The sequence below is a fragment of the Tauraco erythrolophus genome, chromosome 6 (assembly GCF_009769465.1).
Source record: "Tauraco erythrolophus isolate bTauEry1 chromosome 6, bTauEry1.pri, whole genome shotgun sequence".
Classification (NCBI taxonomy): domain Eukaryota; kingdom Metazoa; phylum Chordata; class Aves; order Musophagiformes; family Musophagidae; genus Tauraco; species Tauraco erythrolophus.
The window spans coordinates 22616422-22688510 of NC_141470.1; the positions used below are offsets into that span (position 1 = coordinate 22616422).

A 72089-nucleotide genomic window follows, 5' to 3' on the forward strand; every position below is an offset into this window, starting at 1 on the left:
CTTTGTACCTCCTGTTCGGTCAATATAGTCCATACCCTTAAAGAATATGACATGCACCAAAAATATGATCATGCAGTTACAATTCAGGCACCTTATCTTTCATCTTTTCCTAAAGTAGAAGGGACACTTTGCTGGATTCACCTACCTTGAAAAAACTGGTGCAAGTGAAGCCTTGAATCCCAGCTGACACCATCAGAGAGAGAAGAGATCACATGCCCTTTCCTACCCAACGCATCTTGTACATCATGAAGTGACAAGAAAAAGTAGAAGTGTTATCTATATAACATACATCCTCCATTTTGGGAGGTTAGGGAAGCTACAGGACAGGAGCCGTGTGCCAATCACAGTGAGACATTAACCATCAGCCACAATAACATCGGTCACTCTTTTCAGTTTAAGAACAGAGGGCAGAGGCATAAAAGATTTGCTCAATTAATCGTGGGATTGAAAATTTTCCAGAGAGCTGAGGATACTTGTAAGATATAACAGAGTTCAGCCCCCTCGTCTTTCCTATGGAGGTCAAGCTCACAGAAACTCGGCCTGCTGAGCAGTTTCTGCTTGTTGCAGAATGAGGAACTGCATGCTGCGAGAACCAGCGTCTGGGGGCTGCTTCTGAGAAATTCGTGTAGTAAAGCACTTCAGTAAAGGTGGCTTACCTTGCTGATGGAATCTTGAAAACAGGGAAATGAAAGGGAGAGACATAAAACGCCTCTCATGACAAAGACTGTAAAATAACTAGGAATAAAAATTTTTTAAAATCTTGTGAAGATTTACCATTGTCCTTGCTGTACTCGGCAGGTTGGGGGACACAATGACCATCAAACAGCAGAGTAGCAATAAGTACATTCATTGAAAAAGTGGTGATATCAAAACCAAAGGACACGCTCTGTCACTCATCGACCCACGCTTCATTTTTTGTAGCCATCTACCATTATTATTTGGCATGCAATTCGGTAAGCAGCAAAACCACAGCTGTAGTTATTAACAGGTCATCAGAAGTCTGGCCTGTGCTGCAGTGGAGTTTGGGTTGCATTTCACAGAAGATACTTTTATTTACGTTTGGCTAATGCAGGCACAACTGGAGGCTGATTTTTCTTTTTTTGGCTTTTAGTATAAACACTCGTGGCAGCTCTCTGTTTTGGATGCAGACTGAAAAACAGATTGTTTTGTAGTTGCAGAAGACTGCTGGGTAAATCAGAGGATGTTGTTATTGTGACTGAACTTTTCTCTCAAGAAAGCAGGAGGAGTTGCTTTATTTTTTAATTCTGTGCAGTTTTATGTACACCATTCGCTCCAAATATTTGATGTTTGCCACACTTGTTATGAGTTTCTCCAGAGAGATGCTGTCTTTTGGCAGCGAAAGATAAAGTTGACTGATACAAATGAGTCACAGTACCCCAACAGTAATTAACAGTGATGCAATACCCATGTGAAAAAGAGGACTTGAAGAATTAACTGTTGAGTTTTCTTGACGATGCAGCTGCACTTTAAGAGAGAAAGCTCAACCCATCATAGAACTCCATTGTGTACATTAGAGAAAAAAGCTTGGCAAGATACATTAAAGATTTTTGCTAAAGAGATACAAATATTTTGCAAGGTCAAAGGGCGTTGAGGCAGGCTGTACTTACTTCCAAAGAAAAGTAGGCAGTATGACAAAGAAACAGTAATATTTTTTTATCTCCATTTTCACACTTCATCATCTAAGAAGAACTGTCTTTTTCAACCTGCTGAACTGATTTAAGCCACTCCAACTCTAAGTTAACTTTTACTTAGAAGTCAGTCTACGACATCCTAATCTAAGAAGTTATCTGTGCTTATGGTTTCAGCGCAGTTCTACAGAAGGCCAGTACTGCTATTTATAAACTGGATTTTACTATTCTATGAAGTTCTTATACAAATCTCACAAGCAGAAAAAAAAGGAGTAGTTTGGTAAGAAGACGAACGATTGAAGCAACTGCTTTATAGCACAATATGAAACTTGACACTGTTTTCTGCTGCCAGTATGATTCCCAAGTGAGATGGATAAATTGTGGTCAAGACCTGGACAGGTTAACTAGTGGTCATCAGTGCTGGTGGTACCTTTATATACAAAAAACAAAAAAGGATACTATTGGACAGGGCATTTGAAATTTAATACCAGACATGAAACAAGACATCTGTTGGACTCTCATTTGTTTCTCTTTGAATGGGCTTTAATTGAAAGCTCAGTGAAAAATGCAGGTTACATTCTTAGTGTTATCAATAGTTTGTAACAGCAACAACATCAGAACAGTGATGCATCTAATATTTATACACTTTCTAATTTTAGATGTCTAAGAGCAATACATTATCAGATATATATACACACAATTTCAAGCAATTAAAAGTAAATAATAAACCCCTCCTCCCAAAACCCTGAAACAATATATTTCCTTACACTAATAATGTCTTTTTCACATATACTTGACAAAGAGTCTTTTTAAGTTACTTATCTTAAGAGTAATCTGTTAATGGAGATCCTGGACCAGCCCCATTAAAAGTTCTGTTTTAAGTTTATACAGCTTGCTAGCCACATAACCAGTGCGGCTTTACATTGTAAACAAATCCCAAATGTCTACAATGATTGGAATTAGTTTTGAGTAAAGGAGATCTATGCATCGCATGATAGAATAAATTTAAACCAATACATTAAGAAGAGAGAGAGAAAGGGAGTTATTTGACAAACAAAATGGGTTGGGGGGGGATCAGTTATGTGATTATTTAAAAAACAAGTTAACTTAATGGTAAGATTCTTGTTTTCTGTACAGAGAAGCTCTGGTTCATCTAGCTTTAGCTGCTCTAGAAATACGTCCTTTAAAAAAAGGTTTGATTTGTGAAATTCAAAAACAGAGCTCCCACTTTAAAAGCTTGCCCTTTGGCAATACAAGTACAAAGTTTACCAAAAGTATCTCAGGTGATTGTTCTGTCTCATTTTGTGAGGATCGCTGTACTAGTATTCGGAAACCTCAGCATATGCACAGGTGCAGTAAGCATAAAGCTTACCTTCAACAGGGAGGAACCGCCCTACCAGCTGCAGGAGTTAAAAAGGTACAACAATACATACCTAGAAAAGTTTTAGTGAAAATAAAATCAGAAAACTGGAGACAGATGTGGAAGGCAAGCACAGTTTATAGTAATCTTGAAACTGCAGCAATCTTGCTTACTTTTCAACAAAATTACAAATAAAAATCTCTTGAACCTATTGAATAGGAACTTGTGTAAGTCCAAATGGAAGACAAGGCTGAGCAGAATCCTACAGTTTAGTTAACTTGTGTCAAATGGGATGCGAAGACAGCTGCAGCTTTCTGACAGAGGTGATCGAAGATGGCTGATAAAGTTTCAGTAGCTCATAATGTCCCATCTGGTTAATTCACTTGTTTGAACTGTCTAAAGGGCCAACTGCAGTTTAGTCATGTTCCTCTGGTGCATGTTGTGATGACGAACTAATTCATCAGACCTGGCAAATTTTTTTTGACAGCTGGGCCACCGGCAACTGAAAGGCTTTTCACCTGTTGACAAAACACCCTGTTATTAACTGGGTATACAGCTCGCCTTAGACATTGCTATTTTTCTTTCTGCAGGGTGGTGAGGAGTTAGGCAGAGCCCGTGTCAGAAGGAAAGGCATCCCGGGCTGACCTGAGAGGGTGTGGGTGGGCCCTCAACTCCTGCTCACATCAGCACTCAGGGCTTTCTTACATCTCCCGCAGAGGATGTTTAACAACAGCCTTTTCCGATGACGTAAAATATTTTGCAGCAGTTCTTCACTCCTGAAGACAGGCCCTTACTGAACATCATGTTGCCATGTCTATGCTACTCTCGGCTCCCCAATAAACTAGTTTAAAAGTCACTCTGGCATTCGCACAAGCTTCAGTCACACCTCGGACTGTGGTGCAGACATACTGTTAGTCACTGTGAAAATTTTCAGTGACTATTTAGAGCTTGACCTCAAGTCAAGGAGAGTTTTTCCAGCTAGTTCAAGGAGTTTTGGCTGAATGTCTTTGAAACCAGTGAGTGTAAGTGAATATGGTAGAAGCAACAGAGTTCAGCATGAAGTCTGCTGAGCCAGACTGAAAGTTTTCCACTACTGTCTAAATAAAGCAGATTCACATCTATGGGAGATGTTAAAGGCTCAAAATATTCAGTATTTTTCTAACTTTCCCATGAGCTTGATATTCACTAAAAATGATCGCAAGCAAAGCACATCCAACTTTAACAAGAAATGCCATCATCTTTTTACAATTTAATCTGGTGTCTTGATTTCCTACAAGGTTTAAGTGGGCTGTTTCTGATGCCACAGGAATGCTGATGGAATGCTTTCATTAGCTCAGAGCAATGCCCGGTGACTCATGTTTCTGCTAGATTTGCATTTTTGGTTTTTTCTCCTTCAAAATAGATGCAATATTTTAAAGCAGGTTCAGTTCTGAGACTGGGCTCTTCAGCGCTGTCTACACACCTCGTACTCTCCAACTCAAGACACACTGGGATGGTACAAGTTCACCCAGCCACCTTCTCTTCTTTGCCTCACACTTTGTGCATTTCACAAACATCCAAATTCAGGCAAAAGGGGATCTGAGATTGGTATAAATGTATATTTCTCTTTGCAAAATCCCATGCAACATATATGGGGGACTGTTGTTTAAAATCTACTTTATCCACTTAATAGACATGCTGGCAAAAGCATCAACCATCTCACATGAGTGCATAAAACAGTATGGGATAGAATTGATCTGGTCAGAGCTACTGATAAAAATCACAGATTGTATAAAGTGGTCTTCTTTCATTTCAGCAGCGTTAGCAAAACGGTCCTGTGAACTGGTGCGACTTATCTATTATTGGCCAGTTTTTCATAGAACTACCGCAGTAAAAGCAGCACAGTTTTGCTGTTTCACAGTCAATTCTGGTTGTCCTCTCGCAACAGGAGGCAGCAATTCCTATTAATTTCATGCTGGGCACAAATTATTTTGTACAGCTTCACTGTACGGATATCAGAAATCACATTTCCATTGCTAAAAATGTACATAGGTGTATGGAGTTTTCTTTTGATTCATTTTTTTGCTTTCTACAGCAAAGATTGCTGTCACAGTAAAATTGCTTGTGGAGACAAAAAAACCTGAATTTGTAGCTGACTTAAAATTCGGATGGAATTAGATGGAAGTCACCTCTGCTTTGCTTCATCAAGATTTAATATGGAGCAAGTTAACTTGACCTAGGCATTTTGTTGCAAAATTTAGAGGGTACAAGAAAGAAGGACGAATAAAGCTACAGGGCAAGATGGAGATGAAAAATCCCCACCTACTCCCCACCTACCACTTGTGCTCATTCCCCTCAGGATATGTATATTTTACAGTCAAGGAAGCATGACGCATCCAAAACCGCCGACGGGAGCATCATCACAGCAGCACACAGCTGGGCTGCAGAGCTCGCAGAGAACCTGGGCCAGTGGCAGGCAGCAAGCCCACGCAGAGGTCTGTGCTATGAGGTTATCAATGCTCAAGTGAGGCTGCTTTCAGCAATGACTGCAGTGTGGGCTTGGATCGCATGGAACAAGGAAGAACTAGAACAGGGAGATGAGTTTCACTAGAAAAAAGAGAGCAAGCTCTTCACTGATGTAGCTAATCTGGGATAAAAATTACTAGACTCATGAAAGTCATGAATTAGCAGATCAGCTAGCAATGAAATGTGGTGGGGACTTGTCAGCATGGGACAACCGCTTGCCGCTTTGTCTCTACCAGAGCGTTACCTGTTGCTGACTAAGAAAATACCATCCTTCATGCAAATGCACACAGACCCAGGCCCTGCAGCCCAGCATGAGGCTATGGGGAGAACCCAGGAACACAGCCATGCTCTTTACCATTTGCAGATTGCAAGTGTAGATATGGCCATTACTTGAAGCATTTATTTGGCCGGTGCCACAGAAAATGCCATTATTCTCAGGTGAATCATTTCTCTTTTATTAAAATTTCTCTTTTATTTTTGGAAGTCTTAAATATGTGGTTTTATGGTCCAGAAGAGAAAAAAGAATCCTTAGCAGGGAGAAAAAGATTTTCAGGCTCCTTGTCCATCTGTACAGAGACTGAATTTAAGAGGTTAACGCCATCTAATAATGTGTCAAAGTGCTCAGTAAACAATTACTTGGTAAAAATACTGCATACATAGTGAAAGGAACAGAAAATGTCAGTTCATAGGAATAACTCTAAAACTTAAAACCAAAATACAGAGGTTGCAGCAGTTGCTTCTTAATGGTGTTTATACACATGTGAAGACAGAGTAGACTAAAACGGTCTCCTATTTTTTTCCCTGTATTTACATGAAATACTATTTTCATGTTTCTACAAAAAGGTCCTTGAATATTTGAGTAAGCTTTTACTTTAGTGGCTGTCAGTGTGAGTCTGCAAAAGGCACTCCTTTTATCTTCTGGAGAGATTACAGTACAAGCAGCAACAGCAAGAGCTTTGCCGTGCTATCCTGCATTAGGCTCAACTGACACTTAGGAGGAGCACGAGTAGGCAGGAATACTTTAGATTACAGACCTTCGGCTGAAGCTAGAATTAAAATTTCTATCTTGTGGGGTTTTTTCAGTAAAGGCAGTAGATCAACTTGACATTTGTGGGCTGAGACCATGATGTTCATTTTACAATAGCTGACAAAATATATTTTGCCAAGCCAAAACTTCTTTAAACATGAAGAAAGAAAGCGTAGTTCCCAAAATCACCTAAATCCCTCTGTGAAAAGTGACTATGACACTTGGGGAATGTAGTCACGCTGAAAAATCAGCACACTGAAATTCTTTATGTTGTTTTGAACATTTAACTTCTGGTTAAGAGACTTAAGTCTAATCATGTAATTAACAACAACATTGACTTAAACTTAAAAAATAAAGAAATATAAATGTGAAGAAAAGTTTACGCACTTGTTTTACCTGTATGAGTCCTGGTATGAGTCTTCAGATGATCAGATCTGGAGAACTTTCTCTGGCAGGTTTTACACTGAAAGGGCTTCACACCTGAAAAGACAAAAGAAGTCTATTCTTATATCCCAACAGCTTTTGGAAGGGTGAATAAAATCAGCTATTTCTGAATTTTCAAAAGCCTGGAGTTTTCTGTACTAGTTACTGTAACTGCTCCACCCAGCTTCATGCCTACACATGACAGAAAGTCATTAATCAGGCTACCATCCCTTCGTAACCTCCTCTTCTGATGTCTTCTGAAGCATCCAAACTGCACCATCATAAACACCCACTTACATCGTTGGACTAAGGAGGACCTGCAAACTTTGCTAAGGCTGATCCTGTGGCTTGGCACTATTAGCATCACATATGAGCAAATATAACATAAGAAGAATAGAGGTGCAGAGGTTTATTTTTATATACTCCCAATAGGCTTAACCTACTTTACATTTCTATTACTCACTTTACACACTACACATAAGTCTTAGGGACTGCTTAACACAGATATGTTCTAGCATGCAGTTGCTAAAAACGTATCATCCCACCAGCTTTCAGAGACACTTCCTACATCTCTCAATAACACCATCTAAGTGGGGTAGAACATCTTTAGCAAGAAAAATAGTAGGCAGAAATCCACCACAGAACAATGAGTAAACTAGTTGTCAGGCCACTCCCTGAGAGATAGGAGACTTAAACACAATTTCTTGCTGTGACTCTATCAGAGAAGCAGTCTGAAGCCCTTTCCCATGATCCATGCAGAGGGACCTCATGGTTCCACTCACAGTCAGAAGGCTGAGGTCATCACCATCTCCTCTTCTATGACTTTGAGAAGAGCAGCTGGCTCCCCTGTCAACCTAATCTAGACCTCCAAGAACTCCTGAAATGCTGAAATGGGCTCTCTTGACATTTCCAGAAAATGGTGTATGCACAGAAAACAACTTGCTGAATTTGGACTGAACTTACAAGTAGTTTTGACTGTCTCAGAACATTTCACCCAGTAAATGTTTCACTGAGACCCATCCATGACTGCTGCTGCCCTCTCTGCTGCATCTGAACTGCTCTACACTTTCCAGGCTCTTTTTGCAATCCAACCAACCAGATCTTTGACGTTTCTCTCCTTGCTGCTCCTAGAATCCTTCTTTAGTAGGCAGAATTCAAAAAAGGCTCAAACCTAAGCTTAAGTGGTTTGCTGAATTAGGGTCTTAAGCATTAAAACTGGTGTGGCTTTTACTTCTCCACTTCTGCTTTCCACGTACAAATGCACAGTAATTCCACCAGCCTTTCAGGTTATGCACAGGTAGCATTCACCTATTAGCACTGCCACACGAGCATCAGAATACCAATGGTAGCATTTATCAGGTTACTCATTGTCAATTTTTTCTTGCAGAACTCTTTGGTTTTAAAAAATAATATATTCCCTAATTTGGGGATGCAGTATAGAGCAAACAGTTTCATCAAGAAAGCTGTTTCAAAAAGATGGTGGCAGGATGAAAGGGTCACCTATACAACCACAGTAGGGCTGAAATGCCGACAAAAAAACTCAGCTACAGTCCTCTCCTAAAGCTAACTTCACAAATTTGGCACTACTGGTACTGTGCATAAGCAGATACAAAACCAGAAAAATAGAAGTTTAGAAGTATACTTTTTGGATCACAATTCACATATAAATATGAACTCTAATGAGTAGAGATGTTTGTTGTCAACAAACCTGTGTGTCGTCTTTGGTGCCGTTTGAGTTGGTCTGAACGAGAGAATCTTCGTTCACAGTCCTTAAAATCACACTGATAAGGTTTTTCACCTGTAAAGGACAACGGTTCATCAGAAAATGTGGCTAAAAGAGAGAACACATCGACTAGAACGGGAAGATCAAATAAGTTACACTAAAAGACTTAGACTTCTCTCCTCTCTAAAGGAGTCTAGTGGTACACCAGGACTCATTTGCTATAAAACCATACAACTGTGCTGCAATCAGTGGGGAAAGGCTGACATAATTCTACTGTATTGACACTGATACTGAATCTGCTCATTCTAAAAAAAAATTGCCCATTAGGTTAAAGCTACAAAAAAAAAAATCAGGTTGCATGACTTTTTTTTTATTGTTTTCTGCCAGAAAAGAACAGAAATCTCTTGGTTTACATTTCTCAAAAAAACATATTATGCCCTTTCCACCTGTTTCAATAATACATAGGTTGTACAAAGGAACAACTTGCGGTTTGCTCTAAATCAGGTTTGGAAAAAAACCTAAACCAATGACATCCATGTAGGTGGTGATTTTAACCACGTCAAATGAATTAAAAGTAACTGAGCAAAATTCAACCAAAGTACATATTCTTCCCCAAAACACAAATTATGTTTCTTCCATAAAGCACCATTAGACACTATTTCTTATGTAGCTGCACATCTCTTGCAGGCAAGCCTAAGAATTATTGCAAAGCTTCATATAAATATAAAATCTTTCTCCACCTCCGATACATTCAGCAGAGATCCTCAGGATGGGTTTTCTCTGGGATGAAAAGTGAGATTCTGACTTTTTAAAAAAATTAAAACCCTACGAGCTAGCGTCAACATCAAATGGTTTTCAATGCAAAGTACTTCACCAACCACTTAACATGCAAAAAGAAATGCCGCAATCGAGGAGCTTGAGGAACGAGGGAAAAATTTGCTGGTTTGTAGCATACCATAGAGTTGGTGAAATTTGGACAGAACAAAAAAAAATAATCCTTATGCTCTTACAGGAGGAGCTGTATGATCTTTCAGATCTAATTCACATCTAGTCCAGGGTCCCTTTGCACAACACTGGAATCCTGCAGAAGCTTCTGATATAGATTCATAGATTTCTAGGTTGGAAAAGACCTTAGAGATCATCGAGTCCAACCATCCCTAATCCCCATTAAACCATATCCTCAAGTAGATCATCCACCCTATTCTTAAACACATCCAGGGATGGGGACTCAACCACCTCCCTGGGCAGCTTATTCCAGTGGCTGACAACCCTTTCAGAGAAGAAATACTTCCTAACATCCAACCTGAATCTCCCCTGACTAAGCTTATGCCCATTTCCTCTTGTTCTATCACCCATCACTAACGTAAAGAGCCCTTCCCCTACCTCCCCACCATCTTTTCTCAAGTATTTATAGGCCGTAATCAGGTCTCCCCTCAGCCTCCTCTTCTCCAGGCTAAACAGCCCCAACTCCCTCAGCCGCTCCTCATAAGTTTTATTTTCCAGCCCCTTGACCAGTTTAGTCGCCCTTCTTTGGACCCACTCCTGGAGCTCAATATCTCTCTTAAAGCGAGGGGCCCAAAACTGGACACAATATTCCAGGTGCGGCCTCACCAATGCCGAGTACAGGGGCAGGATCACTTCCCTGCTCCTGCTGGTCACACTATTCTTGATACACGCAATTGATATAATTACATTTATACCTACACAAAGCCTGGTTACAGTGCCACAGCCCTGCACAGGGGCCTCAGCACAAGAAGTAATGAAACATCTCTCACAGCAAAGCTGGGAGGATCCTGAGTTTTATCTGGAAGGTACACACGAGACCAGCTGGGACCTGCTTTGTCTACTGTGGAAAACTGAGATGTAAAACAAAGGTCCAGCACGAAGGATCTAAAGAAAAAAATCAGCTGAAGTGGGCAGTGGGTTTAATTTCTGTGAGTCTTTTTTTAAACACATAGCACACTCATAAATCTTGATTGTAAGTGTCTGCATTTCAGTTATATTATGATGAGGAAAAGGTATTGGGGTTGCAATGGTATTCTGAGATACCAGCGCAAACTAGTTTAGTTTAAAGCAGAAGCTTTCTGATCTAGGTAACACCTTATAAGTAGCATATTAAGAAGAGCATTCCAAATTCATACTGGTATAGCTAAGATCAAAATTTTACAAAAGCAACTAAATCTGCAAGAACAAGCTAACTTCCCGTGACAGTCACCCAAAGGAGTTTACTGATTCTCAAACCTAGGTGTGGACAATTTCCATGTCTGCTGTGCTTAATTTATTAGCATAAGGGATTAAAGTTGCCACAGGTGTTTGAAATAGTTCCGTACACTTTGACCGCAAGGACTCCCTGGGGGGTGCCTGCTTTTCAGAAACCACTTACTTCCAAGGAATTCAGCCCTTTGGCAGATTTAAGAGGGGGAATGTCAGCAGAGCAGAATGCAGTGACAGGATGATTGTCTGCTAATTGCAATATAAACGCAGAAGATGGTTAAGGAGGTATTTGAATAAAACAGTATAGCGGATCTGATGGCATGCACTTCAAGGTATTTCTTTAAATAATTTGAAATATAATCTTGATTAAATTAAGGACAAATTTAACCAATGTATATATTAAAGGAATCAATCCAAGATGCTTACACAGAGATATGATGACACTGTGTAGAAAACAAAAAGTAAGCAAACAAAAGGAGGCACAATATTTTGAGAGAAATTCTGATTTCCCTTTCCTACATCTTCCACATCAGGTAGTGCCAAGCAAAATGCCTGTCGAAGCCAACTGTCACATACCTGTTAACTCCCACAAGTTTCATCAGAACAGAACAGAAATGTCCCGGATTAAAAAAAGTCTGTTAGTACCTCATTAAATGACTATACAGAGAGGGGTTACGGCAGTGTCTAGTTTCCCCAGGCCTATTAGAGCCTCTCCAGTAAAAAGCTAAAGTCTCTCAATGTATCAAAAATATCCCATAATGCTGTCAACTTCCTATGTAACCATATAAAATTTCAAAACAAAACAGGAGATGAAAATGAAGCTTCACCAGTCCTTCCACCTGCAACTCGGGGCTTCCATGATTATTCACATTTCATTACTGAAAGAGGGCACGCAAAAGAAAGGCTAAACTTGGTGCATAATGAAATAGTCAAGATGAGAGAGTATAGTGGGAATAGAAGTTCTTTAATATTTAGGAAAATATTTAGAAAAAATAAAGCTTAACAATCACAGAACAAGTGTGAATCAGCCCTTGCACATATCGCAGTAAATACTTCTAATAAAATAAACCTATTTGCTCAAAATAGTTCACTTAAACTAGAGGAAGCACGCACAATTTCTCTTTAGCAAATTCATTTGCCCAGACGCATGGGAAAACAGAAAATCCTATTGCAGTAGCAGTTGCAAAAAATATTCTTAATCATTGTATTTAATGAAGTAGCGTTCCAAGAGCAAAAGCGTCTCACTAACAAGCAAACATGAGGAGAAGAGACTGATTTTGAAACCAGAGTCTGCAAGTCTGAATGAGAATCTGAAGGCTTGTCTGTTCTCTCTTCACCAATTTAAAAGCCTTTTCTTGAATACTCACTTAATCAAATGAGCACAACCCCATAATCACAACTTTACTTCACTAATACAACATTTTTCTATTCAATGTAATTTGCTTTAGCAAACTTAGATAAAACATATGTTCCTTTATTTAGTGGGGAGCCTTTATAGGTAACATTTTCAGTCAACTTCACACTGTAGTCCAGGTGCGAGATGCCATTACTGTTTTGAAACTAATCTTGTATTTTAAATACATAAGTATTATTTTATGCCATAGAAATGAAAGCCTAAAAGCAGTCCATGTTGGGTCAGGCCAAAGGTCCACCCAGCCCAGCAGTCTCCCACCACAGCTCCCCAAAGATGCCTGCAGGAGAGCAGAAGATAGCAAGGATGCAGCAGTAATTTCCTTGGACACTCTCCTAATATCCAGCAGTTCGTGAGTTAGCAACTTCCTAAGCCAAAAGTGGCTTTCTAATCAACACTTGTTAATGGAGTTTCATTTTACCAATTTGTCCAGTTGTTTCTTGAACCCACGTAAGCTTTCAGCTTCCCCAGTATTCTGCAGAGTGGTATTCCACGGCTAAAGCATGAAGGTCAGTATTTCGAAACAACTAGTGAAAGAGTGCTCTCCTAGAAGTTACCACACTAGACTCTTAAGGGGAGAGCCTGTACAGTTCCCAGCTCTGGCACCACTACACCCATTTATCAATTTATCATCTCTGTATATAGAGAACATAGCTCTGTCTTTCAAAGGTGTTGTAATGATGAACTGCACTAATGACTGTAAAGCGTTCAGCAGCATGGTGGCACATGCCATAATAACAGGATATTTGCTTTTGTCAAAGCAAAGAAAGCATTGTTAGATGATTAGCATAAAAATCATTATGAGACAGCACTACTTACACCCCCCAGAGCCTCAGAAATTCATCTCCAAGAGCCAAGTCCCCTGTCACACAAAGGACAACATTCCTAATCTAGATTCTCGTACTTCACTGCAGAAGCTCATACCCTCAGTTGAACATATTTAGGCTGAAGAATATCCCTGGCAAACAGGCAGAGGACATTTTCTCTGCACAGATGCTCAGTTTTCCATTAGAATAAATCCAGTTTTTCCAATGTGTGGCACTGAACCCAAAGGGTCTCTGGCAATAATGCTGATGTTTCCACCATAAATGAAATTTATGGAGGTCTAGACATCAATTTGTTTCTGCAAAGAAATCTCTGAAGTCTGCCACAGGATGACAACTCACATTATTTGCTGTACTGTTGAAAAGTTATATGTATTTTTGCATTTCCTTTCAGAGGCCTATCTACTGCAGCAAAATACACCAAGATAAGAAGAAAGCTTTTTTGGCTGTACATGTTTCAATAAAGGCATTGTTAAGAGTGGATAAGCAGTCTTGGAGGATACAAAATGTCAACGTATTTTCAACTAAGGCTATGTTGAAACATTGGTAAAAAGTGATTACAGAATCCATCTTTGTGTTTCAGGGCCCTGCTTGATTTTGCAACACTGCAACTGGTGAAGAATGGAAGATTTGATGAGCCAGTCCTCTGTATCTATTATAGAAAGAAAAAAGATAATCAAGAGCCAACATTATTCTGCAAAGATACTATCTGCTGGTTTAATATTAGATATATGTAACAGTTTGTTTTCAAATCATGTGTTCATAACTTTAAAAAATTGACCTACCACTGCACTAAGAAAGGTGGAAGAGTTTCAAACCCATGAAAGAATCCAGAACTAGTTTACAGGAGGACTAGTAAAATTTTACATTGGCTGTAGAGAGGTGTACCAAACAAAAACAAATTATCCTCCACTTGAGCTGACATCTGACAGCTCCCCCGACTTTAGTCTAGCTCATCAGGATTCATCAAAACACTGAAGCAAAAGAAGAAGAGAAACATGCCTTTGTTTAGTAAGAATATGAGGTGTTATGCTTGCCAACTACTTTCTGTCTAATACGCTAATTCCACAAAGCCCAATTTCTGTATCTGTGATCTGTAGGTGCCATAACTGCTATCAACAAGACACACACATTCTTTACAGTGATGATTGATCCATCCATGGAGAAAACTGCTTTCCAAATTTTGCTTTTGACAATCAGCTTTTCCACAAGCAGGAGACACAAATCAGGGTTAGATAGACAGAGAAAGACATGAAGTTACAAAGGAGACTGGAAATGGATTTGCATCACAACAATCAGTTCAACTGCTCAGGACTCCTGAAGAGCATGAGACTCATGAAAAAGACCATTATGGCCACCAAGCTCAGACTCTCCACCATGCCAAGCAGCCAAGAAAACACTTTAACTCAGAAGTGTTCATAGGCTATCCACTCCAGATGCTCCCATATAATATAGTTCACCAAACACTCCCAAAAACTAGGACTAACAGATGACAGGAGACAAGAAATGAAGGGCATCATATTCTAAGCCTCTAGAGCAGCTGGGAATTCAGTTAAGTAAAATTTCCACACAATAATCATAGCAAATGGCTAGTACCCGTATAGCAGGCTGAAGACAAAAACCTGCCAGTCTGACAAAGGGGAGAACTCCCTTCTGATCCTAAAGCGGAATGCATCAGCCAGGCAAGTTAGCGAAGCAGCTCTCATACCAGCAGTGCACTATCCTTCCCTTCCTCTCTTTAGCTGCAACTGGCCTCCAAAGCTTACATGGTCTTATCAATGGCAACATTTATATCAGCAAATACAAGCTTTGGGAGTCAAGTTGGCCACTTATGGAAAGCAACTTGGAAAGGTTTGATAAAGTTCTAAGTTTTGATGTATCGTATCAAAATACAGGGGCAGAAACAGCTGGGCCCACCTGTACAGAAGAGGTGTTTGAAGAGAAAAAAAACATTCTTGCTTTATCCTGTTCCACTATAGTGGAAACCAAAGGAGGGGCACGTATGACCTCAAAAACAATAGTAGAAGTCTCTCTGGGGATGCTAGACAGCCATAGTCCTATCCTCTATGTCTTTTGGGGCTTTTGTGGCTCTACATGCCTAGATTATATGTGGTATAATTCTGAAAATCTTCTCCAGCTAAGGAAGAAAAAGGGACAGAAGCTGAAGTACTTGTGATGCATCCAGAAATAATATTGCAAAAGCCAAGCAACTGAATGAAATAAAATACAGGACCAGAACAAACAAATTACGACTGTCAAAAATACAGAGTAAATCAATTTAGGAATGAAATAAATAGTGATTACAAGAAAAATTCAGAACTGTTTAGACATACTTAAGAAAAATACTGCAGTCAAAGGACCCCAAAAGAACTCTAAATTATGTTTCCAATTTATTTACAGAAAACAGGATAGCACTTCTGTAGACCTCCATCTCTAAAGACTAAATTCCAGTTATAATCTAAATTATCTTGAATGTATAATCTGAGCATCACTGAAGATGTCTGCCTGAATATTTTGCGACTTGCCCATTCAGAAATCAAAAATGCTTTGTAATGTTGATTTCTTGTGGAGAAACCTTTTGGCTGCTGCAGCATCCTGTGAAAGTTCTTTCCCTATGCAGGCTAACTAAGAAACACCTGTAGCTCGTTACACTGGGAAAGTTGCCTTGAAACAGGTGCTGTAGCATTCAGCCAATCACTCTGGGAGATGGATGGTCAAGTGACCAATAGCCTTGACCCATCTAGCAAACCATGTGACTCCTGACTATTTAAGGCAGGGTGTTTACTCTTAAGGGTGAGGCATTTCCTCCTGAGCCTTGGAGGAGTGTGGGTCTTCCTTAGAGTAGAGCCTAAAGCCTTCGCATTAGAACATTGGTCTGCTTGGAGCTGCCTGAAGCCTTCCAGCTGCGACAAGAAAAAGGCCACTTTTTGATCAAAACTAAGCTTTTATATTTGGAAAGGTTGAGAAGATAGAGAAGGACATTTTTTCAGTCTAGCTGGCTGAATCTGGCAAATAAAAGGACTTGAATCAAGTGTTTCCCATGTGATGGTGAGCCAGCCAGGAGGTTTCTCCACAATTTCTCACCTGTAGGTATTTTATGCAATTAACTAATGTCACCACATGGCCTTCAAAAGGAAAAGTTTGCAACTATTTTTTATGAAATGTTAATCTGCTAGATCACAGCAGTATACACTGCCTTCCTATTGTCTGCTTTATCCCTTTGACCTTCCATTATATTCATGGTTAATTGAACATCCATATTTACAGATTTTATCCAGGGGTTTCTAGATTAGCACAGAAAGAACTGTCTAAATAAAAATATCATAGGCAATCAAAAAAATGCTTAAGGACCATATCTAAAGGTATATCATAATTTCACATGTCTAACAGTATAAATCTCCCAAAAGGGGCAATAATTCAGTTTACTCCTTGGCAAGGTGCAGCAGGGCATTTGATGTCCACGTTTTGAGATGTAACTTATATTGCCTGAATTGGTAAAGAGAATCCAGATCTTAGCCTTCAGGCTCAATTCCTCGTGGAAAGATCCCATAGCAAGGAAGCTCATTTGCTAATCCCTGCCTCCACCCCCAAGCAGAAAAGGCTTACACAGGAGGACAAGAGGATGCCAAATGTCTAGGTTCCTCTTGCAGAGGAAACTTATTAATAGTTAACAACAGTTAAGATTTGGAGCAAGTTTTGATGCTCCCGAATGAAAAAAAAAAAAAAAAAAAAAAGGAGATTCGCAGCCCTGAATGATGCCCTACGACATTAAGAGAGGGAGGGAGGTGATCTACTTGTTGCCAGCACTGCTCTGTATTTTTCTTCACTAGATTCATAGAGTCTTCTGCATCCAACAGAGGGATTGCCCAGATGACAGAGCACATACAAACTTCATCTGACAGATTCTCAGCTACCCCTGACCTGGCAGATGATTTCTTGCACCTTATACTCCTTTAAAATCACTCTACCCACTTTGCTGTCCCGTGCTGTGACGTGATTTACAGCGATCCATGCTGACACTTACCAGTGTGCTTTCTGCTGTGCATCTGTAAATGGGACAACTTAAAGTATCGCTTGTTACAGCCAGGGTACGCACACATGAAGGGACGTTTTTCATTTGTCTCACTTGCTGATCGGACAATAGTTGGAGCTACTCCTGGCACCCGCCGGACATCCTACAATGACAGAGATGTGCTGATGCAACGTGTATGTTCTCAAGCTTTTACTTAATATATTCAAAGACAAATAATCAGAGGCACTTCTCCAGGACAAAGAGATCTTAAATATATTATACTGCAAACAGGCAATTTTATTTTATTCTACATTAATGAAGTACAACCTTAGTATACCTTAATCTGTTCTTTACAGAGTATTAAAATCATTTGAAGGTGAAATACAGTGAATTCTACTTATTAAGTTCTCTCACCAATATTTATATGCAAGATTAAATGGGCCACATTCTAATCTCATGTATAATCACACAATCCTGGAAGAACACTCATTGACATATTAAATAGTTTTAGGCTTATACTAGTGTAAGAGATAAGAGCATGCACCAGAGCAGCATCCTCCTCTTTATTTTAAATACTCGTATGAAGTTAAAGGACAGGGAAATCAAAGTATTGGGTTAATACAAATTGGTAAAAAACAAAACAAGAAAGGTTGTCTAGGTGGAGCTGGTGAATAGTTCAGCTTTAATGCATTTTGGCCGCTGTCACAATGTTCCATCAAAGATGATGATCTCCTTCTGGGATAATTAACTTCCTTAAACAATGTCAACTCCTTACTTTTATTCACTCAACAAAAGCTGGCTCATGAGCCTATTTCTGAGAACTTGCCACTGAATAATGACTTGTTAAACTATACAGAAAAGGAAAAGGAGAAAAGATGCTATCTAAAAACATTGATATATGTTGACAACACAGAACAACACAGAAGAGACAAGTATTATGTAATGACTTTGCCATGCGTTTTCAGAAGGTGTATCTTTTACAGGGGTGTTTATTGATGATACGACTTTCAGAAAGGGAGGAAATTAACTCCCATGAATGGTAAGTTCCTTCCAAATATTCACTTATTACTTAGTCATTAGGAAACAATCACTTATTACATTTTGTTTTAAGAAAATATGTTTTAATTAGTAAAGTTTCAGAAATCTGTAAAAGCAAAATGTCATCTAACATTTTCTTACATATAGTTATCAGACAAAGTTCATTGTAACCACAGAAGCTCCACACAGCCAAAGTGACTGGGGCTAGAACTCGGACACTGGATCTTATCCTTTGACCCATCCTGAGAAGCTGGTAAGGAATATTGCCTCACAGACATATTTTAGAAGAAGAAATAAACAATTTAAAATGACTGTGTCAGAAAGAAATCTTATACTTCAATGGCTTCACAGAAGTCGAGACACTTACATAAAGCATTTCTTGATAACACAGGGAAACCACAAATCAAGGATGGATTTATAAATACCAGTGAAGTAGTAAATGAACATTATAAACAGGGAGCCCTGTGAAGAATACCCTACTATACTCACTTGTATGCCTCTAAAAACTCCATGGGTATGTATTCTGTATTGGGCCCCACAGCTGTATAACATGGGAGCACTATGGTTCTCATTTTCATATCCTGCTGTATGGCTGTAAATAAAGAGGGGAATAATGAAGAAATGAAATATTTTTCAGTACTCAGCTCCACGTGACAGGTTTCATTTCTTAAGTCAGTGACAACATATACGGAGTTGGCTTTAATAGCAAGGATATCCAAGTTCCAACAAAATTCATCAAAGGAAGCCTGCTCTGCCTTCATATGGATCTGCTCCTGCTGGCACAATGCACTGACTCCATACATACATCTATTAGTATCCATTAAGACAGTCCAGTAAAAAAAAAAAAAAAATTGTCATGATCTGAACTCTGATGTATTTACACGAAGATTTTAGGTAAGAGAAAAAAAATCCACATAGCAGCATAACCATGTCATGTGCACATGTACACGTTATTTATCAGTTAAATGTGGGCCGGCTATTGCTAATATCTTTTGGAATGAGCAAAATGCCTCGAGTTTCACATTAAGTGCAGTGGATTTTTGTCAGCACCTCATGACTCAGATATTACCAGATACTACCAAGAAAGTGATGACATTTATAAGAATAGCAGTCATGTACTCATAAACAGAGATTACAAATCAGTGTTCAAACTATTTATCCCACATATAAGCTTGCAGGATGCGCTACAAATTAACCCTTTATAAAAATAAAATAAAAACCCCAAACCAGTCTATCCCTACTACGTATAAATTTTCAAGATTCCTCATGCAGCAGCATCACAAAAACTTTAAAAATTAGTAACCTTTGTTGCGTTTTGGGGTGTCACAACATATGTTTTATCTACTCATTCTTCAAAATCCTATGTTCTCCTGTGCAGAATGTTAGGAACATTGCTATGTTTCCTTTTTGCAACCTTCTTAATGTTAAAATTATGTAAATAAATTTTAGTTTTTACTTTTAAATTAGGATGTTACATTAGTGTGTACATTGTCACATGTATTAATGCATATTGGCAACAGTAAGTGTTCATGTTTTACATTGCACTAGAAATTAGAAAGCTCAGAACAAAGCCCAAGGGCACACAGCTAGGGACAAAGACAGATACATAGGATGTTATCCCAGTCTTTGCCAAATGCTTGCAATAGCAATTTGAAGGGGTCCCTGAGGCCCAGACTCCCAGTTCACTGGTCTTTCCTTTCTCTTCACTCAGAGTTCATGCGCAGAGTAGAATTACAAGGAAGTTTTAAACCTCTTAAGTGATTCACAGAACAGCCAGTGGAACTGGAACGCGGGAGATGTCTAAATGGTTTGCGAACCTCGCAGAACAGGAGGGGAGCAGGGTTCGTGAACAGCTCTTACTGCAGAATGTGGGTCACATTCCTCATTATTCATTCCCTGTAGCGGCTTGCAGGCTGCCACCTGGCAGACGTGCTCCTTTAGATCAAGTCTTTTGCTGCTTAAAATACTAATTTCACATCCTGGCTCCACGTGGCTATTCAAATCAAAGGCTACACCTTTTAGGAAGGTATGCTCTGTTTACTTCAATTTTAAGTGACAAACAAGTGACCATAATGAAATAAGCTATAGGGTGGTGGCAAGAAAGTATCCCTGATCTGTAGTGTTATCTATAATAATAGGTAAAAGAAGATACCATTATCTGATGTAAATGGATTAAACTCATCACTAGATATGTAGATATGTATCATGTCCAACTAAATAGGGTCTCCTCTCTGCTCAGGGTCCAGATGCGGCCTTTTGTTCCCTAATGCAAGTAACAACTGATCATAAATGATCATTTTCTCAATTCACGTTCCCCACCAGCATCCAATTTTCCTGTCTATTGAGAGGCAGCAAGTCCACAGATGTTAATGAAAAAAAAAAAAAGTTTGAAAATCATCCAACCCATAGCGATACCCATGTTAATCACAAATTAAACACTGCATTTTAAAACAGAAATGAAATGAGAACTAACGTTTATAAGGAGAATCTTATAAATTCTGCAGTAGAAGCTATTCCTGATCTGTAACATAGCAGCAAATCAAGGGTTAATATGAACGTTTGCATTAGTCACCCTGAGTAACCAGTAACCTCTCATTCACGCCTGCGGTAGCAACCTCACACATTACAATAAACAAGAGACACAAAGTTAGATAAGAAGAATTCCCAGGACAGAAACTTTAGAAGGAGGAACAGGAATTCACAATATAAGCTTATACCATAAAACACAGCCTAACTTTCTCTCCAAATTCACATGGTTTTCATCTTTCATTGATGACCGTTTTTGTAAAGACCAGTCAGTTCTGAAATAATTCCTCCCAGGAAGAAGATGCAGAACAAAGGCCCTGTCTGTGCCCTCAAGAAAGGTTCTATGAAGGGGAGGTATCCTCCAGATGATCTCCATCTCGATTTTTATTGCACAGTTGAGAAGCCTTCCTCAACATTCAGCCTTTTTCCTATTTCCTCCCATTATTTCTAGTTATACTTCCCTAAAACTGTACATACAACTGCAAATCCTTGAAGACTAAAACCTGTTTTCAGAGAGTCTTGACCCATAATATACTAAGTAATGAATAGCCATCTACTTAACCAGCTCCCTAGGAGAGATGCTTTAATAAGCAGGAACCCTAGTTCTCAGTTTACATTGGGCACATTTCCATCAACACTGGCGGGTACTCAGCATGGTCATACGGATGATGATAGCAAAATGGATCACATGAGATTTCTTGGTTAAAATACTACTTATTCACTATGAAGCGCTATGAAATAATCTCACCTTCAGGAAAATAGAAATTAACAGGTGAAAGTTCTTTCCAGTCAGTGGAGAAACTGGAACACTGAAGGAGAAGTTTTCATAAACCGTCCCTATACCACTGCTCTCTTGAACTTCAACCTTCCCTCTGCATCAATAGTAATCTCACTGTAAAACGCAATTTTTTCTTCTTCCAGCCTCTTTACTCAATGCATCCATGATGTATGTCACAAAATGTACACCACAGATTGCACAGTTGGCTTATTTCATATTGCTGCAATTTCTATACTAAAATAAAAGCACTGATAGAAGAACCGATATAAATCTCCTAAATACATTACCAAAACCCAAACACCTGTTTTATTACGTAAAAGAGATAACGATCAGATGCAATCCCACAGACATGAGCAATACAAGTGACTGATGCATTTACACCTGCAGTACATTAACTAAATGGAAATCTTAAGAGGGTAGGAGATTTCTTAACTTTCATCTATTCTAGTCCGGCACCCTAGGTTTAACTAGGCAAAGAGACAATGCCTAATACACTTAGACCACCAAAGCCAGAAGTATAACAATGAAAAATTATCGTGATAGACTCTCAAGACTAGGTAACAGCCTAGATCTCCACCAAAGCACTGCACTGCGTTCACTGTACACCCTAGATCCACTAACAACACATGCATTATAAATTAAAAAGAAGACGCACTAGAGATTATAGTGCGCTGTTCAGATGAACAGTGACAATCCAGAGTAAGTAAACACTGGTGTTTCAGGAGAGACAGGCTTCTGGGACCAGGACCCACGTATTCTCTCCCAGTAGGATGGGCTGCTCAGGCAACACCATAGCAGCCTGGAGAACTGTCAGCACAGCCGCTCGCTGCCCTGCTGCAAGCGCACTCAGAGCACAGCTGAGAGCATGGCCAAAGCTCCTACGCTGCATCTTCCCCTGATCCAAGGGCTGAGCAGCCCCCAGGAGAAATTCAGGTAAGGCCATGGGGGATAATCAGGAGGTGAAGAGTTGAATTAACTGTAGAAGGGAAAAAAAAAAAAGCCCCAGTAAGACCTATAGTCAGGAGAGACACTAGACCTGTCCCTCCGTTAAGTCCTAAAAGGAGTCAAAACTACACAAGGCCAGATGCAGCCAAAGTGGCCTGCCAGGATCCAGCAGAAATTTTTGTTCAATCAAGGACTGAAGGATTTGGCCTCACAGTTCTGCCTTTGCTTGTAAATATACAACTCACTCTAACTTCAAGGGGAACTGCACAAAGGCAGAACTGGACTATAAATATTTTGAATTCGAGTTATTTGGTGAAAAAAGGACCCGGTATACTTTGTTTTCTGGTTCTAAGCAGCCAGAAACAGACCTGGAAACACTGCCATAAAATGTAGCTCTAGATAACCGGGAAACAAAGACTGATATTCATGCAACATAAAACGCTAAGCAAGCGCTATGTGTTGTAGAGTATTTAGAAGCGCTTGCACTTACTATTAGCCCAGCAAATCCTCAACACTTGGAGAGTAGCTCTTTTAAAATGATTAATCTCAAAGTTGTACAGATTGTACAAAGATTAATAAAAACGAAGGTTTTACAGATGAGAATGTGTGATGAAAAACAGAGCAGCTTTAGAGAGCTGTATCAATCTAAGTGGTTATAAAAAAACTCATAAAAGATGACATTCTAATCTGAATATTTTAAAAAATAATCAAGCTGCAATTTCTCTCTCACACCATTTTTACGTTGCTAAACTGAAATTGTCTGCCTAATGTATAAAGCAGTTACAACTTAATCTGAAGAGTTAAGCTTTTTATTATTATTTCATAAACCAAAAAAGGGAAGCTTTAGGGCATACTGAGGAGAGCTAGAAAATTTCAGATGAAACGTGAATACACATTGATTCATGAGATTCAGACTTGGAAGAATAAAAAAAGCCAGAAAGCGAGATTACATAAAACAGGCACCACATTAAGCCTCAATTTAATTGTGTTTCAATGCAGGAACAGGAATTTTAGGGTTTAGAAACAGAGCCAAAAATGAGGCAAAGTGAGGGTGTGGGCTAGTCCCGTTGATAACAGAACATAAAGGAAGAGAAGTAGAGTTAATTCCCTCTGCTAAAATATTTACCATCCTAGCACCCTGGGAAAAATATGTATGGAGACAGCAAAAAGTTTCTGATTAGTTATATAAAAGATCATGTTTCTGCCTGTTTTTTGTCTAATACTATTACGGAGTGTGGAGTACAAAGCTGCATTTTTATCTGCACTTTCTAAAGCAAAGGAATATTCAAAAATGTGATTTCACAGCTTACAGCCCTTCTGCCATCTTCAATGAGAAAACCATCTGGTTGAGGAAAGGAAGGCACTGGATTTTCAGGAGACCCTAGTTTCTCTGACTTCAATAGTCTTTGTTTGGATTTGGTTTTTTTACCATTGACCTGAGTGGAATAAGGATTTCACCCAACATTTCCCTTCAAAATGAGGCCCTCATCTATCAGTGGGAAAGGGGAAATTCAGTATTAGAGACAATAGCTCATTGGCCATTTCAAATTCATGTTGATCGCAGAACTGAACCCAAGTAGAAAGTTTTGCACCTCCAAATTTTACTAATATTATCACCATAGCTAAACAGAAAATCCTTTATGATTCACTCCTGGACAAAATAAGTTTCCACTGTCTTGTTTTCAAAGCAGTTTTAATAGTGTTTGACAGAGATCATACCAAAATTTCCTTCCAGTGAGCCTGAGCAAAGAGCAATATATACAAATGTCTGTGGAACATGCTGACTATTTAACACCCAAGCAAAACCAAATGGAAAACAAAAACAAAAACAAACAAACAAAAAAAAACCACACAAACAAAATTTGTCTGGTTATATACACAATTTCAGATGACTGTTGGAAATACAGATCAAAACCGTTTACTTGAGCAGCTGAAGAGACAACTATGCGATATTTCTGTTAAGTCTTGCTGTTGGATATGTGGCTACACTTCCTGTCTACTGTGTCATTTCATTTCCTGCATGGTATAAATTATTTCCATGTCACTTTTATACAGATCTCACCAAAATATCAAGGAGGGTTTTATAGTCATGAGGTCTACCTCTACAACATCACTATGAAAGGAAGCAGTATTTTCCAAAAGTGGACAAAAAAGGAAAGGAACACAAAAATATTAAGGACAGAAATCAAAGTGAAAGGTGTTCACTAATGTGGGACACCATTTTGAGATGTCTGAGACCTGCGTTCTCAGGGTAATAAGCAAAGGACCCATTGACTTTCCTGCAACAGCATAAATCTGATCTCAGCTGCTCCAAACAAAATACCACAAAATGAAGACTAAACCACCAGCAAACGCTCTGAAGAGATAAAATCCAGTCCCACAGTGATGTTCACTGCCTTAACCATGAAGTTTTCCTTTCAGATCCTTGAAATTGCCCATTTGTACAATGGCTTTCGCAGACGACAAGCCAGCCCTCCCTCTTATCTACTCGAAGGTCAGAAGGTGACAGAGAAGTCCCTGAACAAACAGACAACACATAATCAACACACTAGCTCACAAGGCATCAAATGTGGATTGTTCTTCCCTCACACAAGTTATAAGCACAACTTGAGCTCAGTCTTTGTCATTCAGAACCTAAGAGAAAATCTACAACACAGATTCAAGTCACTTGGACTATATGGTAGCAGTAGTGAGTTTTCTTTTGCAGAGGCAACTCCTTGCAGAGAGAAGCTTATTTTGGGCTGTCAGACTTCCTTTTGTTTTGCCAGCACGAAGAAACATCTAGAATTCAACTTTTAGTATCTACTCCATCTTCTGCAGTAGTCTGGCTGCAGCCTTTTCTATCTGCTTCCCCATTTACAGCTCTATCCCCTTCCCCTGCCAGTCTATCACGTTGTTGTACTCTGCCAGGAGACAACATCTCTGTTCACCCTATGTGTCTCTCTCCACCACTTAGCAATGAGTGTCCAGGCCCTCTATTCCATACCTTTTACTGCTCACCTCTGCTTGACACTCAGGCTATGCCTCCTGCAGTTCCTTAATGCTTACACCTACTGAAAACACTCGAAGACTACAAAACCCACTGAGACAAAGAAACTTCTTGCCCTCAGTTCCAATATCTGATGTTAAAATCTTTAGGAAGGAAAAACAATCAGGAAAGAAGCTCTAAGCAGATAAAACCATTAGATAGGTTAGCTGCCAAGCTCTTGCTCCTGATCACACATGAACAGGACTGTTCATAGGCTTGCAACTCAATTGGAATGATTTTCACAATGACTGAAAAGGACACAGCTTTGGCCATCTGACAGTATTCCTTGCGAAATTTCAAACTTTTAACCTGGAGTGAGGAGATTCTGGAGCTGATCAGTCAAATATTGGCAAGAATATAAACAGTTAAACCCAGGATGTTCTCAGATAAACTGCTAGATAGATTAAGCATAGAAGCTGATAGCTAACCCTACCTGAAATGCATGGCAACAGCCTCATTTCAGTATATTAAACTTAGCTGAACGTGAACCCACAAAGCAAGCTACTGAACTGGTCTACTGTCAAGTGTAAAGTGTATGACTCGTAAGTTTTATGTAACTGCAGAGTTCTCTAACTACTTGCAAAACTTACTGGTAATGTTTTCTTCCTTCTTAAAATGTGCAAAAGTCTTATCAAAGCCAGGAAGAAGTGCTGGGGAGAACTCAAGGCAAGCAGCTAAACAAGGACTGTCAGCATTGGACAGAATCTAGAAGTTCCATATTTCAACAGAAAGACTGATTCCAAAATTCTTAAATTACAACTACAAGATTGAGAAAAGCATCTGAAATACTAAACGCCTGGGAATCACTTATGAACAGTTCATATATTTTAAAGATGTAAATCTTGGGAAGAATACCTTATGTTCATGGCAACTGAGATTGGAGGTACTGTGTATTGTAACTCTCAGCCAGAAAAGACAGATAACTATTTTGGCTCATGTTACCCGTGATGAGGCTATGTCTAGCACTGATTTTCCACAGATTCTACAATCTTGGCCTATACCAAAACTTTCAGCTTTGTTTTACCATAGATCATTCATCTTGATTTCTCACCCCGCCTCCCCGCCCCCCCCCCCCAGCCTTTTCATGCATCCTAGGTCACATACTTCACACTGCTAACAGTCTGACTCCTGGACACATAAGAAGCCATTTATTTTGTTCAGTACTCCTTTAATATTTCTATTGTGTCTTTCTTTTTTTTTAACTGAGTTCCCCAAAGAATAACTTCTTCCTCGCTTTAAAAACTTGGACCTCAGTCAAGGTTGATGTGTTTCTCCATTTTGGAGGATATTTTCTTCAGGAGAGACAAAACAGTGTCTAATATTGCAATGACTGATCTTTAAAGGCTACAGTTTAAAGAGGAAATCAAAAACACTTACGGAAAATAAAAGTAGGAAATAACCTTTAAAAAGAGAGTATCAGCAGCAAAGACACTGAACTGTACACAACTGCAGGATTTGGGGATCTTCTTAACCTAGAATGTTCCTTGACAGATCTCTCTAGGCTCAACTCTCTAGTTCACTCTGATATAGATAGTTTACTATGCTACTATCTTCTCTCTCTAACCTTCAAACAGTTTTGTGAATGAGCTAGAAGCAGACCCATAATATTTGTTCCCTTATCACACTATAGCACTGTATACTAAGTCCATCCTGAACAAGGTTTTCACATTTATGGACAACTACATGAAAGCATAGATCTACACGGGCTTTTCTGGACTTCTGTTGTTTGCTTGAGACTGCAGACACTTAGACACTGAGAACATCTCAAAGCAAGGTGGTGATACCTGCCTTCAGCAGGGGACATTTCATAGCCAATTATCTATTCAGAGCAGAGCAGGCAATCTTTGCCTTTGTCTTGGCTGAGCTCAAAAGGTGCCTCTTTTGCTGCGATCACAGATGAAACGAGGTGAAGCTACGGCAGCGCACTAACCCAGTGGATGTCGGTCCTACCTCATGCTCCTCGGGGTGTGTTGGAGGACAACCAGCCCGGAGCAGGGCTACTGGAGGCACCGGGCACAGGCTCTGCACTGGCACCGAGGGCTTCGCGCCGCCTTGCCGACTCCTTCCGCCTTCCCTCGCCCAGCATCCCGTCCTCCCCGCCAGGACCGGGCTCGGGAAGAGCGGGAGGCCGGGTGCGGGCCGGCGGAGGCCCGGCGGGGGAGATGCGGGCGGGGGCCGAGAGCGCTGCCCCCCCCTGCGGCCGCCACCCCGGCGGGGCCCCGCGGCGCCTCGGGGCCTTCCTGCCCGCCCAGCGGCAGGAAGCCCCGCGGGGGAGGCGGGCCGGAGCCTCTTCCCGGCAGGTGGGAGGGCGACAATGGCCGGGAGGAAGGAAGCCGGGAGGCGGTAGGGCCGGGACACAGGACGCAAGGCTTGGCGAAGGGAGGGAAAGGGAAGAGGGATGGTAGGAAGGGGCGACAACTCGAGGCAAGAGCGCAGAGGGGCCGCAGCTGCCCCGCCGGGACCGGCTCGGGCCGGGAGGGGGTCCCCGGCGGGGCCGGGACCGGCGGAGCCCCGCTGCCGCCGGAGAACATCGCCTTTTAAGTACCTGCGACTCAATAGGCGTGAACCAACCAGCACCTTAACTCTTAGGTTATTACAGGTATTTTTAAAAACACCGTAGGCTACAGCCAGACGATAAGCCACTGTCGGAACTGTTGGTTTGTGGGGTTTTTTTTTGTGCTAGTGAGGCGGCTTCAAGTCGTAAAGCACAGGATAAAGTTAGCTCGGTAATAGGGCGAAAGATTAGAAAAAAGCACCTTACCCCTTCAGCGTGGATCCCAAGTTCATTTGATTCCATGTCATGCATTCAAGCTGTGAGGTCATTTGGTATAAATTGTCGCTGTTGTGAAAATATGGACAATTAGAACTAAAATTACAGCGATCAAATTAAAACATATACTTCAAGATAGCAACATTTTCTGTGTTATTGTTTTTAAATATTTAACAGTAGAAATTGAATTTATTTGACATCATTCATTTTATGGATGTATTATGAATTAAAAGAGAAAGAGAAAATAAAGGAAAAGAAAAGAAAAAAGGAGAAGAGAAGAGAAGAGAAGAGAAGAGAAGAGAAGAGAAGAGAAGAGAAGAGAAGAGAAGAGAAGAGAAGAGAAGAGAAGAGAAGAGAAGAGAAGAGAAGAGAAGAGAAGAGAAGAGAAGAGAAGAGAAGAGAAAGAAAGAAAGGAAAAGAAAAGAAAAGAAAAGAAAAGAAAAGAAAAGAAAAGAAAAGAAAAGAAAAGAAAAGAAAAGAAAGAAAAGAAAAGAAAAGAAAAACTATGGATTGAAAAGTCTATTTGAATCTGCAAGCCTGTAAATTTGTAAATAGCTGGAAGCGGAGAGTCCAAACTTTTTCCTTACAGAAAATAATATCCAATATCGACACATTGAAATGAACGAAACGAATATGGGCAGCCTGGAGGGCTAACGAAGGAGATTATTTGTTTTCAAAAGGCAAATCTGTTAACTGTTTTAACCAGGAGTGTGAGAGACCACGTGGTTAATGGAGTGAAGCAGCTATCGTGACTCATGATGGATGTTCCTGCATAGAGGGGCTTGACAAGCAGGAGAAAAATGGAGTGGCCGAGCGATAAACGAAGCTCAGCGCTGGAACAGGCTCTGTCCCCGCCGCTACACACCGAGGGCAGCAGGGGCGGCTGCCGCAGACCGCGGTTTCCCGACCACCGCTTTCCACTTCCATGTGGCAAACCCGGGCAGCGCGGCCGCGGTAAACGGCAGCGGGATGCGGCGGCGCTCGGCGGGCAGGGGCGGCTCCGGGCCGCTGCCGCCGCGGAGCCCCGCAGAGCGGCTCGCCCGGCCGTGCCCCCTCTCCCTGCCCGCTGGCGAGGAGGGCGAGGAGCTCCCCTCGATGCCGGCGAGGCCTGAGAGGTGCCGTGGCCCGTGGCACGGTGCCCCCCGGCGCAGGCTGCGCGGGCTCCCCCGCTCCAGGCTCTCCCCAAAGCGCAACTCCCAGCTCGCCCCGGCGAGCCGCGGGGGAAGAACGAGGCGGGAGCCCCGGGCCTTTCAGCCGGGCTCTGTGATTGATGCCGGGGAACAGCCGCTCACAATAAACGCAAGTCTCCCTGTTGATTAATTACACCAAAATTCGCTGGACTTATGCAGTGAATTTATATCATTCTGTTATTAGAAGAGGATTTTTTTTTCTTTTTTTTTTTTTTTCTTCGTGGCAGGTAGAAGCGACCTAAAAAAGCCAGATTCCAGTGGGAAGCTTTTGCATATAAAAACAAATTAAGTGACTTCAATCTCGAAGTATGCGTAATATCATTTGTCAGTATCACTGGACACTATTATTCATTAGCGTGTCTGAAGTGCTATTATGCTACTACAATGTCCTGCATATCAGCTCAGGAATTGTTAAACTCTCCTGCAGTTTCCCCATTCGCAACAGCAGTCCGTGCTGGTCTGTGCCAACTACGTTTTGCAATTCCACGAATTCTTCCTGTAATGCTGCTGTAATTAATTCCTCCAGGACCCTGATTTTTATTAGAAGTGCCCGCCCGATGCATTTACAGCAGGAGATTTCCCTTTAACTTTCTTTCCCTTGACAGTTCATTTATAAGAGCCTCCCCCACAATATCCACTTTTTCCCCTCCTTTGCTTTTTCATAAAGCAATACACTTATTCATCTTGTCACTCGCTCGCAGCCACTGTATTCATGCCGCCTTCGGGTGACACTGTCCGAAACGAACCGCTCGGGAACCAGCGCCATGTCCAGCGGCGAGGGGAAGCCGCAGCTCCCGCCTTCACCTCCCCGTCTAAAGCGCTCTCCTGCCCTCCCCGATGTACAGCCGCGCTTCGCTCCTGGGTTTGCAGCCCCGACAACGGCGCAGCCCAAGCTGGCTTCAGCCTTTCAAGGGAGCCCGGAGCGGCGCTTGGGCAGCCTGGGCGTCGTGCGAAGCCCTCGGAGAACGAGGGCGAGCGAAACGCCGTTCGTTCTTCCTGCTAAATCCCGCTCTGTCGCAGTCGGTCGCTCCGGCTCGGGGCAGCTCCAGGAGAAACCCGCTGCCTTCGCTCCCCCCCTTCCCCCCCGCTGCGGTTGCGGTGGGGAAGGAGCCGGGGGACTAGGCGCCCGGGGCCGGCACCCCACGCCAGCCCGAGCCGCCCCCCCCCCCGCGCTGGAGCGGAGCGCGGGCGCTCTTCAGCTGCGCGACTTCGGGACACGGAGACCTTTGACTTGATGCCCTGAGGGTGGATTCCCGCCGGATGCGCCGCGGTCACTCGGCACGTCCCGGGTGGGCTACGCCCCCGGCACCGGGGTGCCCACGGAGGGGCACCCCCACACCCCTCACACGGGCTGCAGAAGGGGGTCTGTGTGATCTCTGCTGCAGGCAGCGGCCAAGGGGAGAAAATTTCTTCCTGTGGAGATGCTGAGCCCGCGACCCTGCAAGGTTTACATCTCGAGAAAAAAAAAAAAAAAGGATCGTCCAAGCTTTTTTTAAATCGTACGAGAGCGGCCCGGGGCGGGAGGCAGGTGGGCACTGCCGGGCTCCGCGCCCCGGCAAACTCGGAGGCAGGAATGGCCGCGCCGGCTCCCGTTTGCCCGGAGGCCACCGGGCACCGACACAGGATTAAGCATCTCGCATCTGACGTGAGAGTGAACAGGACATCCCTAACGCCATTTACACCTCGCCACGGTTTAGCATTGACAGTACCGAGAGATGACCTCATGGAATTAACAGCTCCTCTCAAAATCTCGGCTTCGGATGAGGTTTGAACGCTGAGAAGGAAAGAGGGTCTCCGGGGATACGCCTGTGCTGATTCCGATCTGAATCCTTGGCCTTCCAAACGGCCACAAAGAAGACACTAAAAATAACTTATTTTCATTACAGAGATGCTTTTAAAGAGAAAGGAGAGGAAGGGGGGGAACATTTCTACAACAGGGATTAATGTAAGTTGGAGTGGAATAAAAGGAAGTTAACTCTGAGCAAAAAGGGAACTTAAAAGGAAATCAGTAGTAGATCATATAGAGTTTGTTTTGGCCTGCACTGCAGTATTACCGAGTTCTTGACCTCTGCACAGAAACAGCTATAATCTGAACCGAGACTCCTCCACTTTTCAAGTCTTTGTAAGTGTGACTCACAGTAAATTTTCAACATCGAGCATGTTTACTACATAAAACAGCGCGAGGTAGAAAAGTTCACATCACCATTTTAATGGACCGACAAACGCTTGGCATCTAACGCACACTCGCAGCCTGCGCGGGTTTGTCATCTACGTCCAGCCATCAACACCAGGGGCAGCGATCTTGGCAGGAGCGGGCTACGCTATCGACAGAGAGCAAGTAGTTGCCGAGGCGAGAGATTTCGGAGATACTTTTGCTTCCAGTGTAAGAATTACGATCTTTTAACGATTTCTGTCAAGCTGTCGCCTTCCCGACGGCTTTGCCTTGGTACGGGAGAGAAGGAACAGTCTTCAGCCCCGGGCCCGCCCGAGTTCCCCTCCGCACGGCAGCGGGGCTGGCACCAGCCCGGCCGGGAGTTCTCCTGGCCGAAGGACTCGGCCGCTCACGCCCATCCGCGGCCCGGCGCGGCTCCCCGCGGGCCGGGCTGGAGGGCCGCGGCCGCGCTCCGAGGAGAGCAGGAGAGCCGATAGCGGCTTCATGACGGTCTCTTGCACCCCGCTGGTGAAATGACGAGGAAGAAGAGAGAGCATCTGGTGGAGGTGGTTCATTCCTGCCTCCCCTCGTGGCTGCTTTTCTGCCCCACCGCCTCCCGCGGAAGGACTACTCCTTTTGGGTCTCGTTTCGGCGCAGCAGAGACCCCAGACGGGGAATGACGGAGGGATGAAGCCCGGCGGGACCCTGCAGGCGGATGCAAGGACGGGCGGACCCGAAGCCTCGGCCGAGGGGCGGGGGATGAGGGGGCGAGAGACCACAAACGACGTCCGTGCGCTACTCGAGAGTGGCGGAGAGGTGCGAAGGAGAGGGGGTGCGGAGCAAGCACCGGCCCTCGCATCCCGTCGGGGAAACAGGCAACACCTTCCGCTCCCGAGCTCGCTTCCCCCCGCCACTTTGCTCCCTCTCCACTGCTACAGGCGAACGGGAGCGCCCGCTGCCCTCAGCCACTGCGAGGAGCGACAGACGCGACGAATCCCGTCACGCCGGCGCTGAGCGCCGTCCTCTGCGTGCTCGCTGCGCGCTCCGCGCAGCCGTCACCAGGCGCGCACGGAGGCGCGCAGTGGGCATGGGCACGGTGGCGGACAGCCTCGCCGCCCCGTCCCTGCCAGCCCGGGCGCTCGCATGCGGCAACTGAGCCGCCAGGTGTCAAAGCAGAGCTGGCAAACTTGACCTGAACCGCGAAAACCAAAATAAACCTTCGCACAGGAGGTACGGAATAAATCTGGTCTTAAAAATAACAGTAAAGATTCCGCCAAAGCAATATGAATATCGCACAGACAGCGCGGCTGGTTTTCTGGCCGTCGGAAATGTGGCTAAAGAGTCCCGCCCGTTTCTGCACGGTAACCAGTCACCCACTTTCTTGACAACATCTTCTAGGACGAGTGCCTGTGTTGTGGGAACATCGTTTTTTTCCAGATGCTTTTGAACGTGCTCAGGAGGGGACAAGGGGAGGCCGTACCGAGCTCACCCACCTGTTCCGGCTTAGATGCTGGTGCAGGGTTTGTACAACTGGATCTGCCCTCGATACGGAACAAGTTCTGCCCTCACCTACACTCACACACGTCAGTATTGGCTCGCGTGAGGTTTAAGGGCTTAAATCTTTATCCTACCGGAGTAAGCAGAAAACCTCCCAGGGAGCAGAGTAGGATCAAAGCTAAGGTCGGGAAGAAATCGGCCTCACAGCGGCAGCGCTCCCCACTCACGGTGGGGTCCGAGACCCGAAGAGCTGGGCGGGAGGTGGACGCGTTAGGGCGACGCCAGGCTGCCGTGCTCACGCCCTCCGAGGCACATAGACGAGAGAGCTCTGGGCACAAGCAGTGGTTTCCTATCGGTATCACACCTATCACGACTGGGGTCGTACAAACGAGTACAAACGGCGCAGGAGGGAGCGCCCGCGGTGCTTCCGCCGCCGCCGCCGGGAGCCCCGAAGCGGGAGCTGGACGGGGGCGGCGAGGGCGAGCGCCGAGATCCGACGGGGCTGAGGAGAGCGGTGCTGCCCGCGTCGGCTCGGAGCTGCCCTCCCCAAGCCTCCCTACAAACCGTATTTATAGATTTCCCCGCGAGGCGAGCAATCTCTGTCGCTTCAGCGCAGGAGTTCGCCCCGCCAATTATTCTGCAAGCTAATCTCTCTGGATAGGCTTCTTTCCTTCCTTCATTACCTCATTCCCTCCTTCCCTTGACGTCAGCTCACGTTCATTAGCGAAGTGGCTTCTGGAAGTGACAGAATTTTGTTGTCCCACGTCCAGTGTTGATTAATCAGAGATGATATAACCAGCCTACAAGAGGAGCCGCTCGCGGCTTCCTTCACGGAGACATATTGTTTTGTGTGCGAGAGTTACTTAGCAACTCCGAGATACGGGACTGGCTCCAAGTTCACAAAAAGTTGAAGAATAAATTTTGGGGAATTTCTTTGCTCACTAATCACGTTGTAAAAATGCAAGAGACACGTCCAGCCCCCATGTCAGACCGAAGAAAACGGGAAGCCGCGCTTGCAACCGACCCCTCTGTTGGCGAAGAGTCCGTGCTTGCAGCAAAGCTCCAGATGCACCTTTCTCTCAGCGTGGAAATCCGACAGGTTTAACGCCCCGTTTTCAATAAATAACCTCCCTGCAGGCCAGTCCTCGTCGCTCCCGGGAGCCACCGGAAGGGCTCCTGGTCTGCACGAGGACGGAGCTGAGCTTTAATCTCCTGCCTGATCCCGGTACCGCGCTCTGCCCATCGCATCCCACCGGTGCGCCCTGCGGGTCGGAGCGTACGGCCGGAGCGGGCCGCCTCCGCTCGGCAGACAGAGCCGAGGCGGACGGGACGGGTGTAGGGCCGGGGGCGGCGGGGACCGCGCCTGCCTCGGGCAGTGAGGGGATGCTCTGGAGCAGGGTCGGGGCCGGGCTGCGGCGGCGGAGCCCTGCAGCCTGGGGCTCTGCTGGGCTGTAGCCAGGCCATTCCCGTCGGCGCGGATGAGGGAAAATCCCAAACCCTTCGCAGCAGCGGGCTCCGCGACAGGCGTGCTTGAAGAAGGCCGGGAAGCCCAGATCCCGCTTCCCAGAGGCAGCCGACACCTGCCGCCGGAGAGCAGCTCCTCCAAGCCGGCAGCACAGTGCCCGTGCCCCGCGGGGGATGCTCTGGCCAGCGCCGAGCGGCCCCACCACCGCTCGCAATCCCTGGCCCGGGAGGGCTCTGAGACACGGCGGGGCCCGGGGCGGAGGGCGCAACGTCTTTTTGGGGTTTGTGGTGTTTTGATTTTCTTTTTGGTTTAGGGCTGGGCTTCGGATTTTTTTTTTTTTTTTTTAACGTGTGACTCTTTTTCTTTTGAGAAAGGAAAGAATCAATCTGTTTCTTTGCGAAACGGAGAAAGCTGTTTGAAGGGCATGCGGGGGAGAGAGCGCGTCCGAGTAACAACCCGCGCAAAAGGAGGCAAGGCAAAGCTCCCTGCCTGCGGAGGTACCTGTTGTAGGGGGTCCGGAGGAGCAGGGCCTGGCTGCCCGTGCAGCTGTCGGTGGGGGTGTGACAGCCGTACACCGGGGGAGGCACCGAGTACTGCTGGTCCCCTGCGGAGAAAGCGGCCAAGAGTTAACCCCTGCGGCGACCGGCCGCTCCCTCCCGCCCCGTCCTCCAGCGCTCGGGCAGCTCTAGCTCTGTGCCGGGCCCGCAGCGGGGAAGCGGCGCGACTCCGGAGCCACTCCGGACTGCCAGCCGGCGTCAGAGCCCTTTGAGACAGGCCCCCGCGGAGGCCAGTATTACCTAGCGAGGGCTGCTGGCTGATGGGGTCCTCGTGTTTGAAGGAGTGGTTTGTAAACTGAGCGGCGTGGTGAGACGGCGCGTGGCCATAGCTCGGGGTCCCGTCAAACGCCACGGTGCTGTAACCTGCCGAAGAGACCACAGCGGGGTTAGGAAGCGCCTTGCGCCTGCCCGGCCACCGGCTCCCCGCGAAGCCCCTCCGAGCAGGCGTCGAGCGAAGGGGAGCCCACGCCCGGCCGAGCGCCGCAGGCTCCCACGGCCGTGCGCCCACGGCACCGCCGGAACACTTCCTTCGCATCCACGGCACCCGTGTCGACCTCCTCCTGGTGCTGCTGCCCACGGTGGGGAAAAAGGCACAGCAGGCTGTGCCCCTTCGTTCCCCGTCCCTCCGCACCGCCCTCCCCAGCACCCGCACTTCGCAAGGCTGCGGGCGCAGGGCCGGGCGGGGGGGGACGGGAGCCCCCCGGCCCGGGGAGAGGCGAGCCGGGCAGCCCGCTCCGAGGGGCGGATAGTCGGAAGTCTCATTCGTGTTTAAAAAGAACAGATCGGCTTCGGTAATAAAAAGGATGTTTTCATTAATTGTTGCTCATATTAAAGAGGAAGATTCCCATCTGCTCAGTGTACTCCTCTGGCGTTTCCAATTTAGAAGTTACCCTTTAATCTCTCGCTTGCTTTTTTTTTTTTTTTTTTTTTTTAAGGGTAGGTTTCTGAAGAGTCTGCAATAAAGAGGCGGAATGTTACATGCAAAAATAAAACTCCTCCTTTCAGCGAAAATTGCTCTCCAAAATAATAAACAGCCTATTTTGTTTCCTACACTGAGCAGATTCAGATGGAAAGAGACCACCTCTGCTGACCCCGGGCCGACACGAAATCGTAAATCAGGTGCTTGGACACCAACTTTCATTAATGACTTGGAGCTGGCTAAACAACTTCAGCTAAAAAAGTAATTACAAAGTAATATTATCTCCGAGGCTTCTCGGCTCATCAGCATTTACCCCGAGAACAGAGCTCCTCCGAGAGTCACTCTTAAAAAAAAAAAAAAAAACAAAAACAAAACAAAACAAAAAGTCCGACACGGACTGGGAAAAGAAACCAAACCGACGACGAACGCTCCCTCCCTCACGCCCTTCTCTCTTAACCCGCTTATTCCAGCAAGGGCATCTTCCACAGCCCCGTCTGGATGCAGATGTGGCCGGAGGGTGATTTTGTTAGTCGAGAGAGAGCCCTCGGGACCGTTTTCAGGCTCCTCTCTCAGTTCCCTTCGGTGCCGAGGGCTCGGCGCTGTGCAGGTCCCTGCTTCACCACCGCCGATCGATAATCACGGGGAAGTTCAGACAGAGTAACATGGAGAGGCAACAAAGGGATCCGGTTGTTGCTTCTCCATTTTTTTTTCGTCTCTGCAGAGAGCCTGAATCCAGTGACATTACAGAACTTAAGTAACCTGCAGGGTTGCGCGGGAGAAATGAAGAGAGGGGGAAAAAAATCGAGAAGACTTTGAAACTTTCTCCTTCGCGATGATTTTTAGCCGGCCCTGATACTGGGGCTAGGATAGACGTGGGACTAACTCGTCCCCGGCCAAATCTCTCTCACATCCCCCTCGACCTAAGAGCAGAGCTCCTTTCGCGGGGATGCGAGCAGCGCTGACAGGCCGGTACCTTACGGGCTCCCATCCCACAGCTGTTTCTCGCTCCTTATCTCCTCCCTTAGCCCTCAGGGTAGAGGCTCAACCTTCAACTCCCTTTTCCCCATTTCCCTCTGGCTCTTTTTTAACTCTCAGAAAACACTGACACTTTCTACGCTACTTTTGGCCCGGCGCAGGCTTTCGGTGACCTTCAAAACTCAGCTCGGAGCAGAACGAGGTTTTGGCCGCATTTTCCGGTGTTGCCTGACCCAAAGCTTCAGGAATGTGATAAGAAAGTTGAGTTCTGAACCGAGTTACCGATAGTGAGGTCTCTTTAATTAGGGCGTTATCAGAGTCAGGCCTGATTAAAATGTGCTGAAAATAATTGAAAGCTGTACATCTGCTGGAATACGGGGCTCACTGGAGGCATCCACTTGTTGGAGGAGCCCAGCTGGATGAAAGAGACGAGGCAAACGAGAAGAGGAAAATTGGGCAGGGGTTTCAAAGCCTTAGTTCCCTAACCCCCACCCCATCCCAGACTTGGCAGTAATGTCATCGCAAAGCCAAGGTAGCGTCTTTCCCACGATCGGAGGAACCAGTTAAAAAAAAAAAAAAAAAAAGTTCAACCTTGAGGAGAGCCAAAGCAAGAACATTTTATCCATCCACAAAAAAAAAAAAAAAAAAAAAAGAGGCAAACACTCTGTGCTGAATTCCTCCTTGCCGAAGACGCAAGCTGCGTGTCGCCGAAAATAGTTGTGGCTAAGCCCCAGTGCCACCCGTGCGGGGAGGCAGCCCCGAGCTGAAGGGACCCCCACCCCCGCGGGCGCAGGGACCGGCCCCGCAGGCGAAGCCGCTCGGCCCGGCGGAGCACGGGAGGGAGCCGGGACACGGCCCCTGCTCCCCGGGACACCGCCTTCCTCCAGGCTCTTGCAGGGCCTCGATCCACCCGACCGGGGCCGGGGCGGTGCGGAGATGCCAGGCGCTGCGGGCGCGCACAGGTGTGTGCGCGCAGGGCTTGTGCTGCCGCAGGCCGAGCACCGTCCGCGGAGCGCCGGGGACCGAGCGAAGCTCAACACGGGCTCCGTGTTTCGGTGCCTTAAAGGCTCCGTTTCTCTTCGGGGTGGTTAAACTCAGACGACAGGATGGTGCAGGGTCGCAGCTGGTTTGTCCCTCACCCACCCGCTCACCCACCCAGGGCTGAGTTTATCTCCTTCACCCTCCTCTCCACCTTCTCGTCGCTATTTCTGACCAGCGATTACAAATCTTCTCCGATGTCTAAAATCCTTTCAGATGTCTTAAAAAAAAAAATCCCCGGCAGAGCTCCCTGGCCCTGTGCTCTGCGCTGGGACGATCGCAGGCCGCTCCCCGCCAGGTCCCGCCGCTCGGAGCCTGGGGCCTCCGCGGGGCGCGCAGCGGCTCCCAGGCCGCGCCGCCGGACCGGCGCGGCCGAGCCTCCCGAGCTCCGGGGATGCTGCTCACCTCTCCCAGCCAGGCTCGGCGGGGCGGCCCTGGCGCCCCGCTCCGCGTTTTCTGACATTAGAGCCCGGCGCTGGGCGGAGAGGGAGGGCAGGGGTCTGGGGGCGAAGGTAGCAGAGCGGTGGCACCGGGATTGCGACCCGGCGCTGCCCGGGGGAGGCCCGTGCGCGGCCGCGCTGCTGAACAACCGCTTCCCCTCCGCCGCCATCGCCTCTCCTCACTGCAAGCGTCGCCCCGGGCCGCCTCGCCGGCCTCGGGCCACCTCTCGGCGGCTGGCACGGAGCGCTCCCGCCCGGCCTCGGTCTCCGCTCTGGCCCCCCGCCCTGCCTCCCTTCCCCAGCTGCCAGAGAGCCGGGGGCAGGCCGAATGGCCCTCTCTGCGGGTACGTGGTTGCCAGCGTACCTGCGGGCCTGAGGCTCGTTCACGGGCCGCGGAAGAACGAAAACATCCCCGGCGGCGCACAGCAAGCCCGAGCTGCGGGCTGGGCGCGGACGGACCCGCGCCAAAGAGCGGCGAGACTCTGGCGAGTCGTCCCGCTCCGGCCGGGCCGCACATCCTCCGCCTCTCCCGCTCCCCCGCCGCTCGAGTCCCGGGGCCGCGACGGCCCGACCTCTGCACGGCCAGACTTCCCCGGCGCCTCGCCCGGGTCCGAGGAGAGCGGGGCAGGCGCTCAACAACCCGCGCCTCTGGGGTCAGCTGAAGGAGGGGGAACAAGACCCGAAAGCCCTCGGGCAAGCTCTCCGCACGCTCGCCCCCTCTCCTTTCTTCCTCACGTTTGCACCAGCAGATGTTTATACTGCAGCCACTGGAAGAAAAACGATTAGATGATGATCCCGGTGCCACACGCAGGGGCTGACCCATCACCGGCCCGTGCAGCCCACGGGAGTTTCTCAGGGCGGTGCAAACACCGGGGGCCGCAGGGAGCTACAGCGCAGCCGGTCCTGGCCACGGAGATGCTGAAAAGAAACTACGAGGCGCCCCTGTTTGTGTACCCCGGCCTGGGAGCATTCAGCGCTCCCGAGCTTAACTCGACTTGGGGCTTGAAAACGCTAACGTGCGGACAGCAGTTTTGAGATTCGGGAGGAGATGTGGAGGTACACGCCCCACCCCCCCAAGATTTGTAAGGGGAATTGTCTCGGGGCACTGGCCCCACCATCTCCATTCCAGGACTCGCGCCGTCGCCGGCCCGAACAAACCTTTGCGAGGCGAGAGGCTGCTCCAGCCCGGGGAGTGTGGGCGGGGGGCTCCAGCCCGCCCGGCAGAGCCGCCCGCTACAGCCCGCTGCCCCACAGGAGGGGTGAGGGCGAGCAACTCGTGGCTCCTGAAACTCCTCGGAGCGACGTGGCTGCCGCACGGGGAGGGAGAGGAGGCGCGGAAGGGCTGGCTCGCCTAACCCTGCCCGGCTGCGGCCGAGCGAAAGGCTGGGCTTGGTGTTTACACCAAGCGCGGCCCAGCAAGGCTAGGCGGACGCCTGCGGGGGCCGTCCCCCCGAGCCCGAGGCGCCCGGCAGCGCTGCCCTTACCCTGGTTGCGGATCGCTTGCTGGCTCTCCAAGCAGTTGGGCAGGTAGGGCCCGTTGGGGAACATCCTAGCCTGGCCGGAGGGCGGCTGGCTGGGCGGCGGGGCGCCGAAGGGCCCGTAGCGGCAAGCCCCGGCCGTGCCCGTGAACTGGCCGGAGAAGTGGACGGTGAAGGCGCTCAGGTATTGCTCCTCGTGCGGGTCCGACCCGTTCCAGCTCGGCTCCTGCTTGATGAAGGAGTGCGGCCCCAGTGAGCCGTAGGAGGCCCCCGGAGGGAAGTCCAGGACGGGAGCCCACTGCGCCGCGCTGCTCACCGGCATGGTGCAGTTGCTGTTGCCCGGCAGGGAGGGCACGGAGGGCAGCAGCGCGTTGAGGTCTCGGACATCGGAGCCCATCTGCTCGCAGACCTTCTGCCTTCCCCCGGGCAGCCAGTCTCCCCCCGGACCGCACTTGTTCCAGGACACCTGGCCCCTGCCCGCCAAGCCGGAGGCCGGCTCCGGCTGCAGGCACCAGGCTGGCGAGCTCAGTCCTTTGGGGGAAGTTTGCTCCGCGACGCAGCTCCCCGGGTCCAGCCCTGCGGGAGCCGGCAACAGCGACAGGGAAAGGTTGTTCTCCAGGATCGCCTCCGGGCTTGCACCCGCTCGCAGCGCAGGGCAGGGCAGGGCAGGGCAGGGCGGGGTGTGCGTGTGTCCGTGCGTCCGCCTGTGTGTGCGCGTGTCTGTCTGTCCGCGGTCCGTCTGTCCGGGCTAGGGGGGCACAGCCGCCTCGCACGCCTCACCTCGGATGCCTGCTCGCCCTCAACTTTGCAAAGCTCAAATAGAGGCGCTTGCAGGGGAGGAGGAGTCAGCCACGCCGATCCTCCATTCACACAACCTCCGCCGAGGGGCTGCCCACAGCCCGCTCTGCTGAACCCAGCCGGACCAGACACGCGGGGGGGAGGGGGGAGACACGGAGACCCGGGGACGGAGGGGGAGAGGTTACTGTGGGAGAATATATCTCCCCTACACATCACTCCCACCCTTCTTCTAGTGCAAGCGCCACTAAATCTCACCCTAACGTCCCTTCGCTTTAGGAGAGACTTGCGAGACTGTTAGAGGGATCCAGGTGGCCAGTAAGTATGTGCTGGATGACTTCCCCCGCCAGCTCCGTGCGTGTCCGCGGAGACTCCCGAGGGCGGCGGGGTCGCAGGCCCCGCGGACCGCGCGGAGAAGCCTCCGCCCTTGCAGGAGCCGGGGGAAGTGACCCAGCCCGGGGCGGGCGGACTCCGGCCCTGCGAGGGGAAAGTGTCTTTCCAGGTGCCTCTCCCTGAGCTCCTGCGGGATCCGGGCTGCCTGCCCGGGCCCCCGCCCCCGCACACCCCAGTGCTCCCTGTCCCTGTGCGGCGGCGCCTCAGGGGGCGCGGTGCCGCGGTACGTCGCGCAGAGCCGGCCGTGCCAGGGTACCGAGGGCTCCGACGGCGAGGGGAGGGGAGGGAGCCCTTTGCAAGGGGACCGGGGCCGGCGTGGGCCCGGTCCCAGCCCCGTCTTTCCGACGTGCCCGTGTGTGAGAGGGAAGGAAGAGGCTGGACAGGCGGGGGAGGATCGCAGCGCTGTAAGTAACCTGCAGTTGGGAGATTCACTTGGCACGGCTCCTGAGGAGCCCCGGACTCCCTCTTCCCTCCCCAGCCTCCTGGACAGCAGCTCCTCAGCATGCATGCCAGGGGAGGCGGCGGGAGAGCCCCCGATTGCATCTTACACGTTATCCCCGGACGGTCCTTCCAGGTGACACGGCGGGTTTCGGGTCGGCGTTGGCAGCGAGGGATGCCATGGTTTCGGCGGTGCGGGACCGGCAGGAAGCCCCGGGGCGGGCGGCAGAGCCCCGCGGGACGTGGCGGTACCTGCCGCGGCCAGGGGCCCGCCGGGACCCGGGACAGAGGCGAACCCGCAGCCTCCCCCGCGGGAGACGCCCTCACCAAACGCGACGAGAGGGATCCCGCCGTCTTCCTTCAAAACTACTAATTAATAATCACCCCGACGGGGTGCGGGGAGGGGGATTGCTTCTACGACCACGCGTGGGACAGCTCCTGGGAGCCGCGCCTCGATGCAGTGTCCCGAAGGGAGGAAGCGCCGCGGCCGCCGGGCCCTGCGCTCGCACATCTCCACCGGCCGCTGTTCACACCGCGACACCGACACCGCTGCCGGGGCCACGCTGGGCGCAGACCCAGCAGCGCACCGCCGCATCCTCCCCGGCCGCCTCACCCTCCCTTTGCAGCTAAAATAATGAAAGAAACGCCGTGAACGTTTACCTGACGCTGGAAACACCGAACTGGTTGTCTTCCCGGTGACAATTCACACTTCGATATTTCCTTTCCCCCGCGGCATTAAAGGTTACCGCAGGCATCGCCAGTCTTGAAGCGCTGTTTTCAAAAAATCAAAGGGTAAATGTTACAACAAAATAAATTAATATAGTTCGTTATTACGGTAGCCAAGTACAATTCCATTTTCTCTTTAAACTCTTTAACCAAAAACGTCGGGTTTTGTTATTAGTGAAATTACTTTACTCTCTTTTAATGCGTAAATCTATTTATTACGGAAATCTATGTGTAACGTAAGAGTGAAAGATTTGTTGATTGTCTTTGCCGATATTAAAGATCGTCTAAGTTTATAGGATCTGCCGCTTCTTATGAGCACACACAAAACCAAACCACTCTCGGACGGCATTTGTGAACGCAGCCCATGCCGGCGAGGGGGGGGGTGCGCTGCCTTTGCTGACACCGCCGGCCCCCGACGCTTACTCCCGCCCCGGGGCTCCCCGCACACCGTGGGCACCCCCTGGCCCTGTACCCGCAGGGGCCTTGCGGGACCGCAGGGAGGTGCAGAATCGGGAGCGGGGCTGCTGCTGGATTTGCTCGTTTCTGTGACGGACCGACACCTGAGCTCGGTCCCTTTCATCCCCGGCTCTAAAATCGACAACGTACATACAGAAATAGAAGTCTTCGGCCAGCCTAAGCGGAGTATTTAATCTCCCGTTAAAACTAGACCTCTTTTGCTACGAACAGAAAAAGCCTTTCCCGCAGAGGACTATTTCTCGAACTAGTGTGGTTTGTGCTTTGTGTTGTGTTTTTTCTAAATTTTATTTTATTTTCTTGAAATTACCTAGCTTGATAAATCTTCTTGAAAGGGCAAGATGTTTTCTTGTTCGCCTAGGTCTGCGTTATTCCGCCTGGGAGGAAGAACTGCCGAAGTCCTTCCAAATCTTCGCCTCTCTCGCACTTCCTAGCGGTGAAGCGAGAAGACCCTTTGGCCATCAGCGCATCCTTCCCTCCCCGCGGCTGCCGGCAGCGCCTGCAGCGAGGCTGGGGAAAGCAGTGCTCGGCCGGGGGGGCTGCGGGGCTGCCAGCTCAGCCCTGCACAGCGCCGTGCACCGGCACCTGCGCCCTCCCGGGCCGCCTCAGCCGTGCGGGGCACGGAGCGGGCCCGGCGGAAACAAGGCGCGCGCGTCCCGGGGATATCCCGAGAGAAACCGTCAGCAGTGCAGCCCGAGGAGGAAAGACCGGACCCCTCTATCCCAGGTCTGGGATAGGGGACTTTTCGGACTTTCCTCAGCCGTTCCCTTCTAGCCAGCACCAGGGAGAGAGAAAAATTTCCCGCCCCGGTGCAAAGCAGAGGCACAATTTCTAGCCCAGGCTGGGAGCGCTGGCAGCAGGTTCTCTCGGGAGCACCCCGGCACGCCGAGAGAAGCTGCTTCCTCCGTGCAGGGGACATTTCCTCTCCTCTTCACTGGAGATCCCAACCCCGATTCCAGTCGCACTCCGGCGTAAATCACCCCACGCCCCGCAAATTGGGCGCCCGCGTCCGGGCCTCGGTGCTCAGGTGAAAACAGTGGCCAGAGAGCCGGCAATCCAAGGACAGCATCTCCTTTGCCGATATCCGGACCCAGGCAGTCGGAAACTTTTTGCCCCCCCCCCCCCCCCAAACACGTCCCGATCCAAACCTCTGCCAGGCAGCGATCGGGCTTTATTGTTTTGCCCGCTATTCATAGCTATGGTAATTCCTGATAAAGCTCAATCTTCGATTGTGATCGAAGGCATACTCTACAAGATTAAACAACAGATATTTCCTGGACGAGGATTATTCTACTGAGAGTCCGTCCCACTTGATCCCAGGCAAAACGAGCTGGGGAAGCTGAGCAGAGCTGAAGCACCTCCCCAGCCGGCGCTTTCCCGTTCCGCTTTCTCCCCTGCCACGCTAAGCAATTAAGGGGCCGATAATTCTTACTACACTTTACTAAACTCATAAACGATCCCCTCGCGGCTCGGAGGTGGGGGAGACTGACTTAAACAGAGATAAATCCCCAGTCCTTCCAATCCTGCTCACGCGCTCACAGCACGCAGGGGGATCTGTCTCCTTTCACTCAGGGAGCTGATCAGAGTTTGATTATTTAAATGCCAAGAGCAGCAGAAACAAAGCTGCGAAGCATCTCCAGGAGCGCAGGGCGCAGAGAGGCAGGAACCTCATCACGGCGGGCCCGATCCTGCCTTCCTCGCTGCCTCCCCGCGCCCCGCCGAGCGCTGCGGGCACCACGGGAGCCCCGGCGAGGCGGGACTGACCTGCCCTGCCTGGGCTGACGGGGGCACAAAAGCCTCTTCCGATGGCACAAGGAGGGAAAGGTGCGTGCCCTCTTTCCGGCCCTCCGCAGAGCGGAACGGGGCACAGGCGCCCAGGTCCCTGCGAGGCCGGGGACCCCGGCCCTGAGCCGACTCTCCGGCCAGCGCGGGACGCATGCGGGCGGGCAGCGGCGATGTTCCGAGTCAGCTGCGCCGGTCCCCCAGCGCCCGGGGACCTGTACACCTCCCTCCGCCCCGGCTCCTTCCCCCGCCCCGCCAGCCCCACCGCTCGGGAAGCGCGGCCCGCGGCTCCGCCGGCTGAACGCTCCCGGCTCCGAGCGCGCCCCCGCGGGCGGTGCGCGCCGCTGCAGGCCCCGCCGGCCCGGCACCGGGGAGGGGAGCGGCAGCGGCGGCGGCGGGGCGAGCTCACGGGCCCCGGGCCGCCTCCCCAGCGCCTTGACCGCCGTGCGGCGGCGGAGCGCGGAGGGCCGGGCCCGGCCGGCGAGGCTCAGGCCATTATTTTACCGTAAATCTTTGAAACGCTGGAACTAATTACGGAGAGGATATGTCTCAATTTGTTCCGCATTAGTGCCGCGCCGGGACGCAGGCACCGAGCACGGGAAATTGATGAGCCCAGCCCAGCCCAGCCCCGCGGCGCCCCGCCGGGGCTGCGGCCCTGACCCCGCGTTCAACCCGGCGAGCGGCCCGGGGGGGGGCCGCGCTCCACCTCCCGCACCTGCGGGCCCCGGCCCCGCCGCGGTCGCCCCCGGGCCGCTCGACCCCCCCCCCAACCGGGCCGTGCCCGCCTCAGTGCCAGAGGGTTGCGAGGTGGGGCTCAAGCGAAGTACGAGGTACTAAAGGGGCTCTGCTAAATTTATTAGCACACCGCTAAGACGAGGCTGAGTATAAATCACGGAGCTGTATAGGGCCATAAAGCATCCCCATGTATCCTGCCCTCGCCGGGGTTCTGGTGAATAGGAGTTCATAGAAAGCTGGGTATCAGTAACATCTTTCAGATCCGGCGTATGTGACGTTTTAAAAGTCTTAGATATACAATGGGATATACTTATGGAGCAGCTAAAACTATTATATAGAAATTTTATAGATATTTGGTGCTTACATACAAGAGAAATTGGGAGCAGGGGAAAAAGCTCTTAAGTAATATGCTCAGTTCTTGGCATTACCTCTAACGGTTATGAAAGTAATAGAATTATTTTGGGAGGGGAAAATTTAAAAAAAAAATAATCTAATACTTTATACCTTATAAATGGATGTATGGTAACTGAGATCTAAGGAATTAATTTATCCCTGGCTGTAGAATGCATATCCCACTATAAAGGCATACTGAACTCTGAATATAATAATATAGAAAGAAATCAGTACCTGTCATGGACACAAACCCGAAAAATTCTTTGAGCTACCTGGAACACCATCTTTGAATATGGGTACACAGTGGAAATGTAAACCAAACACTTATACATTCAAAAGTGTTAGGAAAACTCCAGCTGAAGTGGACCTGCAGTCCCCAGCCACACACTGCAGTGTTTCTGCTACTTCACAGGTAAGCAAAGGCAGTTTGTAAGTGATGTGACCAGCAGCATCAGGTCTCACCAGCCGTTGGGTATTACAGGACAGGGACAGAAGATGAGTTGTCGCTTACCAGTTTCTCCATCAGACTGGCCATGAACATGTTTCCCTAAACACTAACATCCATGCCTTTATCTTCCAACTTCATTCTTGAACAAGCACACTTTAATAAAGCAAGCAAAGTCCTAATCTCAATTGGACTAAAGTCTTGTTCTTGCAAAGCCCTTTTGCAGCCCCATGCAAAGATACTCTCTTGACCAGTCCTCCTCAGTGGGAAACTAGTGAGACTCCAGTGTGGCTGGTCTGTCTTGCCTCAGCTGAGCATCTAAACCGTTTTCATGGGATTTTGTTCTCGTCCTACACAATTGTCAGGAATTCACACATATAAACGTCTGACTAAGGGTGCTTTAGTTTAAGAGTAGTCCCACTGAAATCAGTGCTTAAGGACTTAGTCCACCCCACCAGGGTCACACACCTCGCACCATGGCGTGGGGAAAGCCAAGCACGTCCTCTTTGCCTACAGATGTTGAGTGAGTGCAAAAGACGAGTGGTGAAGACGACGTGTCTCGTGCCTGAAGCAGATGAAGAACAAAAGCTCCTGGTTTCTGTTCAGTGTTTTCTGCAAGCTCTGGTGAAACGGAAGAGTCGACAGCAGTTTTGCAGAATACTGAGGGACTCCAGCAGTATTTGTGGAGTGGTTTGAGACCTTGGGTAAGCAAAGAAACACGGATAGTTGTTGCGTTATGCAGCAAGTTCTGTGTGACCTGTGAGGGGGTGGCAGGGCTGGAGCTGGAGAGCTATTGCAACACTGCGAGTCCCTACTCCCAGCCCCATTAGCACAGCATACGCCAAGGGCTCCTTCACAGCCTGGGGAGAGATTCCACTGCCCTCAGCCCGGGGCACAGCCCTTTAGCTCCGTTAGTAACTGAGCATACCCAGTCCTTCATGTAACTGCGGATACAGAAAGGTACGTGTCTCTTTTCTCTCTCTGGACTACATGTACTGATACGTGTGGATTGCAGCAATACACAAAAGGCAAACAAGATCATTTTTCTGATCTAGCTGGCTGGAAGCAACAGGCAGCAAAAATGTAGCTCCAACCAAAACAAGAGCTTTCCCAGTTCTTTATTCTGAGGCTTCACACTCAATCTATTTTCCTTCTTCAAAACCCAAGATTTACGGCCAGTCTCTCCCTTGTGTACGTATCACATGCTCCTGCATAGGATATCTGGTTCAGTCATGAGGGTGGTCATATTAAAACTCCATGGCTTCAGGGCGTCAGCCCAAGAGAGATCTGCTGCAAGCAGTGACAGAAGTCCTGGTGCCCTCCACAGAACCAAGCACAATCTAACTGGGCTGTGCAGGCGTCTGCATGGCTCTCACCAGCATATCACTGCAGGACTCGGATGTTTTCACATTTGTGATGGGTTAGCAGCAGCTACTGCTGACCCAACTGCCACCGACAGACTTGTCTCACACAGCTTGTGCTGAGAAGAAGCTATGCAGGGACAGAGGTGAAGCCTGCAGAGAGAGGTGGGGGAAGAAAGGAGAGGAGGGAGGGAGCCCTTGTGTTGAACTTGCCTTAGAAATCAAATTTCTTCTTCATGAGACACGGGAGATTCCTTTCCCTTCAGATTTTATGTATGTTTGGTTCCGCTATATTCGCCTGAGTACTTCTGTGATGCAGGAATTAAAAGTACCAAGAGTTTGCTGTAGCCATTGAGTCGTGGACTCTTAAATTAATAAAATCCACCACTTGTTTTTACTTCCTACTACATGACAGCAGCATTCAATAAAGTACAGATTGGAACTAAGACTTACTTTTGTGATGGCCTGACAAACCTTTCTTGAAATACTGAACATGTTAGTTGAAAAGAAAGAAGCACAAAGAAACCCTGTCAACTCATTCTTTATGTTTTCTTAAACGAAACAATGAAAGGAACAACTAAGTAAGTGTGATTCTTTTCTCTAGATTGCACTATCATAGATTGATAGCTCCATGAACAGATTTGCAAGTAGCACCATCATGCTAATCAAGATATTAAAAAAGTTTATGAGCAGTTGCTTAGAAAAAACAAGATAAAGCCTATGGAAATCTGATACTGGTCAATGGTGCATTTATTCAAAACATAATACTGACTTCAAGTCTCCATAAATCCTTTGTAAATGAAACTTCCATTGTGATCACTGTACCAGATCTAAATGATTTATTTTTTTCTTTGGTAGGCATTAGATATATCTCAGAATGTACCAGTTATGTACATATTGATAGACAGTTAATCATGCCCCTATGAGATAATAAACATTAAATTCAAAAAAGAAGATAATTCAAAGAAGGAGTATCCTTATAAGAAGAGTTTTTTTCATTTATGAGTGGATTCATTTACATGAAAAAAAATCTAATTTCTGTGTGATTTGTTTCAAAATTCAGGGCTTCCACAGTTCCAACCAGTTAGCTCTTGGGAGCAGAGCACTGGATTCTGTGCAGTTTCAGAACTTAGCAATATTTATCTCATTGCTTCACCCTGAGCAGCAGCAGCCTTGGCAATTTCTATGTGCATTTGACGAAATGGTTTCTACTGCTTTGAGCAGCTGCTAGAAAACAAGGAATATACTGAAAGGCCAAGCAGAAGAGACCTACCAGGAAAACAGTCTGTCAGTCCATTTTCCTAACTCCATGGTCAGAGCTTCCCAATTTGTAGAAGCCTTGTGGTCTTCACTAGCTCTGGGTTTCTTGGTTTTCGCATGCTTCTCTCCTAATTGTTCAAATCCAAATGGATTCTTAGTCACCAATTTACTCTCAAAACCTCTGGGTAGAAGTCAAAATAAGTTCAGCAAATTGGTTGGATATCAGCTAAAAACACACTTAACTTTTCATCAGATAAACTTCTCTCAGAGGAACTACTGGAGTCAGCTTTAGCCAGACACCAGATCTATAATGAAATAACTCTACGTATGGGTAACAAGAACACCTTGTAATAGCTACATATGCTTTATCAGGGAAATAAAGTTCTTTGATAAGCTGAATAAGTTCTTGAATAATTTTTCTTTTTTCTCTGTTTAAGCATAAAAAAAGACTCTCCAGCCAAATAAGAATTACAAAGTATTTCACACTTGCAACATGCTCCATTCCAACATGATCTATTGATAATAACCATCCAGATATTAGGAAGATTTGGGCCCAGATTTATAAGTACATACACAAAGGCACATGCCATTGCTGCCTAATGTGTCTGCAAAGATTACGTCCCTTTGGACAGCTGGATCCAACCTTGCAGTCTCCTGCACTTAGCATCAAAGAAACAGGATCAATCCCATAGCCGCAGCAAACACACTTGCACGCACAAGCTCAGAGGAGGTAGATTTTCAAGAGCTATAATATTATTTAGTAATCCTAAAACAAAGAGAAGCCACAGGCCGGCCAGCACACAAGGGATGCTCTGGGCTGCCCAGCAAATGCAAGGAATATAAAGAACCTCAAGTGCAGTTAAAAGATGGGAAGCACTAGCCAGTCCTGGATGCCAAATTATTAGGTGAGTACAGAGCTATGCTTTGTGGCATGCTGTGAGGCTCTGAACAGCCTTGTACAACTTTTCCCAAATCTCAGAAGTCCCCTGGGAAAATTCAGTAATCAAACAAGATCTCGTGGTCAGGAAGCTTTTCTTCATCCAGCCAATTTTATTTCCCCTTCATCATTCCATCTATTACTCATTACATCCTCCTGCCAAACTCGACATAATTCTTCTCTCTCTCTCTCATGCTTACATGTTTCAGTTACATATAAGCCATTATGTCCTTTCATCCCAGGTTTTCCTACCCCTTATTCAGGCTGCATGTATTTAGTCCTTTTCATTTTTCCTGCTCTCCTTCTCTGAGCTCTCTCCAACAGCAACTCTTCAGAATAGACGCACTCCAAGTTGAACTAAATATTCTGCAAACAATTACACTTGGCAGTCTCTAAATCTAAGGACGCACAACCAATGACTAAATCACCTTGAACAACTGAGAGTCCAAAGCCATAAAATTGTCAACTCAGGATAGGGAACTTTGGATGACACTGCAAGATCAACTTCAGAGGAAGCTGTCAAGTAATGATGTCTTCAAAAAATTCCCTGGTCTGCTTTATGGTCCTTGTCTCAAGGAATGTGTTATTAAGTACATATTTGCAGTGATTTTTATGTACGAAATATTTTATAAGCATTTTGTCACTGCTACATTAGGAAGATACTGGTAAGTCCATATTATCGTTACAATCTTATAATATACTCTTGAGACACAATTATTGTTCCAAGATACTGAAGTTCATGTAAAGGCAACTTTTCACCCAATTAAATAACTTACTGTTGAGCAACTCATGCTTAAAACATTAGAATGTCACTGCGTGACACAGTTTCAATAGTTTGCTCCTATCATTATATCCTGCTTCAAAGAAAGAGTTTCCACGCACTGCTAGAAATGTGTGGTTCTTGTCCATAAACAAGGCAAGGTCATTCCTCAAATCAGAACATACCATGAATTATACTTCACCTACATAATTTACATTTTTAGAAACTCAGGTTGAAAGACTTCAAGTCTAGTCATTTGAAGATGGTGAACATGGTAATTTATCTCTTCTAAATCTGGGAGGACTATATACTTGATACTGGGTTTACATCCAGTCAGGAGAGACAGTTATCTACTTTATCAGCTTTATGACTAGGCCTCGATAACGGTGTATGTTTGTGTAAGGTGCCAAAACTGACGCAGAGGTACATTATCACTCCCTGAACTCAGAGTCTGATTTTCCTTTAACAGCAGAAGGGACAGGTAAACTCACCGGAATTTCTGAGCACTCATCAGCCCCAAGGAAAGAGACGAGAGACAGGTACTGGTGCTGGGACACAATGCAGTGTGTTAAATGACCTGTGTGCAGACAAGCAGTAACTTATTTTTTAATCTATAGAAGGTTTCATGTTCAGAGTGAGCCCCGATGCTTTCTGGGTCCTTGCCCAAAGAGTGTGCTGGGATTGTTCTAACAGTACAGTCCATTTGAGGTCACTGAAACATTCACCATGCCTGGCAGAAGGGTGATGGCCACAGAATTAAGACAACTACTATGCGACCCGAGTGAGCTCTCAATGCCTGAGCAAGAAATATCTGACTATTTTTCAAAACGGAAACGGCAACTGGCAGATTTAAAGGCTCATGAATACACAATAGAAGGAGACATCGAAGTGAAACACCGGCATCTACCTGCTAAGCCTGCACCTTCGTCGAGCTGAAGTGGCACATAATGTGTATGTCCCAAACCAAGCCCAAATATTTGTACTAAAACTACATTCTTACAGGATGTTTTCTGTCTTTACATAAAGCTACTCTTTGCATCTATCTCCAATTTCAGTGCTTTTTCTCCTCCTCCCGAATTTGTTCTTGTTATAAAAAAGAAGGATGCACTCCATTTTGGTCGGTCTTCAGTAACTGAAAGGAGCCATACAACACATAACATTTGCAGATAATTTTTGTGCCAAAGTCACAAAATTGCTCTGATTACCTGACATGCATTTACCAGGGAAAAGGGAGAGAAGGGAGTCTGAGCCCTCCTCCCCTCTCCCCTGCCTTTAACACCAGATGATGCAGCATATGGCTCTGCCTCACCTCATGCGGTCCTGGACTCTCGGCTGTTCTCTGACTTTTCTCACTGTGAACTGGGGTCACGTTCTTTCTTGATTATGGCCAGAAAAAATAGGTGGCACGAGGTATGCAAGGTATCAGGCTCTATGACTGCTGACAAATCTCTAAGTACTTATGTGGATTATGTTGGAAACATATTCCTAGAGATACTGTTCGTGTTTATAAAGTCTTTTGGGGTGAATGTTGCTCAATGGAAAAGCAGCATAGAAATTTAACAAAAGCTACGCTGCAAAATGTAAAAACAAAACAAAAAAGTAATTCTCCCACAGGAACTGAAAGGCATTTCATACATGTCCAATGAGACATTAAAAATAATTATGTGGAAGAGTAATAGCTCCCTTGGTTGTTTTAATATATTTTTGTCTACAAACAAGAAACGTTCTCTAAACTGCTGCCTTGGCTTGGCTTGAAAGGTCTCTCAAACAAAAGCCCTTCAAGTGACCCTTAGATTATTAAAGCTCAGTAACAATGAATGTGGATCTCAGTTCAAACAAAGACTGTAAAAATAAAAAGACAGCAGTTTCGGTCTTGGAAGTGAGTACGCCTCAATAAACTGGAAACACACAGAATGTATTTTTGATCAATAGTCATACTTTCTCTGAACAAACCCAAAAACTTTTGTATAAAGTTTTCAACATTGTTTTTCTCTCAAACAGTAACTGCAAATAGCCTCACTTCTAGTACAAATGGAAAGGTTGGATGCTGTGTCTGAACTTCCCAGAGTCCATTTAGAGAGCCATTCAGATCACCAAGGTTCTTTTTCAATTCTGTTCTTAATGATTTTTCCTCCAAAACTTGCTGAATGACATTAGTATCATCAGAAATGTCTATGGTGAGCAAAAAATGCCAGCAATGCCAAATCACAAAGCCTAAACGCTCTGATCTGTGTCTCCCATGAGAAAGATACAAAGGTTGAGATGCTCAATGGCAGACATTAATGTCAGATGCCAAAGCAGGAAAAGCAAACATAGGAGTGGGGAGAGATATATAGGCCCTATAGAATACCTTGTTTTGAAAGTCATATGTCATTTAAATGGCCTTTATAACCAAAGAAGTTCATTAAGAATATATTTTTGTGTCTTTTGCAGGCAGAACATACACTGCTGCCAGTTAATAGAGTCAGTTTTGCACTTGTGAACTGGAGGCACAACTTTTTGGTATCATCTGCTTCGTTGCTGTGAGCACCGACGGCTGCGCACAGCATTCCCTCTAGGCACAGGCCAAAAAGGATGTTGCCAAAGCAAACAGATCGTAGAAAAGGTCAAAATGACCACAGTTCCTCCATCTCCTTTGAGTCTACCAGACTTGCTCTTGCAGCCAGTGGAAAAACTGGAGAAGTACGGACTGTAGCTATAGCTGGGAGAAGGGGACAACCTCCCTAAAGGACAATGGTCCCCTGTCCTTTCCACAGAGCTCACCAGCCCCTCACCAGTTCTCTGGTTTTCTGTGTGTGCCTTGGTCTTTATTTCTCCCCCAATTCTCCTTCCTTTAGAAGAAGCAGCCTTGCTCTCCCATCTCTGCTGCGCACCCATCACATTTTTACCAGGAACTGCATCGGCTACTATCAACACAGTGGCATCAAGCAGACACAAGTGTTTAGCCATTTCTTAGGCAGGCTAGACTGTGTCATACTAAAGCTCTCTCTGATGTTTACATTATGGAAGTTCATCACCACTGGGCGTATTGGTAGAGCTGAACAGATGGATAAAAATGCCACGCATTTTCCTGAAACAGACACTCTCTATACTTTAACAAAGGCAGGTAAAGGACGTGTAGAAATGAGTAGTCTCGTTTGCCATGGCCAATCAACCTTATCTCTCTTTTGCCAAATTTCTGAACAGAAAGCTCAAATGAGCTTGATATTTGTAATAAAGAAAGTACAGATAAAACTGTGCATCTGCTTTAGCAGCTTGGAAGCCACAGGATCACTTCTCCATGTGGGGATGCTTAATGACTGGAACTGGATTAGTGTCCTTGCTGACCAAAGCTTTCTATTCAACCTGTTTCTATTCAGAGCAGTAAATTAGCTAACTTTGTGTCATGCCTGATTCCTGCCCAGGGGGTTAGGAAGATGTTTGTTCTGCATAACCATGGCAACAAAGTTGGCAATTAGCATCAAGTTTGGCTATTCCTGTGAACAGAAGTTACCTTGTGAACTCCATTTACCAGACACCAAGCAGCCAGCAGTGTGATAATGATGCATTTAATGCTGTTATGCATTTAATACTGTCAAGACTGGATTTGAATACAGTAATAACAAAAGACACTATAACCTACCAATCCAGCTTTTTCTCACTCTCTCATGTTTTCCCTTAGATTTAGTGAGCATTTCTCTCTCTTGCCTTAACAATCATCTCTTTGCAAAGACTAATGCACTAAAGCTCACCTGTAGCACAGAGTGATCACAGAGTTCAGTAAAAGTACAGCCTTCTTAGTACGTTTCACACAAAGCATTACATGAAATACAGTATAAAAAATTAATAGGTGTATGCAGAAGGAAGATGTTTCTGAATGAGATCTGAAAATGAAGACAGATGAAAAGTCGACATAATTTACTGAATAGATTAATAGTTGATAATGTCATTACTGACATTCTTCAAAGCACTGATTTACTTTTTATGAGAATTCACAATCCTTAAACGCAGGAATCTCCTCTCTGTTCTGTGTTTATACAGTGCTTAGAACAGCATGGAACTGGTCTGCCATCAAGGTTCCTAGGTGCTTCAGCAGCACAAATAAAGAATAGCAGCAGATGAAAAGTGATTATTAGAAAAATCTTAATTCTTAACAGTTCAGCTTAACATCTGGTACTAAGAAACTAAGGCCTGGGTTTCCACGCAATTCTTCTCAGAGTTACTGGTCACTTTTGCCAGCTGCATCAGTTTTGTATTTTGTGCAACTCTTCTTACTCTAAAGCCAGATAGATGACGAGAGTGTTGATGGCCTCTTGTAGTTATCTTTTTATTGTTGTTCTTTCTATATAACAGTATAGTAATAGTAATAAACCCTAATCACATTGTGTCTCTGCAAAAACCAAGACCACAAAACGATCTGCAGTGCATTACGAAATGCTGGTCATAATTACGAAAAGGAAGATGAATTTGAGAGAAACTGGATCTAGTGAATGAGATATTTATGAATTTGAAAGTCATGTCTTTTTTCACAAGGATAGACCATCAATTAATGTTGATGGCTACTATGCTTACAAAGAAGAAAACTAAATACCTTTATAGTTAGATATGACACGGTACTATGTGCCAGAAGACTCCATCCTGGTAATCATTTCTATCTGTCAACAAAAAAGCCCAAACAGAAGCATGATGTCTGTTCAAGGCAATGGCAAACTAGGACTTGTCATTTCAAAAGGCTATGGTTTATTAATACATAAGGTGTACTTAGCCATTTCTTTATCAGTTTTGATCTTCCATATTAAGTAAAGCTATCTAACACCTGAAACCACACTAAGGTGAGGAGGAAAACACTTTTGGACTAATACCATAATCTTTTCAGACGTCAGCAAAGTCTCAAAGATATCATGTATCTTTCCCACGAAGACAGCAACATTTGGGCAATACATCAAATGCAGAGAGAAAGAAGAAGGATATCAAAGGAATAGCATTATGATAGCAAAAATTGTGTGAAGCCAACATAAACTAGGCAGCTGTGCCATGCTTTGCTTGTAAAATATGTAAAGAAATAAATCCACTCCTATTTTTAAAAAACAAAATATGCATAAACTGACAGAAAAGTACTAACGTGCTTAAAGTATCATTTCATACACATATTTAGTTCAATCCAAGTAATTAACAAGTCTTGGAAAACAAAGCAAAAATATTTTATCTTGGTTCAAGCAAAGTATTTGAAGGCAGGTTCCCTTAGGAAACACGGCTTATGTGATTGCACTGCCAGTCCATCTGTCTTTCAGATAACTTCCCAACCTCAGACCTGTTTCAGCCAAATTCTGTAGAGACATGACATTCCCAGCAACGCTAAGTGTGCACAAACTTCAAGAAATCGGCAGCTCAACAGAAACAAAAGGACTTAAACCAGTGCCCGCAGTAAAGAAGCACTGCTGTGTGAGCTCAGCAGTTATTTGCAGTTTGGCTCTCCCCGGCCACTTACTCATCAGAACTAACTACAATATATGCTATCGCTGCCCAGCTGTTATCTGGGGAGAAGTAAGGGAAGCAAAAGTAGTGGGAGAGCAGGGAGTCATGGGGGACATGTAGGGAGCATGGGTTGAGGGGTGGGCAAAGAGCTCTGAGGCAAAGATTCAAATCCAGGCAGCAGAGATTCATTAGTTTCACTGTCATGGAATGACTTGTTTTTCAGTTCAGACAAGAAAGTAGTAAAAGGAGTTATGTGCCCAGCTCAGCTGCTATTGGTCTTGAAAAACCTTTATTTGCTGGCATTTCAGATCCTGCTTCCAACCATCTTGTGCGGGGAGAAGATTTGATCTACCCTCGGCAAGCTGAACTGAACCTTTACATTGACAGAGGAAGGAAAACGTGTAATGACATTGATCCTAGAGGTGCAACAATTATCAGGTTGCTTTAAATACTCCAGAAAAGACCTTGTGTCCTTCCAAAGGGGGATATTTTCTGCTTCTTTTCATCTGCACCATTGTCCCCTATAAACCAATCTTTTATTTTTCTTGGGAATAGTAGAACGTGCAACTAAGGACAATGTTTACTACATGCTGAATTAGTTGGGATTAATGTAACCATTTAGGCCTTTACCTGTGCTTAGGGAAACGAGCTGAACTTTGAAGAAGTTGTTTGATGCCATTTTTTCTAGGCAGGATGTAAACCGATTCTCTTTCGTTTCCTATAAAGGACCTCATAAAAACTTATTCTGTGACATACACAAAAGGAGGGCAGAAAAAAAAAAGCCCAGCTGACAAAACCCACTCCAGACAGATGTATTTATGAGCTATATCAGCTCTTTGCTCTGTCAAAAACTGAGTAGATGACATAAAAGTGCTCAGGACACTCCAGAATACATAGTCTTACAAGAAAAATTTCAGTCTTCTCATTCTCAGTTTTAAGTTTTTCCCATGTGACAAGACCTGCAACACCAGCTCCATTGTTATGGCACCCTCCATTCCTGAATGCCATTAAACACGCAGTGACATCCAAAATCAGCTTCAGTTTTGCTCTAGGTAGAACAGAGAGCCAGCCGTTAACAGGAGGCTTGACAAGGGCAGAAGCAGAATTATCACCAAAGGAGTTATAGTGTCTATCAGATCAGCAGCTGTCACCTAAAACTCCAGTTGTTATTTCTAACAAAAACATCCCTGAAGGAGTGGTACAAACCTTTGGAAAGACTTTTCTGGTTCCAGTTTTGTTTAAGTGTAGAGATCTAACTCCTCCATGGTTTGCTCCCAATACCAGTGGCAGGTGAGGTTCCCAAAAAGCAAGTTCAATATCTGTGGGAAGGAGAAGTTTGGACTTCAAAGTCCAAAGAAGTTTGGACACTTCAGTGTCTTGCTAGCTACAGGGTAGGACTAGTAGCACTTGAGGCTGAACCTTCTTGATAAAAAAGTTCCCATCCCAGTGGCTGTGTCTCAATTGTCTGGAGGCACCTGCTACAGCTTGTCTTGAAGACCTGGCCCTGAGTTACCCACGTGGCTTCCACTGGGCCTCTGTGGGTTTCTTCTGCATTGCAACTGAGATGTGGGAGCAGAAGAGAATGAAAGAGACTGGTATGTGCCCAGGTCTCACTCTGAGAATAAATGGCCAAGGCACACTGCAGAGAGGAAAAGGGTCTTGTTCATTCAGTTCAGATGTAACATGTGGTACCTTCGTAGAAAGGAAAGCAGCAGGACTTTTAGTAGGTGGTTTCATCATTTGGGTTATAGCATTCTGCAGAGGTAAGAGGAAAGATAAGATGCAGGAGCCAGAAAGGACCATGCAAACTCACTGGCAGAGTAGACCTGTGTTATCTCACAGTACAGCCAAAAGTCTTTGCTGAAAAGACAGCAGAGTTGTTTCAGGAGCATGGAGGGATGCAAAGAGGTTTGGGAGGAAGTTAAAGATGGTTGTTAGATGGGAAATGGCTGCACTCACTCTCCTGTCATCATCTCCTGTCCACGGTCTGTCTTCTCTGTTCCCTAGGTGCCACCTAATGGGCTGTGTAAGAAAAAAAAAAAAGATAAAAAATACGTTGGACATAGTGGTGAGGAGTGAGCTTTCACACCAGAGAATCCACAGCTGCTTTTTTGATAGTCAAAGCTGAATGCAATTCTTTTCCATCGCCATCCTTTCATCTCAGACACATTCACAGAGCTGTAACTTGTACCTGCGAGAGCTGTTTGCCCAAGAAAGCCCAGACCATTTTCTGTTGGCTCCATTCATCTGGCATTTGTGTTCTTAGATTTCCTATTGTCCAGACAAGGACTTGACAGGGCTAAACAACTCCACAGCCAGCAAATAAATCCAGAGCATATCAGTGTCTCGTGTATCAGTGTCTCATATAATGCACCACTGACTTCCCAAACAGATCCAAGAAGAGAGACCAGCTACAAGAATGCCCCATATAAGCTAAAGAATTCCTTGCTTAGAAAGCAAGGAGGATTACACAGGCGCGCGCTTCAGCAGCAGACCTACCTCTCTTCAGCAGCACCTAGTGCTGCATACAAGGAAAAGGAGGGATTACAAGGCAAGCACACATTTACTTGAAACATTACCTTGTTTTCACTGAACAAGCATTGCACGAATCATAACTCAGAACTGCTCAGAACTGAGGTGCATTTAATGTTTACCTTCTCTGCAGCAGATGACAAAAAGAGTATGATTTTCGCTGTGCTTCACAAAAGGAACGCTGCCACGACTCTCTGCACAGCAACTGCAACCAGAGGTCCCTGAGACCTAAGCTGGTTCTGACATAAATCCTTCCACGAGTCTGTCACTGGCCTTTGGTACCTTGCTTTTTCTACTGATTCAAATTAGGATGCAAGTGACAGTGGTGGGGCTAGTGTAATTCACAGCACAGATCATCCTGCAGCTCTCTGGATCATCTGTGGTAGCATCAAGTAACTTTAGAAATGAAGCTTTAATTGAACTTGAGTGACTAATATGTTCAAACCAGAAACTTTCCTGTGGGTTTTAAAAATTTAATTATATTCCACCCCCAAATTTTCCTAGTGCTACTCATTGAAAATACACAGCTGCACTGGTGAAGCTGTCAGTGAAGGGAAACTAGAGGTTTTGGCAGCTGCACAGCAGGGAAGAGGTGAGGCCCTGGACTCATGAGAAGGCGTTGGAGACAGTTTAGGTTTGGAGATCTCTGGAGTCTGCTGACATTTTTGGCGGTCTGAAGAAAATGCATATCATCCCCACCCTTTTGTGAACAAGGCAGAGGTGACTAGGTTACAAGGCAGTAGGTCTTAGTCCCAGCTTTTTCAGTGACACACAGCACGACCATAGTCAAACAGAGCTTGATTCCTACCTCCATCTGTAAAAAGGAACAGGTGCACTTTCTAAGATGAGCATCAAGATCTGAGACAGTTTGAGAGGAGAGTTCTTAGTTCTATAAAACAGATATGTTTGAGCCCAAAAATGCTTAAGACATGCTGATGTTCCCAGCATGGATTTTAGCTCAGGAACATTGCATACATAATTCTGAGCTAGAGATCTTCTCCGGGAAGATATGCTCATCATGAAAGCCACTCCGAAGGAGCTACTTTGAGCTGAGAAAGAAAACAGTCTTCCCAGTACCTATTTTCCTCTGCATGCCACAGAAATATTTTCTCTCTCTTTGAAGGAAGGTTCACCTTTTTCTACATCTATACAGCCCCTATCACCGGTGATGGAGCCAGTACCGTGACTCCAAGGCACTGCCACAGAATAAAACAATAACAAAAATATTAATTCTCTGGGGAATTTATTTTCAAGCTATATTTCAGTCACTTAAAATGTAACAGAGAAAAGTAAAACCCACAAGACATACCAATATCCTCTAAATGTATTCCTAAGATTGTGAAATACCATATGGGGGGCATCACCACCTTCGAAACAAGGCTGTCTTAATAAAATGGGACTTTCCTGTGCAAGAGATGCCATTTCACTGCAGTGGGTGAAAAGTGCTAGATAAGAATTGACTAGTATTCATTCTTACTGCTGTTGTTTGAGCTGCCTACAGTACAGTACTACAGAAAAATATCTCCTTTCCAGCCATGCAGTACAGTAAGTCACTTTTGACACGGAAAAGCCAGCTTTCAAAGCACAACTTTACAGGAAGAGGTTCAATACCAAAGTCGCATAGCATTATACTGTCACTGAGAGTAAATCAGCAATCAGGATACTGCAGTTTATATGACTTTTATTCTTGAGCAATGCTCACTTTAAAAATATGTGAACAATGTATATTCATAGAGTTCACTGTGTTCAGAGCTCCTCATCCGCCCCAACCTAAGGGGATGTTCTGCACTTCACATTGCAGTATGGAATAATGCAAGTATTACAAGATATTGTATAATCCAAATAAAATAGTGGGACAAAACAAAGACACAGTATTGAAAGGAAGAGATTCATGGCATCTTCAAGAGACACTAATGGCTAAAACAGAACGGCTCTCACAAAGGAGTGCTTACGGGAGCGGGGAGGAGCTCTCTGTACAGACCTTCCAGAGGGAGGAAAGTTTTGCTTTTCACAAACCTGAACTACCAACTGCTCAATAGTAGGAGGGTGACAACATACCTCTCACAACTGGAGATCCATCTAGGAAAAAGTATTTTCTCTAAGAGCTCGCCACTCCCCCTTACAGCTTCTGCAGTAGAGAAAATCTTACTAACTCCAGTTCTGGAGCAGTCTGCCTTACACACACTGCGCAGGTGTAGATGAACTGGTGATGTCTAAGGTGCTGTTAATTGGGACCTGCTGCTCCAGCGAACACAAAAGAAAAACAGTACATGTGCTCCCACTGACACTGTGAAATCCCCTCTTTCCTGCTCTGTAGAACTGGCCCCTCAAGTTCTCCTTGATGTGGTAATGTAATAGCAGACAGAAAAGAAACGTGCAGCTTTCAGCAGTGTACATCAATGAGGGAACCAAAATAGGTTTATCAAAGAAAAATGTAACTCTGACCCATCCTTGGAACCAAATCAAAGAGTATCTAATGGCAGCAGCAGGTCTCCAAGAAGAAAACAAAGCCAAACTAGTTTAAAATAGATCCAAACAAGAATACGTGGTGTTGTTTTTTTTTGTTGTGGTCATTGCCAGCCAGATTATGATTGGTTACAAATGTTAAGGACCCTTGAGTTGCTTGAGTCCTTAATCCATCAAATTGGTCATCACTAGGTGCCAAGTGATGACCTCAGTACCTCAGTCAAAAGCCATAAATCACTGCTCAAGAACCAAGCCTGCAAGCTCCCTCAAGTACCGCAGCTCTCAGCACTTGTGAGTGGGGAAGGATGAAGCTGTTCAGGATTTTGGATTAGCCGATTTACACGGAGGAAGACAAAAGAACTCTCAACTCCAAGTACCAAATTTTGTATTAACAGAAGCCGGTATGAAGCATAAGAATTAAAAAAATTACCAGAGTGTGTGCTTTCCTTGTGGTTTAAGAGCTGAGAGACCTGCTTCTTTATAACATGGTCCCAGTAAGATTTAAAGCAGCATGTAAGGAGTTAAAGCTCCTCTTCTTCCTAATCCTCTTCAGAGCACAGCAAGCCACCTCTCAGTTACTACACTTTGTAAAGAACACCTAAGCCACGTGCTGTTTACCAAATATTATTGCAAATTCCCAGAAAATAAATTCCCCATTCAGAAGTAGAGGAATCACTGGCTATATTCTATTTGGCACATGTATCAACTGCACATGCTGAAGCCCTTTTTTAAGTATGAAAGTTAGCTCACTTTTAATTATGTAAATAAAGCAGGTGTTTGCCACAAAGCTTTTTTCAGTAGAAACTGAATGATGAAAAGGACCTTAAAAAACCTATTGTTATACAGATTTGAGGAGTCAAGAGAACATAGCAGGGGAAAAAAGGAACGTTTAAAGCAGTAGAGAACAAGTATGATTATGTTTTTCCCCACTTAGCACTTTACATCAAACTGTTTCCTCTGTTAGGACATCTTTCATGAAGCCTTCCACCATCTCTCTCTATTCCAGTGATTGTTAGTCTTGTTTTTCAAACTTGTAGATGTTTGTGTGTGTGTGTATATGTATAAAAGAATAAATATACATATGTATTTAAATGACACTAAGCAACCGAATTACAAACCACAGGCATAAATTCATTGTTCACTTGTGCACTTCCTAATCCTCCAGTCTTGTGCCTCCTTATCAAAAGCTCAACGGAAGAGTCTGTTTCTGGCATGCCTTCATCAAAAATCCTGGGAACCGTCTGAACACTCACTGCAGCTAAGGCCACTGCTCCGCTTGCGTTACAGGCTGGCTGGCAGAGCCAAAGTTCAGGTTTTCAAACAGATAAGCCACATCTATGGTTCTGCAACTTAAAACTATGCCTCAATGACACACTTTTATGTTTTTGGGAATACAGATGATCTTCGAAATCATTGTCATATGAGGAACAGGCTGTTAGGAAATGCCTGGCAACACTATATTTGATTCCTTTTTTTTTTTTTTTAAATAGAAACAATACAGTTTTCTTTGTAAGCAGAAAAAATAATGTAAATTTAGGTGCTGTACAGTTAAATACAGATATTTCCAAGGCAGTTTGGAGCTGAAGTCTGTATTTGCATTAATAATAACCTGCAAAAAGTCTTAATCTTGCAAACTGTTTGCACATCCCAAATTACGTTGTAGCAATTACAGAAGAGGCCAGTCATATTACTTGTTCAAATTTAAATCTAAGAGTGAGGCCTTATATGCATGAGCTGTATTCTGGCAATGAAATCTTACCTCTCGCAGGCAAAAATATTACGTTAAATGATAATTCATTAGAATGAAAAGCATTGACAAAATAAGTATTTTGGTGTTTTGTAGTCTGCTGACAATTTTATTTTTAAGTGCTTTCGGCAGTGAACTTAATTCTTAAAATTCCATTACATTTATGCCAAAAACATTTGCCTTTCACATGGTATAAATGTTTTATAATCATTCAAAAAAAGGGCACGAAGTGGGACAAAAGAAGCATTGGTATGAACACGTAAAATTACCAGAGTAGAGTAAAAATTGCTGCATTCCACTGCATATCCCATCTCTTAATTCCAGTAAATACACCTTTCTGAAGCGCATGTCTGACATACTGAGATATGCTGGTTCACTTTGATACGATGATTGATAACAACAACTGTATATACTAAAACTACTTTCAAGGAAGCCTAATATTATTAAAGAATTAGTAGTGTAATCCTCTGCAGCAGCCCTGCAGGCTGAATCACAAAGCCTTTTGTAGGGACATTCAGCGCTACAGTCCCATCTCTGTCAGGTAACTTGAATTTTGTTTTTACTTCCTATTTGCTCCACCTCTCTTCCAGTTCCATGACCTTCTCCAGATGGCAAACCACGTCACATAACTGTACATGGGCCAGTGATGGTGGTAGCTACACTCTGGTCATGCAACAGGTGTTTAGGAAAGAGAACAACAAGAGTACTTGTCCATTACTAAAACAATCCATGCATTTGGCAGTCTCATTCATATCCTAGGCACTCGGAGAACAGGGAACAAACAACGTCAATTATTTTCATAGATCATTTCCAGAGTAAAAAAAGCTTGAAAGTCACCATCCCCGAGATTACTGTGTAGCACTTCGGGTAGTCTTTCCCCTTGCATCTCTGCAAAGACCTTAGTACCTTGTTCTAGTACGTTGCACACTTCAATTTCTATATAACCCTAGTTTTGGGGCAGATTTTTTTTGTTTGTTTGTTTTTAACAAACTGGCAACCTACAGGAAAGAAAGAATTGGGTTGTTTTTTTTTTACATAAAGAGCAAATGGCTGAAGGGGCTTAAGCGATGGGGAAAGATATACTCATTTTTGTTTCAGTGTCAAGAACTCCTAAGGAACAAAACCCTACACAGTGGAGATGAAGTGACTTGGCTTTCATGGCAGGATGCTTCCTCTCACAAACCACAGGAAGACAGAACTGCACTGAACCTGCTACAGTCCCTCAGGTCACAAAATCCTTGTTCCAGTAAGGTTGGGGAGTTTTGCTAAATCTAGCCATGACTGTATCTTGCTGCAAAAGGCATTGTGACTGGAGACAGATTTTCAACACAGCCTCACATGTTCCTTTCCATACACCTGCCTAACCAGCTTTTTTTCAAACTTGTGTGTCTCCTGACATTTAGGAAACTGAGAAATGCAGTCCTGCTGTGTGCGGAAATCATTGCATAAAGTAAGCCAGTCCCCCAAAATTTACTGTGGAGCTACATGCTGGACATCTACTAGCTGTAGAAAGCCCGAATTTTGACTTGAGAAGCTAACAAAAAGAGATTTTTAAATATACAACTGCCAATACAACATGGTGTCCTTTTTGGCAGAGAAGATAAAAATAGCAAAGAAACAACAGCTCTGTTCCTTTTATGAAAGCCTGGCAGTTTTCCAGTAGAGACTTCAGTACTTTTTGTACTTTGGGGGGGAAAAATGATGGGATGTAGTCCAAGACTGGTCATACGAACCTGAGAAATATGGAATAAGAGGCTGGGCTGAAGCAGCCAAAGTGGTACCACCAGCTGCAGCCCCATTAATTAACGCTCTGCGGTATGTAGCTGTAAGAATGACCCTGATACTTGTTGAACACAAGCAGATAACTTTTACAGAGCAGCTAGGCTTTTCTTACAGAGGTATATTTATCCAAGAAGTACCTTGCACATTTCCCCCCATCTCACAGGGCAGTAAATTAGTTCTAATTGCAGAGGTATGTAGTAAAAGCTGTGCTAAGCCTTCTGCAGCATTTGAAGATTTACTTTACAGTTTTAGGTTTGCTCTGGATGTCTAAAACTGGGGGGAGAGGAGCATAAGAGAAAATGCAGGTTTTATACATCTATAAAATTACCCTACTTCAGATAAATAAGTGTTTCTCTGCAACTTGAACAATGTGACTGAAAACTACAGTTCTGTGGCTGACAGTGCAGTGCACTAGAATATAGATTTCTTTCTCTGTTTGTAGTTCTTTTAATTTGAAAAGAATGACAATTTTATCTGCTGAAAGGGGGAAATATGACAGCCACAATAAACTATTTTAACATACTCTAACTCTAGTTTTATGAATCATTTCCAAAAAAGTACTGATAGCAGATACAAAGCAAAATTCTACAGCTCCATTGGCAACACTAACCTGTGCATACAGTAGCAACCACCTGAACAGGAGAGAGGAGAGTCACTGGGTGCAATCATAACATGGAAAGAGCCCCAGAGTTTTGGGTCCTTATTCTGTGCTAGATATCATCAGCTGGATGTAGCCTTTAGTTTCTGCATGACATTCAGTCGTGCTCTAAAATCTGCTTTTACAAATATTGTTTCTTTGTCCCTTTGGTCTGTTATACCTTGCTGATTCCCTGCCCCTGCTATAAGTGAACCTCCACGCTAACATCAATCAGGGAACACCAGCTACTCACTCCTTTCAGAGCCAGATTGTTCTGGTAGTTGTAAACTTGACGAACAGCCTAAGGATTTAATCTTGAATCAAAGTTATTGTGCTGGTCCAAGAAAACAATGTTTATATCACACTCAGCAGAACACAACTTGCATGTACTGTGCAGATGGCGGGCTCTGAACATGTATTTCATTTAGCAATGAGCTGCTTCTGTCGAACATTCTAATATATGACAAAATACTGTTTTCTCGTTTCTCAGTAAGTGCCAGAAAGGAACCGTTTCCTCTGACCAAAAACCAGTGCCTACACACATGACAACAGATACGTAGTCTTGCAAATGAAAATACTAGACAAACAAAAAGTAGTCACCTAACTCAAGGCCAAACAAAAGAAGAAAATACAAGAGAAAGTTTTTGGACTGGCTGGCTCTTCCAGGAATGCAGCTGTGCATTCCAGCAGGCAGCAAGAATGTGGGTTTTTCCATTTACACTGATCACAAGCTTTGCTACATTCTGGGCAAAAGCACTTCCCCCCCCCCTCCCCATGTATATGGCTCAACTAGATACTGTTTCAAGAAATAACACTATTTTATATGAAAGAATGGAAATTAAACAAAGATTCTTTAAAAGCCTTCTAATGGCAGTCAGCATCACAGGACAGAAAAATAAAACAGGTCACTGTTAGGAATACGCGTTTCTTTTTCTGGCTGTGCAAGCCTGCATATACTGGGCACAGCTGACATGCAACTTGATCGTGTCTCAGGATCTCTTCAACTCCTACCACAGTCAGCTGTAACAGAATCTGGTAATTTTGTCAAGTGATAGAAATTATCACATGCAGTTGTGTTTCTTGTAGTTATAGAATCATAGAACGGTTAGGGTTGGAAGGGACCTTCTTTATATCGAGTTACAGTAATGATCAGCCAAAAAGCCTCCTTGGGTCCTTATGTTACTGTACATTTTTCTCTCTCTCCAAAGAGTCACAAAGAGTTGGCTTTTCTAGTGCTCCCACCTTTGGCTGAAACCTGCTTATGCTGATGCCAGTGTGAAGAAAGGGATACCAGGGAACTTCTGAGGAAAACTCCTCCTGAGCTGCTACCCACTGTGATCGTTAGAGATACATCTAATCCTACAGCTAATAACTAAACCAGTGCAAAGCTCAAACGGCATCTCTACCTTCCTCAAGTATGCTGCATTAAAAACAGATCCTCCCATTTGGCAGAAAAAACGAGCCAAAAACCTAAAAAGGAACTTTTGTCGTAGCCAGCTCATAATGACACGATGAAAACGACAACTGAGAGAAGAAGATTCACAAGGCAATGCGCTGCCATCTCTTCTTCTATCTGACCTTCAAAACATGTGGTTTGCTGATTTCAAGAGTGAGTTGATCACTATGAAAACGCCCAAGCTACTACCTATCTCCAGTGGCGTTCAGCACAAACCTGGCCAGCTTCATGCCTTTGCCATTTTTTCTAACAATGTTCAAATGTGGAAACAAGCGGAAATTGTGACAAATGTCGTGACAGGACTGTCATTTATTGATTTTTGCTTAAAGCTCCACCTCCGCTCAGAGCAAGTGCCTGCCTCCTGCACCAGTAGATGGCTCCTACCTCCCTGAAGCCGGATGCATTTTAAAGTCAGAGCTCTGTCACCTCTCGAAGGAAAGTGTGTTTCATCTTTCTAAATGTCTACAAAAGTCTCTCGGGACTTGGTCTGGCTCTCATTAATTTCAAGGGGAGTTGGAAAAAGCACTAGAAGAGCTTAAAAAAATAACAAATAATGAGAAAGAATAGGATATAAACCCAAAATTTATTGCCTCCAAATCTGCCCCATTCTCTTTTTTTACCTTTCAATAATGGTTACATGCATCTTCTGCACATTTAAGCATCAGAAAAACATATAAACCATTTTTATTGCATACAGCAAAAATTTATCTGTGTATTTCAGCTTAGATCTGCAAGAATCCACTTAAATTTTAGAACTGGAGTGAGAAAACAAAGACAGTCAGTTTTATTCGATGCACAGCAATTACTCCAGCTGTCAGCACAAGTCACTTTTACTGCTAAAGCAAAAGCATGAAGCATCGAGTGGATCCCACAAAAACAATATGAGTTTATTTAAAAGGACCACACCTGCTGTTCTGTAGTCCCTCAATGCTGTTAGGCACATGTAATAGCAAGTTACCAAGCAGAATTAGAAGGAATGAAAATGCCATCCACTCAAGGGAAAAATCTAATTATTTTCTTAGCACCGAGGAGAACCAAAGTTAGTACCAAGTTTCAAAAACATTTACAAATCTTCTGCAACTCTCCCACACTTTGCTGTACAGAGCGAAATCCTGCAGCTAGTGTAGTCAACAGGAGCATTGCTGTCAACTTCAGTGGAAGCCAGAACTGTACCCTCTTTTTAATAACTAAGCCCACAAGCCCAAAATTTAGCCCTTTGTTTTCAACAATACGGAGGGGTGTTCAGTGCTTGCTGTAAGGCAGCGAGTTTTTCAACTAACTACTGGTTATGCTAAATACTATTCAGACTGTGATCTCTCGCAGTCATGAAGGTATGCACGTTTCTGGAAATGCTACACTTTATATAATTCATCAGTATAAAAATGGTAACACTAATTTAATGTTGACAACTCTAAAAGTCTCATTTTCTTTAAAACAGAACAGAAAGATAAAATCCAAAATCAAAAAGTCTAAAGTGGATGGTAAAAGGTTTTACTAAAAACTCTCTTCTGGATTCTGCTCCAGGTCACACCGATGTAAATACGGTATGTTTCTGCTGCTTCTCTCAGCTTCCTCAGCATTTACACCTGAAAGGGAATAAATCCTAGAACTACAATATGAAATTTGAACAGTTTAACTAGTACTTGCTACAAAAGTGTAGATTGTGTGTGTGATGTATAAAAATAGCAGATTGTAGGAAGAAAAAAAGAATAAACCTCTCATTAAATTATATGTCATCCAAAGCCAGGATGAATACTTATAGCTTCTCTACCATAGAAGCCATTGTACACGAAATGGGGTAATGTATAAACAAAGTGCTTTATCTGGGGTATGACTGGAAGCTCCAAGATTGTAACATCCTTTAAGATAACATTCCAAACCTATCCTTTTAAGTTTTCAGCCAAGAATTTGTTTTTATAATTTCTTTGCTCTTGGCAAAAGGAAACTATACTTCAGGCTAAGTTCTCCCTCTCTTTCAGTGCCACTACCACTCCCCCATTTTTTGCCAAAAAAACAATACAAGTGTTTTGAAAACCAAAACTACAGGGAACTGGCTATAGCTGCTCTTCATTGCTGTTGCTTTGTCGTATTTACCATGAGGTATTGTAAGACAGCTCATTAAAAACATGAATAATCATATTGTTTTATGTACAACTGGATCTCACCCTGCGGTTCTCTCTTGGGTATCCCAGACACCACCAGCTGATCTCAGAGAAGCTAACATTTGTTCAGAAAAGACCCAGTTCCTACCCCAGGGTGACACACGCAGCCAGGACTCCCTCTGTACAGAGAAGCAGGCTCAGGATTTCAGAATTAGTACAACTCTGCTGCTGCAATACTTCTTGAAAACACAGTACTGACTTGCCCACACGAGTAACAGATTTAACTTACTTTTCTGCTCCCAGACTGTGGGTTGTTCTGTCACGCAGAGCAGTGCTTGACACAATTTTAGGAATCCACTACTATCTCCCCAAACTGTCTATAGACCACTAGGAACACCTCTGGTTCCCAGTAAACCCCCTCACTTCCAATATGCACTATGTGATGAGGTCATTTATTGAGCATGGCCATTAATAAAACCACAGAAGGGAGATTTTAGGGAGTGTCCGCTCCCTTCTCTACCAGCTGCAGGGATTTTCTAATCACTTTACACTGCCATAGCACTATTCTGAAATTCAGCTGTATTTCTCAGGGGAAGAAAAAGCTGCTGCAGGGTAAATAAAAAGCTAATGTTGAGAAGCTTTGAAAAATCTCATTCTGAAATAATTACAAATAACATCACTCTTAATTGCACCTTGTAAGAAGAAAAAGATGTTGCAACAATTTCATCTTTTTTTTTTCCTGATAGCCACACCTACGTATTACACTAAAGTAAACACTATATATCACTAGAGAAGCTAAGTCCTCATTTCATTTTGTTGAGCAATACCAGAGTGAGGCTACATCACTGTAAAAACCCCTTTTCTTGTTTAATTTTGCATTAATTTAAGCACTCACAGTTCACAAAACTGAATCGCTTTTACGGAAGTACTACAAGCTGTACAGAAATGTTCTCTAAAAAAGCAAGCAGATAATTGAACGATACAAAAGTTTTGCAGCAAATTTTTGTTGTGGGGAGATAAGCAGAGTATGTGTGCAAGCGTGTGTGATTGTTTGTGTAAGCCTCATGCTGTTGCTCGTAGACTCCTGATTGATGAAGCCTAGTTCGTGCTCTGCTGAGAGTCAGCATTTGTTTTTTCAGAAAGAATTGCTGTATTTTGTCTCCTGTCTTTGGGATACTCAGGGGGAAAAAGCCCTTCAGTGCAGTAGGAACAATTATTTTTTTAAATTTTCATCCCTGAAAACCATTTGGAATTTTAAGAGAGAAATAAAGGCCTTCCTTAAATAAAAAAATCTCCCTCAAACAAGGAAAAGGAAAGGAACCTATTATCCACCCGAGACTAAGAGTTAAATAAAATTTTACCTTTATTCCCCCAACAAATGGAAACCCAGACAAAGGGAGAGCTTGTCACAGAGTACTTACTCTAACAGACTCCGAGGCGGCAAGGAGAAACAGAGACAGGTTCATGACCGACTGGATTCCTCCCCTGCTCCAGTTAATTCAGAGAAGTGTTCAAATTCGCAGCCTTTGCTGAGTCTTCCACCACCAGATTTACAGTTTATGCAGATGCTGCTTTAGAGGCTGTGCTTATTATGCTTTTCATGTTGCCATCTCAGTGCAGGCATGTTTTAAACGTTCCCTTCCCCTGCAAAAAGCCTAAATTCTGGTCTTTTACTCAGTTTCTGAATTCAAAGTCCTTGCTCTAGGCTTAACCAATTTCACCTGGTATCAGCAGTGATACTGGGAACTCAGGAATTTAAGCACTTGTAATTCAAAAACTTGAATCTCTGTAAAAACAATTCACTAAATTACAATGTGCTTGTTAAATTCTACATTCCAAAATCATAATAAATCCCTGCCTTAGAAGAGCCAACCGGTCTAAGCTGATATTTGCAAGGTAAAAATCATGCAAGGCTTTTCATGAGAATGTGGAAAGTTAATGCTTACAAAATGATGATTATTGATGCTATCTGCATAATGTGTATCCCGTTAGAGAATCTGGATTTAAAAACACTACAGAAAAAGAAGTACACACTATGTATATATCAATGAATGAACAAAGACTGAGGTGTACAAATAACAGGATTGTACAAGATGAAGGACTAGAATCAAAGAACGAAATGTTTTTCTTCTGGAACTACTAATTAGCACATCCAAGGTCAGATAATTTCCAAAAAATAAATATATAAGGTTTTTCCCTGCTGTTTTCCCCTTTTGTTTTTTAGCCAGTATTTGCTAAAACTTCACAGTACTCAGCACACAAGTGTTTGGTCTACAGCTCAGTGCTAGAAAGGCAAAGACACAGCGTTCTGTGGCAGCCACAGAAAACCCTGGACCAATGACTTTTTTATGCCTTACAACCATTTACAAATGGATTTTTAAAAACAAACAAATCCATCTCTTTATTTTGGAAGGCTGAACTACTGGCCTTGCTTTGGGTAAGTTTCGACTACATGATCAACTACAAAATGATAGTACAGATTTATTGGGTAGGTGAATTCAACAATAGTTAAAAATGACCAAATTAATCTGAGGAAATGTCTACTGAGTGGCTGTTTTTGTATACAGAGCATTTTAACTCACATCCCAGTAATATTTTGGTCTTCACAGAATCACAGTGTGGTTGAGGTTAGAAGGGACCTTTGGAGGTCATCTGGTCCACAACCCCTGCTCAAGCAGGTTGACCTAGGGCTGGTTATCCAGGACTGATCATCTTCCTAAATTCAGGCTGACACACCTTTAAAGCAATTACACTCCCCCAAGAGAGATTTTTGCGGGTTTTGTTTGTCGGTTTGTTTTTTTTTTTTCATTATTAATCTCAGCATTCCCAGAAATGTGGGAATTACAGAAAGATGGTCTTTATGCTGATCTCTTTGCATCTGTTCAGTTATAGCTTTTCGGAAGCAGTGAGCAGACAGCTGTATCAGCAGAGGTTTCATTTCTATCAGTGATCTCTGTCAGATTCTCTTTCTGCATTATATCAGAATTTGGATTATTTGTTTGCCACCAAATACTATTTCACATTGGTAGCATACAAGGAGAGAAAAGAAAAAAATGGATGTAGACAGATCTGAAGCGATTTCTAACTTGGTTATGTTTTCAAAGTTGTAGATTTTAACAATTTCTTACTCCAACCTGCTACTGAAAAATCTCTGAAATTCAGAGCATGCATGCTCATTCACTAAACGTTTAAAATATTTTTTAAAACATTAAAACCCCAGCATGTTTATGCAAACTGTTTCTCATTGGCTGTAGTTCTATCACCTAACATCCATTATTCAACAAACGTATGTTAGAATAACTCATTTACTACCTCCTCAACATTTCTACAGGAGAATATAAAACTTTTTAAGCCAAGGTGTACAGGGTCAACTTAATCTTGCAAATAATCTTTGCAGAGATTCTCCAGCATCTTTATCTCTTGAGCTTAAAAGAGTTATCAAAGTTAAAAGGCAGGATTAAAGTTATCAG

At 45.0% G+C, this 72089-nt stretch overlaps 1 protein-coding gene across 5 annotated transcripts; it reads right to left on the minus strand.

Moving 5' to 3' along the window:
• Positions 1-3405: 3405 nt before the first annotated feature.
• WT1 (WT1 transcription factor) lies at positions 3406-40341 on the minus strand. Of its 5 annotated transcripts, none has more exons than XM_086613102.1 (12): positions 39951-40341; positions 35335-35457; positions 35039-35141; positions 28225-28302; positions 26333-26364; positions 22527-22532; positions 21572-21584; positions 18676-18778; positions 17161-17311; positions 8673-8762; positions 6938-7021; positions 3406-3527 (listed from the first exon to the last, which is right to left on the minus strand). In XM_086613102.1, exons 1-12 carry the CDS (start codon positions 40339-40341, stop codon positions 3406-3408), a joined length of 1296 nt encoding a protein of 431 aa, XP_086469228.1. The 5 variants fall into 5 exon arrangements, with proteins under 5 accessions (XP_086469228.1, XP_086469227.1, XP_086469230.1 ...); XM_086613101.1 differs by having other exon boundaries at positions 6929-7021; XM_086613104.1 differs by lacking the exons at positions 21572-21584; positions 22527-22532; positions 26333-26364.
• Positions 40342-72089: the final 31748 nt, after the last annotated feature.

What these genes read in the sequence shown, in the direction of transcription:
- WT1 (XM_086613101.1), bottom strand. Translation starts at nt 40,341, where the DNA reads ATGGGCTCCGATGTCCGAGACCTCAACGCGCTGCTGCCCTCCGTGCCC. An exon ending in GCACAGCAGAAAGCACACTG is followed by an intron (nt 8,763 to 17,160) that starts GTAAGTGTCAGC and finishes TGTCCTTTACAG; the next exon opens with GTGAAAAACCTTATCAGTGT. An exon ending in GCACCAAAGACGACACACAG is followed by an intron (nt 7,022 to 8,672) that starts GTTTGTTGACAA and finishes TTGTCTTTTCAG; the next exon opens with GTGTGAAGCCCTTTCAGTGT.